Genomic DNA, 52,877 nt, shown 5'->3' with positions numbered 1-52,877 from the left:
TTATTGTCATTTGATTGTACAAGAACAACCTGACAAAGCAGTGTTCTCAGGTTCTCGGTGCAAAAGCATGCAGACACACAACCAGACATAACACACATACAGACAAATAATACATTTGCAAAACAAGTATTATATCTATATAAATATTGTTTTGCGCAAATAAGAGTTTTGGTAGGTAGTGTGAGTAGTTTATTTCATCATTCAGCACTCTCGCTGCCCATAGGAAGAAGCTATTCCTCAGCCTGATAGTGCTGTATCTCTGATACTCCTATATCTCTTCCCCGATGGGAGCAACTGGAAGATGTTGTGTACAGGATGGAAGGGGCCCTCAAAAATTTTGCTCACCCTCTTCAGACAATGATCCTGGTAGATCACATCAATTGGGGGGAGGGGAGACTCCAGTGATCCTCTCTGCCACTCTCATGGTCCTATGGATTGACCTCCAGTCCATTTCTCTGCAGCAACCGTACCACACTGTGTTGCAGCCAGCCAGGACACCCTTGATAGAGCTCCTATAGAAGGTTGACATAATGGTGGTTGGTAGCCTTGCCTGCTTCAGTCTTCTCAGGAAGTGCAGTCACTGTTGCACCTTCCTGTAAAGTGAGAAGATATTGAGTGTCCACAGTTGGTCATTGGTTAAGTGAACTCCAAGGAATTTGGTGCTCTCCACTTTCTCTACTACAGAGTTGTTGATGTGTAGTGGAGAGTAGTCATTCCTAGTCCTCCTGAAGTCCATGATCATCTCCTTCATCTTGTCCACATGGAGATTCAGGCTGTTATTCTTGCACCATTTCATGAGATTTTCCACCTCTTCTCTGTAGTGTGACTCATGTTGCAGATGAGGCCAACGACTGTTGTGTCATCTACAAACTTGATGACACTTTTAGAGTTGGATGTGGGTCAGTTACATGAACAGGAGCAGACTGAGCACACACCCCAGAGGTGCGCCAGTGCTCAGCACGATAGGGCTCGATATTCTGCTACCGACCCTGACAGATTGTGGTCTTTCTGTTAAGAAGTCCAGAATCCAGTTACAGAGAGGGGTGTTAAGTACCAGCAAGGAAGCGTCTCCACCAGCTTCTGGGGAATGATTGTATTAAATGCCAAACTGAAGTAAATGAACAACAGCCTGGTGTATATGCCATCATTCTCCAGGTGGGCCAGGATGGAGTGAGGCCACAAGGCTATAGCATCATCTGTGGAATGATTTCTTCTGTAGGAAAATTGAAATGGAGCCAGCATCTCCAGGAGGTCTTATGTCAGGGATGGGCAAATTATTGAAGACAATTCTTAGGGACAGGATTTAAGAACATTTGGAGAAGCATTGGGGAGCCAACATGGTTTTATGAGAAATGGGTCATGCCTCACAAGCCTAATTGAGTTTATCAAGGAAGTAATAAAGGAAGTTGAGGGTTTTAGTGGATGTGGTATATATGGGTTTTAGTAGGCTCAATCAGAAAGTCGTGAGGCATGGGATCCAAGGAACCTTGGCAGCTTGGATTGGGAATTGGCTTGCCTGCAGAAATTAGAGTGTAATCGTGAATCGAGTGAGTTAAGCCCAGAAGTAATGGAATTGTGGCATGCCATGGGGATCTGTCCTGGGACCCTGCTCTTTGTGATTTTCATAATGATCTTGGATGAAAAAGTGAAGAGGTGTGTGGCGGAGAAAGAATCAACTACCGACACCCGGGTAATGCTTTGGAAGAGTTTTATTAGCAAGATATCTTGAAGAGCATGCCCAGCACCCAGCCTGAGCTTCCTCTGCTCACAGCCAGTTTTAACAAGAGTTTATATAAAATAAATGGCAGTGCATTCCTGCATGTGGGCTCCCTGTTGCAGTCAACCTGATAATAGTTTATCATTGTCAACATTTAGCAATAATTTAATCATTGTTTCACAGAATTCCAAAGCTTATCATGTCCGCAGATAAGCGTGTCTGCAAATAAATCACAACCTTGAGGTTCCCTGTCTCCACTTAAGCAGTATGCAACTGACTCTTGTATTTTCTTGTAAGCAACTTATGGGTGAACCCTTAACCCTTTGTGTTCAGATTTTCCTCTTCCAGTGTAACTGCACTTTCAGCAGCATGGTCTCATAACCTCCGCCTGTTCGACGGCTTCAATGGATGTTGAGGATGGTGCAGAGGCAGCGCTGGTGGAAGTGCTCAAGGAGTTGTAGGTGGTGATGGTCGGTGACCCACGACTCAGAGCCATACAGGAGGGTGGTAAGTACAACGGCACTGTACACACTGATCTTTGTGCCTTTTTTCATATGCCTGCTGTTCCAGATGCTTTTGTCCAACTTGCTGAATGTGCTGTTTGCCTTTGGCAGTCAGGTGTCAACCTCTTTATTGATCTTGCACTGATGAGATGGTGCACCCCAGGGAGCTGAACTGGTGGACCGTCTTCAGCTTAGTCTCGCCAATGATAACGCGAAGAGGGTGGTACTCTTCCTGAGCTGTGGGGTGGTACTCTTCATGAGGTGTGGGCTGATGGAGAACTTCTGTCTTCTTCAAGCTGACTTCCAGTCCAAAGAGCTTGACAGCCTTCGCGAAGCAGAATGTTATACACTGCAAGGCTGTCTTTGTGTAGGAGCAAGGGCAGCATCATCAGTGAAGAGTAGCTCTTGAATGAGTTGCACCAATGTCTTGGTGAGGGACTGTAGTCGCCTCAGATTGAACAGGCTGCCATCGGTGTGGTATCGGATGTAGACACCATCAACATCAAGGTCTTCTATGGCCCTTTGGAGCATCATGCTGAAGAAGATGGTGAAGGGAATCGGCATGAGGACACACCCTTGCTTTACAATGTTACAAGGACTGCCTAAATAAATCTCTTGATGCCTGCCACATTGACCACCGCCAGTGGGCTGATATCGCCTCAAACCGTGCATCTTGGCGCCTCACAGTTCGGCGGGCAGCAACCTCCTTTGAAGAAGACCGCAGAGCCCACCTCACTGACAAAAAGCAAAGGAGGAAAAACCCAACACCCAACCCCAACCAACCAATTTTCCCCTGCAACCGCTGCAACCGTGTCTGCCTGTCCCGCATCGGACTTGTCAGCCACAAACGAGCCTGCAGCTGACGTGGACATTACCCCTCCATAAATCTTAGTCCGCGAAGCCAAGCCAAAGAAAGAAGATTGAGAAGGCCTCTGAGAGGACATTGTTGTGTATGATCCACAAAATTAAACTGTCTATTTGAACTGAATCTGGCAGTTAAGTTATGAGCCAGCAGAGCGAGCAGTAGCAGGCTGAGCACACAGCCCCAAAGTGCACCAATGCTCAGTGTGATGGGGCTTGACATTTTGCTTCCAATCCAGATTGACTGTGGTCTTTTGATCAAGAAGTCCAGAGTCAAGTTGCAAAGTGAGGTGTTGAGTCAAAGCAAGAGAGTTTATCCTCTGAGGTATGACAATGTTGAACTCCAAGTTTAAGTTAATGAACAACAGTCTGGTATCATTCTCTGGGTGGGTCAGGGGGAGTGGAGAGTCAAGGCTATGGCATCATGTGTGGACCATTTTGAATGGTTGACAAGCTGGAATGGGTTCAATGTCACTGGAAGGTGCAATCTGATGTGTTCCATTACAAGTTACTCAAAGCACTAGGCAGTAGTTATTTGGTCCAGTTACCATCATTCTCTTGGAGTGAAACATGAAAGTCTGCAGACACCGGGATTGTAGTAAAAACACAGAATTCCTGGAGGAACTCAGCAGGCCTCCCAGCATCAATAGGAAGTAAAGATATATAATAGATGTTTTATGCCTGAGCCCTTCAGCATTTGTGTGTTGACACTGGAATGATGATGGCTGCTTGAATCCTGCGGCGACAGTGACTGCTGCAGTGAGATGTTGAAAATGGCCATGAGGACCTTCATCGGCTGTGCCACACAGTCCTTCAGCAGTCAACCAGGTATGTTGTCTGATCTTCCTGCTTTGCATGGGTTTACCTTGGAAATGATCCTCCTCACCTTTATTGCAGCAATGCAGGATGTCTGTTCTGCAGGGCAAAACAAAGCTTTATTTGGTGAGTCATCCTTGTCTTCATAAAACTATATGTAGAAGGTGTTTTACTTTAAGGGAGGCATCTTTATCATTGACTGGCAGAATTACCAACAGGCAGTTGTGGTTTGAACACCCTCACAAACCTGTGTTGCCAATGTTACACAGATGTCTGTGGATTTTCTGTGTAGCCCCCATTTTTCCTTCCTGTTTACATGTGAATTCAGCCCTTGCTGATCTTAATGCCATGTTGTCACCTGACATGAATGCTGTGTCACAAGCTCAGAACAATTCACGAACCTCCGTGCTTAGCCTGTTTCTGATTTGCCCTGGCTGCGTGGATTTGCACAAATCCCAGTACGCTTACTGCTTCCTTGAACACCATTTCTGATTACCCCTTTACTAAATTTCTGTAGTTGCCTTCAGCTTGTGAGGCTTGCTGTCTTCGTTAAGTCATATTTGCACAGTACCTTCATTATCCAGTCCTCTAGCTTGGTGCACCTTCAGATTTTATAGTTGTGCACATTAAGCAGTAGTTTTTGGTTACAGACAAGAGGAATAGAATGAGAGATTGCATCTTTGTTTGGAGCAGGAGAAGATGCTGCAACCATGCACATTGCCACTTTTTTGCTCACACCTCTTCCTCTGAGTTACAACTCTCCACTCTGACCCTGTGACTCTTAACATCTAGCTTAAACTGTATCCAATTGACCGTCTCACGCTGGATCCCATGGGAACTAACCTTCTGGACTAGCCTGCCATACGGGACCTTGTCAAAGGCCTTGCTAAAATTCATGTGGATGTTATACATACAGCACCATAACAGGCCCTTCCAACCCAAGAGCCTGTTTTCCCCCCAAAATAAAAACTAAGTAACCTTCCAGCCAATGAGCCTCTACCTCCCCTCCAAATACACTAACAATTCCTCTATGTTTTTGAAAGGCGGGAGGAAGCCAGAGCTCCCAGACAAAACCCAAGCAGACACTGGGAGAACGTACAAATGCCTTACAGACCCCAATGGATTTGAACCTGGGTTACTGACACTATTATAAAGTTATGGTAACCGCTAAGCTAAACATGCCATCATATTATCATTAATCTTCTTGGTCACCATTTCAAAAATAAAACTAAGTCAAAATGAAGGATGTGATTTCCCACATGCAAAGCCATGCTGACTATCCTGAATGCATGTACATCCTATCTCTCAGAATCCTCTCCAGTAACTCATCCACAGTTAACATTAACCCAGGCAGCTTGTAGTTCTCCAGCTTGTCCTGGCAGCTCATTTTAAATAAGTAACCTCCAGTCTTCCTACACCTCACCTATGACTAATGGTGCTAAAATTTCCTTTCCAGGGACTTTGAAATTTCTTCTCCAGCTTGCTACACTTGCTCATGCACAGAGGATTTACCTACATTTATCCATTTGAAAACCTCCAACACCTCCTCTTCTCTAATTTGGACTCTCTTCAAGACATGGCTTGCCTGACTTACCAAGCATCCCTGTCTTTGACAATAGATGTTATAATACAGACATGAAATACTTATTTATGGCTTCACCCATCTCCCATGGCTCCACACAGAGATGGCCACGTTGATCCTTAGGGGGCCTTATTCTCTCCCTAGTTACTCTTTCACCTTAAATATACTGGTAGAATCTCTGAATTCTTCCTTGTATCTTGCCAAAGCTCTCTCATCCTCTTTTTGCCTGTATACATCACCTATATTTCTCAGGAATTCACTTGATACTAACTGCATATTTCTGAAACTTGACCACAACCTCATTCTCGTCATCCATCATTCCAAACTCCTTCCTGCCTTTCCTTTCATGCTAACAGGAAATACACTGCCCCTGATCACTTGCTATCTCACTTCTGTAAGTTCAATTGGCGTGCTCGCTTCAGCAGCACACCTTGTGCCCCTGCACAAGGATGACTCGCAAATTTGTGAAGTGTTCTGTAATTTTTTTTTAAAAAGCTCAATTGGCTGCATTAAGGGAAGACATTTTCCTTGGCTGGGGGACTGGCCTGTGACCAGAAGTCAGTATCAGGAGGCAGGGCAAGAGGTTGACAAGACAGATGCTATGTTGGTCTTCATTACAGGAAGTTTTAATTACAGAAACAAAGATGTCCTACTGGAGTTATGCACAATATTCTTGGTGAAACCATACCGAGTATTATGTCGTTTTAGTTTCCTTGCCTGACTGAGGATATTTCTGCCATAGTGGAAGTTCAAACAAAGGCTCTTCAGACTGATTTCTGGACATATAGAATTGTCAAATGTGAAAAATGTCAGGCCGACTGGGATTGTATTCACAAAAAAATGAAAAGAATCAGAGGAGCTCTCATGGTAACATATACTATTTGTCAGTGCTCAATAGACATACAGGGAAGTCATTTCCCTTGTCTGAGGGGGTTGTTTGGAATCACAGGCCTTGGTCTCATGATGCAGAGCAGATTTAGGATGAAGATGAAAAAAAATGTATTCACTTAGAGGTTGGTTGTGGAACTCTCAACCACAAGTTTATCCATCTTGCACTTACTAGGTATGAGGAGTGTGGGAATAAGGGATTGAAAGGTGATCAATCATAATTATATTGAACTGCAGAACAGAATGAAAGGCAAATTTCCCCTCTGCTCTTCTTTCCTTTTCATTCTATAGAATTAGATTACATAAAACAGGTGCTCTGATACAGTGAAAAGATGCTAACACACATTGTCCACAAAATCCACAAAATCCATTTGAAATAAGCAATCAGCAGGTGCTTTTAAGTTGCAGCAAGGCAAACAGAGTTGTCATTAGTGTTGCCCAGTGCCCCTTGCAATCCAAAACAAAAGGAAGCAAAAGGGAGTCCCTTCAGAATCACTGAGTGTCCATGGATTCACCTCCAGCTCTCCCATAGCCTCTACAGCCACAGAGATTCCTGTTCAATTGACAGATGTTCTGAGCTCCAGATCCAAACCTCTGATGTGATCAGAAAGCTTTCAGCACCTGATACCCTTCTTGCCCTCAGAAGCTTATAGAATTCTGGCTCTGATATCTTGTTCCCAGCAGCCCACAGCCCATGCTGGTCCCCTGACCACATCACCCATAGCCTGTGTGGATTCTTCAGCTGCTGAGCACCTTGTGAGTTCACTGCTGTGGTCACCGTCCTGTAGGGTCATCTCTGCTTCTCTTTCTCAACGGGGTTATTCTTCTTATTTCTGGTGCCCTGCGCTGGGCTGATGCTCTCCAGAATCTGCAACCCCTCATGGCTGCTGCCAGGCACAAGCACCACAGACCCATGGTTGAAGGATTTTAGTTCAAAAATGCTATCAGCTCTTTTAACAGGTTGTTTAATGCCTGTACAGAGCTGCTGGTATTGGGACCGGTGATCCTTTCAGAGCAACACTATCTCTCCTCTCTTTGGTCTCCAGGGTCCACATCAACAAACAGTGGCTTCAGGGAATACAATCTGCAAAATGGCTTGCTGTTAGTCATCCAGGAAACTCAAAAGCACTTTTCAAACTCATGACCTCAACCACCAAGGATAAGAATAGCAAGCATACGGTAACACACAACAGCATGCAAGTTCATCTCCAAGACTTTTTATTATCCAGAATTTGGAATCTAATACATTACCTGAAAATGTGATGGGTTCTGTTCTGTCCTTCACAGTTATAAATCATTCAGTACAAAAGCAGACTGACCAAGTCAGTGCTGACTATCACCCACCCATTTTTTACAAATCCTACATCTCATTTTTCAAATTTCCCTCATATTCTCCTCAATATTCCAGAGATTTTACCACTCATCTGTTTATTTGTGGTAATTTCTGTAGCTAGTTAGCCTCTTAACACCCACGTGTCTGTGATACATGTGGATACATGTGAATACAGCACAGAGAAAACTGACATAGTCATCCAAACTCCACACTGACAGCTCTAAGACTAGGAATGAACCTTTTAAGAGGGAAAGGGACAAAAATATTTTGGAAAGATGCTTGCAAGGGCACACAGAAATACTAGAGTTGCTATTTTATTAAACCACTTGCATGAGATGAGCCATTCAAAGATCTACAGGGGTGACAGAAGGCCTACTACCTTCAGGAGAGTGAATCCGAGGAAAGCATCTTGTCCAGATGGAGTATCCAGCCGAGTATCAAAAATCTGTTCTGATCAACTTACCAATGTATTCACGGATATCTTCAACATCTCACTCTGCCAGGGTGACATCCCCACCGGTTTGAAACAGGTCCCCAAGAAGAGTGTGGTAACCTGCCTTAATGACTATCAACCAGTGGCACTCACATCCACAGTAATAAAATGTTTTGAAAGACTGGCGTTGAAGCATATCAATTTCTGTCTGACCAGCAACATGATCTATTCCAATTCGCGAATCGTAGTAACAGTTCTACAGCAGATGCCATCTCAATGGCTCTACACAAAACCCTGAAACACTTGGACAGCAAAGATGCTCTTTACTGATTACAATTTGGCTTTTAACACCATCATCACCTCAAAATTGATCAGCAAACTCCAGGTCCTGGGACTAAACAACCCGCTGTGTAATTGGATCCATGATTTCCTCACCTCCAGACCACAAACACTGCAGATTGGTCTCCTCTCCTCCACAATCTCCATCAGTTCTGGATCTCTGCTCTACTCACTTTACACCTATGTCTGCATGGCTCAGTACAACAAGCCCATCTACAAATTCGCTGACAATACCACAGAAGTGGGTTGTATAAAAAGGGGTGATGAGTCAGCATACAGGAGGGAGATTGAAAACTTGGCCAAATGATGCACCAACAACATCCTTGCACTCGATGTCACCACATCAAGAAGCTTATTGCTAACTTGAGGAAGGGAAAACCATATGTGTATGATCCAGTGATCAATGGAGGAATCAGAGATGGAGAGGGAGAGCAAATGTAAGTTATTGGGATCACTATCTTTCCTAGATCCAACACACTAATGGCATTGTGATGGAAGCATGTCAGTGCCTCTACTTCCTCAGGAGTTTGCAGAGGTTTGTTATGACATCAGAAATCCTGGAAAATTTCTAGATATGTGATGGAAAGTGTGCTGACCGGCTGCATCAAGGTCTAGTATGGTGACACCGATACCCCCAAGCATAAAGGCCTGCGAAAGGTGGTCACATCCCGGGACATCACAGGGAAAACCCTTCCCACTATCGAGTACATCTACAGGGAACAATGCTGTCGGATAGCAGCAGCAATCGTCAAGGATCCACACCACCCAGCACACCCTCTGTTCTCACTGCTGCCATCAGGAAAGATGCCACACAACTTGCATAAATGAATACAACTTGTCAAAATTTTCATTGATGAAGGACATGGAAGGCAGTAAGTTCAGGGAAGAGAACAGTGATAGCCTGAAGCAGGAAATGTTGAAATGCAAAAAGATTGATGTCCTCAGGACTAGACCAGACATATCCAAGGACATTATGGGAAGCAATGGAGACTTCTGCGGTTCTGGCAAAGAATTTTATTTCTTCATTAGCAATAGGTAAGGTACCAGAAGACTGGAAGATGGTAATGTGTTTTAGCGGGGTCACTGTGGTTATAGCTCGAGGCTGGCTCATACACCAAGGGAGTGTAATTGACACTGGCTTTATTCGGTTGCAGCTCTGCCTTTTATAGGCAGCCGTCGTGTCAACACTGGGGCGTGGCTTGAGTGAGGCCGGATGCTGATTGGCTGTCCCGGATGCGCGGGCCCAGATTGGACCTCCTGCAATCTGCTGGCGGTGATTGGTCTATTCCGGCAACCGATGGGAGCAGGCGTCCACCTGATCATGATGTTCGACGGCTGATTGCTGTGTCGGCCCATTTTTTGACCACTCCCCCACCCAGAACCGGCGATCGCGACACTGTCTTTCGGCGGCCAGCCCCCTGCGCGGTGGAGTCAGGTGAGTGGTTGGTTAACATCCAAGTGGGCCAGATTCAGCCAGTCGAGCGTGAAGGTCTCCTCCCTGCCACCAGTGTCCAAAACACAGGAGAAGCCGTTAAGCCTGACAATGTGGTATTGCTCTTCATAAGGTCATTGAAGAGCTGGCCAGTGGGCTCCACGTTGGACGAAACATAGTGGCAGTCTTTAAGTTCTTTGGGACAAAGGTACAGGCTTGCCCATGAGCTCTGGGCTTAACTGGGGTTAGTGAGCCTTGGTGCTTGTAGGTATGAGACAATGTAGCCACCAGGAGCTCCCCCAAGTCCTCAGAAGCCACCACGAATTTGCCCAGGATGACTAGGGCCACATCATAGACCAACTCGTCAGAGGATGCCTCAAGATCCTCCTTCGGGGCATTGCAGATGCCTAGCAGGACCCAAGGGAGTTTGTTAGTCCATTGAGTTGGGCGATCGGAGCTGTCTTCAGGTGCCTGTGGAACCTCTCCACCATCCCGTTGACCTGTGGGTGGTATGCTGTGGTGTGGAGGAGTTGAGTCCCCAGGTCATTTGCTAAAGCATTCCACAGGCTGGAAATTAATTGGGCCCCCCTGTCGGATGTTAAGTGCTCAGGGACCCTGAAAGGTGCCACCCAGGTGTTCAGTAATGCCCAAGCACATGACTCTGTAGAGATTTTGGATAGCAGCACTGCCTCGGCCATCTAGTCATCCAGTCAACCATGGTCAACAGATAACGTCCACCTCTGGATATCAGTAGGGGGCCCACAATGTGCCCCTATCTGCGCATGGCTGAAACAACGGCGTGCTGGTTTAAGGGGCTGGGGAAGGAGTTTAATGTGGGTCTGGACCTTGGATGCCTGGGACTGAGTATGTTTTGGCCCACTGAGTGACCTCTTTACGGAGGCCATGCCAAACATACCTGTTGGCCACCATTCTAACTGTAGTTTCATAGCAGGGTGAGCCAAATTGTGGACCAAATTGAAAACTCACCTCCTCCATGCGACCAGAATGACAGGACGCAGTTTACCAATTGAGGTGTTGCAGAGCAGCGTGCGGTTACCTGGGGTGATCTGGATGTCCTCTAGTTGCAGGCTGGTAACTGCTATCCGATATGTCAGGGTCTGCCTGCTGCACATCCACCAGGGCCACATAGTCGTTACCCAGGGTGGGGTCATGCACTGCTAGGATAGCTGACGGGATAGGGCATTGCCTACCACATTGAACTTGCCAGCAATATATTCAATGTCTGTCGAAAATTCAGATATGTAGGACAGCTGACCATGGGTCTGACACCTTGCTGAAAGCAAAGGTAAGTGGTTTGTGGTCTATGTAAATTTTGAACTTCCTGCCCTCCAGTAAGTAATGTGAATGCCGAATTGCCAGGTATAACAGTAACAGTTCCCTATCAAAAGCCCTGTACTTGAGTTCTGGTGGCCTGAGATGTTTACTGAAAAAGGCCAGCAGTTACCACTGTCCATTAACCAGTAGCTCAAGTCCATCCCCGACCGCTGTGCTGGAGGTATCTACTGTGAGGGTGATCGGGACATTTTTCCTTGGATGCACAGGGAGGGTGGCTTTGACCAGGGTGTCTTTGGTTGCTTGGAAAGCCTCGGTTGCCTCCTGTGTCCATTGAATGTCTTTACTGGGCCCTAGCATGAGGGGAAATAGAGGGCTCATGATGCAGGCCACTGTAGGTATGAAGTGATGATAAAAATTGACCATGTCTTCAAACTCTTGCAGTATCTTCCCTTCTGGGGAAGGAATGAATGGCATCCACTTTGGTGGGTAACGGCCTGGCTCCATGTTGATCAATGTGATGACCCGGGAAATCGATTGTCTCTTGGCCAAACTTGCACATGGCCGGATTGAAGGTTAAACCAAACTCTCTTAGCCCAGAGAAAGAACAATAGTCATAAGTGAATGGTGTGCTCGGCATGGGTGTGGCTGACTATTAAAATGTCATCAAGGTAGACGAAGGGGAAATGCAGATCCTGGTCCACTGCGCCCATCAACCTTTTGAAAGTCTGAACCGCATTTTTCAGCTTGATCGGCATGCGGAGGTATTCAAACAATCCAAAGGGGGTTATGATGACAGTTTTGGGAATGTTATCGGGGTGAACTGGGATCTCATGATAACCCCTGATGAGGTCCACCTTAGAGAATATCTGTGCTCCTTGCAGATTAGCAGTGAAGACCTGGATATGGGGCATAGGATACCTTTCAGGTAAGGTGGCCTCATTTAGGCAGTGGTAGTCTCCGCGCGGCCTTTGACCTCTCGCTGCCTTAGGTATCATATGGAGGGGGGAGGCCCATGGGTTATCAGAGCGCTGCACAGTGGCGAGTTCCTCCTCCTTTCAAAACTCTTCTCTAGCCAGGTTGAGTTTGTTGGGGTGGGGTGGGGGGGGGGAAGGGAGGACATTCCATAATAATTTGGTGTCTCACCCTTGTTTGGGGCATAGTGATGGAAGGGAATTCTGCTAAGACTGAGCAAATTCATTGTCGGCAGAACTCACTGTGTGCAAATGGGGATTAGTGAGTTTGGTGCCCTTGAGCAAGAGTGTCTGAAATGTCTGAGTGTGTATCAGCTGACGTCCCTTAATGTTCACCAGAGAATCGGCACCCAGTTACAGTTGTTGTACAGCTGCCACCGTAAAGTTCCAAGTGAATTGTCTGACTCCAAAGTGGAGGGGAATTGTACGGATGACAAATGTCCGAATGTTGGAGCCATTTTCTGCGCGAAGCTTTCGGCCCACCTTGCTGCTGCGAGCCTCTAGTCTGGACACAGGGAGACCACTGTTCTGTTCCTGGTGTCCACCAAGAAACGCTGGCCCAACAGGGAGTCTTGGATGTGGAGGAGGCTGTGCAGTTGGCCAGTCGTTGCAGCCATCAATGATGGCCAGCTTTGGTGTTTCCCTGGAATGCATAGCGGGAGCAGCATCGACGGGCCTCAATACCCCACTGTTGATGATAGAAATTGTACTGCTCACCAGTGGGGTGCGTCAATAAGTTGGTCGATCGGACGGTCAGTCAGCAGGCTTCCTGGCAGGTCGTTGCTGACGAGGTGCCATCACCTGTTCGAGCAAAGTGCATCCAATTCTCTTTGCCAGCCATAGCACATCTGCTTGAGAAGCCACCCTCCTGGGGTCGTTGAAGTCTTCCTCCGTGATGAGCTGCCAGATCTCTTCAGGCAGCTGCTCCAGGAAGATCAGCTGGAACAGTGGGCAAGAGGTGTGATCATCGTTGAGAGTGAGCATGTCATTCATGAGGGTGGAAGATGTGCAGCAGTCGGACGCACGGTCGTGCTTCAAAAGCCCGAAAGTGCAGGTTAATAGCTCTTTGATGGCCACATACTTCCCTTGCTCCAGGGGCTGCTGGAGGAAGTTGATGATGCAGGCTGCAGTGTCTTGATCGAGGCGCTGACCATGTGGTAGCGCATGTCATCTGCAGAGATCTGGCGAATGGCAAACTGTACCTTGGCCTGCTGGAACCAAACCCATCTTTGCGTCATCCAGAAACCGGCAGGTTCAAAGCGTTGATTGTTGATTTGGACCCATCGTTGGGTCCAAAACACCGTTTGGACTAGTCGGTGTCACCACTGTAGCAGGGTCACTACAGTTGAAAGAAGACTCACACACCAAGGGAGTGTAATCAACATTGGCTTTATTGGGCTGCAGCTCTGCCTTTTACAGGTAGCCAGCTGTGTCACCACCAGGGCATGGCTTGAGCGAGGATGGCTGCGGATTGGCTGTCCCAGATGCGTCAGCCTGGATTGGAACCCCTGTGATCCGCTGGCGGTGATTGGTCGATTCAACCGCTATTCCTGTTGCCTATGGGAGCAGGCGTCTCATCTCGTTGTGTCCGATGGCTGTTTGCTGTGTCAGCCCACTGAGTGGGCCACAGGCGGCTACAGTGTCTTTATTTAAAAAGTACAAGGGCATGCCAGGGAATTACAAGCCAATGATTCACACATCAGTAGGGGAAAGGTTAAATATTTTAAAATTATTCATATTGTACAGTAACAGGCCCTTTTAGCCCATGAGCCTGTGTTGCCCATTTAAATTCAATTAACCTACAACCCCTGGTACGTTTTAAAGGGTGGGAGGAAACCGGACTCCACGGGGAAAACCCACACAAACATGGAGAGAACATACAAACTCCTTACAGATAGTGCGGGATTTGAACCTCATTCCAGATTGCAGGCGTTGTAAAGGCATTACGCTAACTGCGCAGCTCTTCTACACTAACTTTACTGAAACTGGAATGAGTTCTGAATAACAGGATTCATTTGGAAGTGTCATCATGGTTTTGTTTGTGGGGAAATTGGTCTCACAATTAGATTTGACATTTTTGAAGAGGCATCCAGGACAGGAGATGAAGTTTGTCTACATGGACCTCAGCAAGGCTTTTGACAAGGTTCTGCATGGTTGGCTGGGTCACTTGGGATCCAGGGTGAGCTATCAAATGTGATACAAAGAGGAGGGTGGCACGGTTAATGCAATACTATTACAGCACTAACAGTCTGTGTTCAAGTCTAGTGCTGTTTGTAAGTAGATCTCCCCATTCTGTGTGGATTTCCTCCCATCCTTTAAAAAGCATTGTAGGGTAATTGGTGTATTGGGGGGGAGGCACGGGCTTGTGGGTCAGAAGGCCCAGTTACCGTACTGTATGTCTAAATTTGTTAGCCTTAAAAGGCATCATGGTCAGCTTTAAGTTTGCCCAAGATACCTATTTCCATACTGTGAAATCTCTATGAATTACTCTGTGTCTATGAATAATGAATTCTATAGCTCCAGTAACTTGATTTCTGTCCCTCAGTCACCCATCAGTGATCAAAGAATACAAAGCTGAGGAACTCAGTGCAGCATCCATGCGTAGAAATGGTCCATCGACGATTTGGGTCAAAACCCTTCAGCGTAACTAAAGTAAGAAGGAATGATATCGAATATATCAAGTTGAAGGAGAGGAGTGTAGTGTCAGAAACTGGAGATGAATAAAGATGTATTGGACAAAAGGTGGGAGAGATGGAGATACAGGTAGAGGGAGTGACTACTGGGAGGCTGGGTAGGGTGAAAGAGAAAAGTAAGAATGGGAGTAGTTAAAAAAAGGAATGAGGTGGAGGTGAGAATTACCTAAATTAGAAACATTAATGTTCATGCCATTGGGTTCAAGGCTGTTGAGGAGTAATATAATATGTTCAAATTTATATTTAGCATCATCCAGGCAAACCAGGTCATCCAATTTGAAGTTTTTCCTCACCAATTCAAGGAAGCCACACTGACTACACAGAATACAAATGTGGTTGGGCAATGTGCATGCCTTATCTGGAAGATCTGTTGTGGCTCTGGATGGAAGTGAGGAGGGAGAGAGATATAGGAAGATCTCTGCAAAAACTTGATACTGGTGGGAAGGGGAAGATGTGTTTTGTGGTGGGATAGTGCTGAAGCTGGCAGAGGGGTCAGGATAATTGGTCAGATGCAGAGTCTGGTGGAGTGAAAAGTGAAGACTATAGGGACTCTGTGCTTGTTCTAATACACAAATGTGCTGGAGAACCTCAGCAAGTAACGCAGCATCCATAGGAAGTAAAGGGTGACCAATGTTTTGGCCTGAAGTTGGTGAGGCGGGGGGGGGGGTGGGGGGGGGGGGTGGAGGCCTGGTCCTGAGTGGTAATGAGTGGTGAAGTATGAGAAATGGAGGCAAGATGGGTATGAACTTTAATAATGGCAATATGAGGGAACTGACATTTAGAAAGGACATTCTGGATGCCCTTTTGCCTCATCCTGGGAATAGATGTGATTGAAAGGGTTAGAATCCTGAAAAGGCGAGAAGAGGTACAATCACAGTAACACCCCTTCCTATATAAGGGCTCCTAACCTGTAACATTAAATGACTGTTTCCACCCATGAATGCTCCCTGACCTGTCGAGATTATCGGGTGTCTAAATGTTTGATGAAGACTCTGGCATCTGCAGATTTTGTGTTTCACTCTTGATTCATTTGTTTTATTAGTTCAGTTTGTTTGGTTGTTTTCCCCTCTTCAGATGGAGGACAAGCCCAGTCTGACCTGTTCTGTTCTACAATTTCAAAACATTTGGTGTACCTATTTATTTTTGTCTCTATTCTCTCACAAACCAGATACCTTGTGGACAGCGGACCCCTTTGCTCATCCCAGATTTCCCCGTCAGATTTAACCCCTCCCCTACCATCCCTGTTTCCCTTTCCTGCCGTGACTTTGGTTCTCATCCCACAACTGCAGCCTGCTGAGCATTCAGCATTTTTTTTGTTTTAAATCACTCCCCGAAAAACCTGCCTGTTCCTTCGCACGTGGGTTCAGCAACACGCTGCACTTCCAGCAAACGGCAATAAACAAAAACAGAGAGGTGCTGGAACTCAGCAGGTCTCACAGCATCCATAGGATATAAACATAGATACAAGGTAAACATAAACCGCTTTCAGAAGCGGATGTTGCCCTGTGGAATTGGCTTTCAGGTGGCAGCCCGGAAATCACTGCGCTATCCACCTGAAAGGGACACCTGACAGGGAGAGGCGCCTCGGAGCGTACTCCAGCTCCGTCAGCGCAGGACGTTGGGGCAGCGGGGAGGGGAGCTGTCGGGCTCGGGGATTTGGGTCACCAGCTGATTGTCATCAGCCGGCCCCCTTGCAACCGCTTTCAGGCGGCTGCATTCAGGTGCCTCGGGGGGACTGTTCAGATGCGGAGGTTATACCTCCCGGATGAGGGTTGGCGAGTACTCCTCTGAGCCACATCAGGCTCTTTCAGGTGGCCTCCCGACAGCCCCATTCGGGTAGAATATGCAGCTTTACATCGGGGTATTCTGGCCACCTGACCCTTCTTCAAGACATGAGTAAATAGCAGGCAGGCGCCTGATTGGAAGGTTGGGGAGGGGAGAACGGGCAGGGGGAGGAACACAGACAAATGTGTGAATTGAGTATGGAGAAGGAAGGCAGGAGAGGAAAGGTGAGAATTGACTGGGGTCTTTTTTGAGTGCGGGGAGAGTGGGGGGGGGGACTGAAGTGAGTTAGAGGAAAGGTGACAAAGGGAAAGTGGAGGTCCACATTGATGCCATCGTTTGAAGTGAACCCATCTGCTGAAGGGCTTAGGCCCCCATCGTCGGTTGTACATCTCTACCTCCTCTCTGGGCGCTGCCACACCTGCTGAGTTCCTGCAGTGTCTCTGCTTTCACTGCAATCATTGCGTCTGCAGACTTTCTCGACTCCAGTGGTGTCCGCTGATCCCATTCATCCAGCGACGATCCTTAGACATTGCGCGCCCACGGCATCTGGTCGGTGAGAAGCCGGGGGGAGCAAGCCGTGCGGCTTGCAATGCGCGTGCGCTCTCGCGTTCAGGCGTCACGGTGACGTCGCCCAGCTCTTGAAGAGGTGATGGAGGCCGGGTTGGTGAAGGAAGAAAGAGTGAGTGTTTCACATCTTTGGCCAGCCGACCAGAGCCCGGAGAAGGAAAGGACAGACACGGAGTTGGGTGCATCGGACTGTGCGAGGCAGGTAAAATGGTGAAAAGGCGTCGTGGCTGCAGTAGTTGTGAGGGTGATGCAGAGAGAAGCTGAATTGGTTGGTGTGAAAAGTCACGCATAAAATTCACGGCTGTGGATGTTTCTGAAACTATTTAATTCCGCCGTAAATGTCAAGCGACAACGTGAAGTTCAGCTCCTCGATCTTGGAAGCTCTTGAAATAGAACCATGCAACATTACAGCATACAAACAGGCTCTTCGGCCCATCTAGGGTGTGCCAAACTATTGCTCTGCCTCGTCCCACTGACCTGAATCCCGACCATAGTCTTCTATACCCCTCCTTTCTATGTACCTGACCAAATTCCTCTTCAAATTTAAAATCGAGCCTGCCTTCACCACTTCAGCTGGCAGCTCCCACCACGCTCTGTGTGAAGAATGTTTCCTCTAAACCTTTCACCCTCAACCCATGTTCTCTGTGGGGGATGGGGGGGGGGGGGGAAGCCCACCTACATTTAATCGGTCGTGACCTCTCATAATTTTAAGTACCTCTATCAAATCATTTTTCTATGCTCCAAGGAATAAAGTCCTAACTTGTTTAACCTTTCCCTGCAACTCAGTTTATGAAGTCTGGGCAACAACCTAAGAAATATTCTCTGCACTCTTTCTATCTTATTGATATCTTTCCTTTAGTTAGGTGACCATAACTACATACAATATTCACCCCCTCCTCCTCCTCTCTTCCCCCCACCCCCTCCTCTCCTCTCTTTACGAAGCCCAATATGCCAAAAGCTTTCTCTGCAACCCTATCCACCTGTGACGCTACTTTCAGGGAATTATGTATCTGTATTCCCAGATTCCTCTGTTCTAATGCACTCCTCAGTGCCTTACTATTTATCATGTATGTCTTTTCTTGCTTTGTTCTTCAAAAATGCAAAATGCAGCACTTGTCTGCATTAAATTCCATCTGCCATTTTTCCAGATCCCACTACAAACTTTGAAAGTCTTCCTCGTTGTCCACTACACTTCCAATCTTTGTGTCATCTGCAAATTTTCTAATCCAATTTACCACATCATCCTAATATAGATACTGATATAGATGACAAACAATGGTCCCAACACCAATCACTGAGGCACAATATTAGTCTTAGGCCTCCAGTCTGAGAAGCAATCATCCACTACCACTCACTGGCTTCTCCCATGCAGCCAATGTCGAAATCTAATTGACTACCTCCCCATGAATACCTGGCGTCTGAACTTTTCCAACTAACCTCCCATGTGGAACCTTGTCAAAGGCCTTACTAAAGTCCATATAGACAACATCCACAACCTTTCCTTCATCAACTTTCCTGGTAACCTTGAAAAACTCTGTAAGATTGGTAATTAGTTTCTCTTTTTGATAACATTCATTGCCCTGCCCCTGTATGGCAGGAATGTCACTTGCTACGTATCATCCTTTGCTTAATGTCTAAATGTTACTCTGTGCAGGCGTCACTTTCAGAAGAGTTGCAAATAGAGTTCCATTCTGCTAACACCAGAAAATGTACCAATTTTTGACCATATAATGAGGGGATGTTATGAAATGATATTGTAAATTTAGTTTTTAAAAATTTTAGTGTTACTTTTTTTACATTTTTAAAATGTAGACATACATACAAGGTCTTCCAGCTCACAAGCCTATGCCACCCAATTTCACAAAATTAACCTACAACACCCGTACATTTTGAAGGGTGGGGAAAAACTGGAGCACCCGGAGGAAACTCATGCAGACACGGGAAGAATGTACGAACTCCTTGCAGACATCAGCGCTGAATTAGAATCCGCGTCACTGGCACTGTGACAGCGTTACTCTAACTGCTACACTAGCTGTGCAGATATTGATGTAGCCAGAGGTGAGCCTGGAACATTGTACTGAGGAACATGTGCTGAGTTGGGCTGGGCCTGGAATGAAAGGCATGGCTCCAGTCATTAGTATTTTATCTGCAATGTCTGTTGACTTTACTTTTACCTAATTGATCCACCTTCACCTAAATGTTGACTGCTCTTGACATAAAGGCGATCTTGGAATTCAGCTCTTTGGTTTATGTTTTTACCAAGTGCTGTGGTGACTCATGGGCATGATAATCCAGGTAAAACCCAAACTAGGTTTTGGTAAATAATTGTTGCTTGATGGCAATTACTTTGCTGATCATTAACAGAACTCTGGGTGGTAATTACCTGAACTGGAATTGTTCCATTGGTGAGCAGGTCATAGCTGGGCAATGGTCCACTGTGGAGTGAGCCCCAGTGTTGTAATTGTGCTGGAATAGCTTGGCGAATGTGTTCTGGAGTGCCAAGTCTTTGGCAACATGTGGCCTTGGCTTACTCTCCGAATTTAAGCTATTTTTGAATATTAGGAATCAATTTGGCTCAATTTGCTTCTCTGATGTTCTGGGTATTGGTTGAAAGCTGAAGTGGATCATTTAAGTTCTTTGTCACATATTCCCCAATAGAGTGAGAAGTTATTATTCCACAATCAGTCCAGCAAGTCATCTCTCATATGCAAGCAACAGCACAAAGTAGAAGAACAAGAACACATCACAGTTTGTAGTGTTACAATGAATAAATTAGTTAGTAATACAATTGTTCCAGTCAGCACTTCTAGCTGAACTCAGGTATAAATGCCTCCATGTGCTGAGGTGCACTGCCATTGAGAATGGGAATATTACTGGAGCTTATGCAACCTTTCAGTTATTAGTTGTCTACCACCATGCATGTCATGAGCTCTGGTATGACTGGTTATGAGATCACACTTTTTTTGCTTTTGACCATGTATGTAGTATGTGTTGCATTTTTACCGAGTTGCTGCCACATAGATATTACTGGATATGCCACTGGAATCTTCATTAAATCCTCAAACAAACAAAAAAGTGAGTTAGGAAATGCTTCTAGCATTTTTTGTATTTAATCCTCTATCTCTGGTTCTCAATCTTTTTCTTTCACTTACCTACCACTTTAAGTAATCCCTATGCCATCAGTACTTTGAGATTAGTAAAGGATTGCTTAAGGTGGTATGTGAGTGGGAAGGTTGAGAATCACTGCTCTAGACCTAATTGTTACTGAAATATTTTGTTTGAGAAAAATTCTCATTGGCCCATTTCCTTTGAAGTTATGAAACTGTGCACATAATGAGTCAATTAGGTACAATTAAAACAGTGATTTTCACACTTTTTCTTTCCACTCACATACCACTTTAAGCAATCCCTTACTAATCACAGAGCACCTATGACATAGGGAATAGTTAAAGTGGTATGTGAGTGGAAAGAAAAAGATTGAGAACCACTGCTCTATCTTGATTGTAATGGAGTCTATCAGTACAAGCCAATCTGTAGGTGCACAAGCAATTTGGAAAGCAAGTGGTCCATGAAACAAGACCACTGGAGTAAGTTTCAAACCAAGCAGCATTTGTTGATGGGAGATTGGAATGATTTATGGACTTTACTTGCATGTAGGTGTAATTTAATTATGTCTTAGCGGAGTTTGATTAGACTGAACTTGAATCATGGTGCACATTTAGTCTCTTCATCAAAAAAAAGCATATTGATACACGTCAACTGCAAATCCTGGAAGTAGGAGCAAAAAAAAACCACCCTGTTGGAGGAACTTGGCAAGTTGAGCAGTGTCACTAGGGAAAAGGATGGTCAACATTTTATGTGAGACCATTCAAGACTTGTATTATGACTTTAGAGGAAGTGCAGGAAAAGAATACTAAACTGGTTTCAGGGATGCTGGGTTTGCAATTTCAACCAGGCCAGTATTCTCTAGAGTTCAGAAAAATTAGAGGTAATGTCATTTTTTTTTTTTTTCCCCCCCCCCAGTGGTCATTGACACAAGAAAATTCTCACTTGACCCAGCAGGCTGAAGCAGGGATGACATTCCTTCTCATTGAAGAGTTGAGAGGCAGAAAACAAAACCATAATAAGCTGCAGGCAATTTTGGTTCAGATGAGGAGTAATTTCTTTAGAATTTGGAATCCTCTACCCTGTAGGTTTGTGGAGACTCAGCTATTAGGATCATTCTAAACATAGAACAATTACATCAGAGAAACAGGCCCCTTTCACCTTTCTAGTCTGTGTTGAACCATTACCTTTAGAAATTCTTCTTAAATGTTAAAATTGAACCCACATTCACCATCTCAGCTGCCAGCTCATTCCATATTCCCACCACTCTGAATTTCCCCCTAAACCTTTCACCTTTCACTCTTAACCCATGTCTTCTGGTTTGTATCTCCCCTACCCTCAGTGGGAAAAGCTTATCTATATTTACTCTGTCAATCCCACTCAATTTTAAAAACTTCTGTCAAATTTCCCCTCATTCTTTCAAGCTCCAGGGAATAAATTTTTTTGGAAAAATTTTAAATTTAGACATACAACACCGTAACAGGCCATTTTGGCCCATGAGTCCATATCCCCAATTTACACCTCATTAACCTACACCCTCAATATATTTTAAATGGTGGAGGAAGCCAGAGCCTCTAGAGATAACCCACGCAGACACAGGGATAACATACAAACTCCTTCCAGAGAGCACAGGATTCGAACCCAGTCCGGTCCAGTCCCGAAACTCTAACCTGTTTAATTTTTCCTTGTAACACAATTCCTGAAGTCTGGGCAACATCCTAGTAAATGTCTACATTCTTTCCATCTTATTGATATCTTTCCTGTAGTTAGATAACCAAAACTGCACACAATACTTCAAATTTGGCCTCACCAATATCTTATACAACTTTATCATAACATCCCAGCTCCTGTACTCAATACATTGATTTATGGCCAATATGCCAAAAGGTCTCTTTACAACCCTATCCACCTGTGATGCTACTTTCAGGGAATTATGTATCTGTATTCCCAGATCCCTCTGCTCCACTGCACTCAGTGCCCTACCATTTACCATGTTTGTCCTTTCTTGGTTTGTCCTTCAAAAATGCATCACCTTACACTTGTCTGTATTGAATTTCATCTGCGATTTTTCACCCATTTTTCCAGTTAGTCCAGATCCCTTTGCAAGCTTTGAAAATCTTCTTTGTTGTCCACAACACCTCCAACATTAGTGTCATCTGTAAACTTGCTGATCCAATTTACCACATTATCATCCAAATCAATGACATAGATGATAAACAATAATGGTCCCAGCAACGATCCCTGAGGCACACCACAAGTCACAGGCCTCCATGCTGAGAGCCATCATTCATCACTACACTCTCGCTTCTCCCATCCAGCCATTGTCGAATCCAGTTCACTGCTTTACCATGAATACCTAGCGTCTGAGCATTCCTGACTAACCTCCCATGTGGGACCTTACTGAAGTCCATGACTATAATATCTACATCCTTTCTTTCATCAATGTTCTTGGTAACCTCTTTAAAAAGCTCTCTAAGATTGATTGGTTAAACACAACCTATCATGTTCAAAGTCATGATAACTATCCCTCATCAGTCCCTGGTTATCCAAATAATTCTATATTTAGAACACCTTCCAATAATTTACCAACAACTGACATCAGCCTCACCAGCCTATAATTTCCAGTGTTATATTTGGAACCTTTTTTAAAAAACAATGCAAACTACCCTCCAATCCTCCAGAACCACACCTGTGGCAAAGGACATTTTAAATATTTATGCCAAAACCTCTACAATTTTCTAGCCTCCCTCATGGTCCAGGGTGGTGAATCTGTGGAATTCATTGCCACAGAGGGGAGTAGAGGCAGGTTCATTAAATATATTTAAGAGGGAATTAGATATATTTCTTCAGTATAAGGGTATTAAAGGTTATGGAGAGAAGGCAGGGACGGGGTACTGAACTTTAAGATCAGCCATGATCTCGTTGAATGGCGGAGCAGGCTCGAAGGGTCGAATGACCTACTCCTGCTCCTATCTTCTATGTTTCTATGTTTCTATCTTGTCAGGCCCTGGGATTTATCCACCCTTATTTGCTTTAAGACAGCAAATAATCTGTAGAGGTTCCATGACATCCCATGGCTTTATCTCCTTTGTCATCCATCTCTTTGGGTACCATATAAAGCCAACCACTCTGATCAACAAGAGGTGCATTTTATTCCTTACTATCCTTTTACTCTTAATATATGTGTATAAACCCTTAGGATTTTCCTTCGCATTGTTTGCCAAAGTAACCTCATGTTTTTTAACCTTACTGATTTCTTTTTTTTTTTTGAAAATTTTATTTAATCACTTGTCTCAATACCAAACAATTATTCAATTATATATAGATAATGCGATATTGTTCAATTGAAGCTGATACAAATGCATTTATATTTTCCCAAAAATCCCCCCCAAGGAGGAAAATAAAAAAAGACCTAGACTATATATTAATCATTAAACATTATTATTCTCCTGACATAACTATTGTATCTCCGGATTATTGATTGAGAGGAGTGGGTGATGTGCATGATGTGGATGGATTTTTATTAACAAATTCCATATATGGTTCCCAAATCTTATAAAAATTCCCCAATCTTATTCCTTAAATTATAAGTATTTTTTTTCTAATGGTATGTAATTTTGTATTTCAGTGTTCTATCTGTCCATCATTATAAAATTTTGTTTTCCACGTCACTGCTACACATGTTTTTGCTACCGTTATTGCGATATTTTAAAAAAAATTATTGATATTTATCCAACTTCAATTTCACATCTTCATATATATTACCAAGTAAAAATATTCTCAGATCCTTTTGTATTTTTATCTTCATATCATTTGTCCTAATAATATACTCCAATCTTCCCAAAATGTTTACACTCTAACACAGGACCAAACTGAGTGTACAAAGGTCCCTACTTCCTTGTTACATCAAAAACATTTATCAGAAAATTTTGAGTTTAATCATTTTAATTTATATGTTGTATAATACAATTGATGTAAAAAATTATACTGTATCATTTGATATCTAACATTAATTGTATTTGTTACACTTTCTTGGCACAATCTTGATGAAACTTCTTGAATTTGTAGATTTAGATTTTTTTCCTATCTTTGTTTTAATTTATATAATTTTTTTCTATAGTATTTTGTAATTTTATATAGATATTTGTAATAAATTTCTCAATAAATGTATCTGTAATTAAATGTTCAAATTGGCTCTGTTCTGGGAGTCTTAAACTCTCACCTAATTTCCATTTTAAATATATTTTAAGTTGATAGTATGAAAAAATTGTATTATATGATATTTCATATATCTTTAATTTGTTCAAAAGTAATAAAAAATGAGCTAAAAACAATCTTTCTTTCTCTGTTTTCCTTTACTATACCAAATATCAAAAAAAAGGATAATTCAAAGTAAAAGAAATGATGATTTTGTTTTAACAACATCTTTGGTATTTGATAATTTCTAATTCCTCTTTCCATATGAATTCCATTCCATACCTAAAGTAAATGCTTTAATATTGGTACTTCCATTTTCTTTTTCAATAACTCATTATTCCATTTATACAAAAAATACTCTGGTTTGAATTCTCCTATTTTATTCATTTCAATCTGAACACAATTTGATAACAGAAGGACAAAAATCTTAATTGGGATGCTTGGTAATAATTTTTAAAATTTGGTAATTTTAATCCTCCTTATTCAAATTTCCAAGTCAGTCTTCCCAGAGCTACTCTTGGCACTTTATCTCTTGAAATAAATACTGTATTCTTGGAAAAATATTAATCTTGACACAATTTACCCATCCTGTTAAAGTTATTGGCAAATATTTCCTTTTTTTTTTAAATCTTCCTCAATTTTTTTAATAATGATAATAATAATGATAATAAATAATTTATTTAATCTCCATCTATTTTTATTCCTAAATATTTAATTGCTTCACTTTGCCGTTTAATTTTTGTCATTTTTTTTACTTTGTGTATAATCTATACCAAGATTATAAAAATTATATAATCACTCATAAAAATTAACTTTATAACCTGACTATTATTAAAAATAGATCTGTAGATAATATAGTTAAATTTATGAGTTTATTAAGTGTGGCACAAAATGAAAAGAAACCAGCAGTAGCGGTCGCGTTAGATGCAGAAAAAGTATTTGATAGATTGGAATGGAACTTTATATTTAAGGTGTTAAGTATATTTGGCATTTCGACTCTTTTTATAGATTGGATAAAAGCATTATATAATCAACCAAAAGCTAAAATGGTCACACATAGGCAAATATCAAAGTCTTTTTTATTAGAAAGATCATCCAGGCAAGGATACCCGTTATCACCTTTTTTTTATTTAATTTGGCCAGACAACCTTTGTCTCTTCTAATTATTTCCACCAATGAGATTAAAGGTTTTGAACATAAAATTAGTTTATTTGCAGATGATGTTCCAGTTCATTTAACAAAACCAGAAATAACATTGTGCAAATTAAATATAAGATTAGTAGAATCTGATTTATTTCTTGAGCTTTTCCTTGAATTTTTTTTAACTCCAAGTACATCATTTGTTCCATATTGCTTATACCTGCTATCTACCTCTCTCTTCTTCCAAACCAGATCCCCAGTATCCCTCGAAAACCAAGGTTCTCTATGCCTGCTAACCTTGCTTTTAATCTTGTCAGGAACATACAAACTCTATCCTCTCAAAATTTCACCTTGGAGGTCTTCCACTTACCTCACACATCCTTGCCCAAAAGCAACTTATCCCAATCCACGCATTCAAGATCCTTTCACGTTTCCTCAAAATTGGACTTCCTCCAATTTAGAATCTCAATCCGAGGCCCAGACTTATCCTTCTCCATAACTAAAGGCATTATGCTCACTGGACTGAAAATGTTCCCCTACACATACTTCTGTCACCTGTCCTGTCTCGTTCCATAAAAGGAGATCCAGTATTGCATTCTCTCTAGTTGGTACCTCTATATATTGATTTTAAAAACCTTCTTGAACTCATTGACAAACTCCAGGCCATCCAGCCCTTCTACAGTATGGGAGTCCCAGCCAATATGTGGAAAATTAAAATCTCCTATGACCACAACCTTGTGTTTCCTGCAGCTGTCTGCTATCTCTCTCCAGATTTTCTCCTCCAATTCTCATTGAATATTGGGCAGTCTTTAATACAATCCCATGAGTGTGGTCATATATTTCTCATTCTCAACTTCCGCCCCCCCCCCCACTCCAAATATAGCTTCAATAGATGAACCCTCTGAGTACAGCTATGATATTTTTCCTGATAAGCCACTCCTCCCCCTTTCATCCCCCACCATACTATCACATCGAAAGCAATGGAAGCCCGGAACATTGAGCTGCCAGTCGTGCCCCTCCTGCAACCAAGTTTCACTAATGGCCACAATGTCATGATTCCATGTGCTCATCCACAGTCTAAGCTCATCGGCCTTTCCTACAGTACTTCTTGCTTTGAAATAGATGCAACTGAGAACATTTTCACATCTTCTCCCTCCTCCACTCCTCTAGCTGCTCTGACACTCTAATTCTAAACCCAGCAGAGAAGCACTCACAAACCTTCCCACAAGAATATTAGTCCCCCTCCAATTTCAGATGCAAACCATCCCATTGGAACAGGTCCCACCTTCCCTAAAAGTGAGCCCAATGATCCAGAAATCCTCCTTCTTGCACCATGACTTCAACCACATGTTGAGCTGCATTATCTTCTTATTTCTAACCTCTCTAGCACATGGCACAGGTAGCAATCCTGAGGTCACAACCCTGGAGGTCCTGTCCTTCAACATGACACCTAACACCCTGAACTCTCTTTGCAGGACCTCCTTACCCATGTCATTGGTCCCTCCATGGACCACAACATCTGGCTGCTCACCCTCTCTCCTGAGAATGCCGTGAATTCAATCTGAGATATCTCAGACTCTGGCACCAGGGAGGCAATATATCATCCAGGATACTCAATCTCTTCCACAAAACCTCATCTGTCCCCTAACTATGGAATCCTCTATCACTGCAGTTTGCCTCTTTTCCTCCCTTCCCTTAGCCACAGGAGCAGACTCCATGCCAGAGACCTGAATGCCATGTCTTGTCCCTGGTAGGTTCACCACCCCAATACCCCCCCCCCGGCCAAAAGTACCCAACATGATATACTTGTTATTGTGGGGAGCAGCCACAGGGGTGCCCAACATTGCCTGCCTGTTCCCTTTCCCTCTCCTGACTGTCACCCATCTGTCCTTCTCCTGTCTCCTAGGTTTGATCATGCCCCTGTAACTTGTCTATCAGCTCCTCTTCCTCCTAAATGATCCAGAGTTCATCCAACTCCAGTTCTTTAACTCAGCTTGTCAGGCGTTGCAACTGGACTTCATCTTGCAGATGAAGTTGTCAGAGATACTGTTGGTTTCCTTGACAACCCACATTCCCCTGACTTGGCTGTAATTCCCACTGTTTATGACTAGAGGAACAAAATGTGATTCCTAAAACCTGCCCTTACCTGGCCCTCCCTGCTGAATCCTTTATGTTCCTTGAATAGGGTGGCCCTTTCTTAAATGACCACTCCACTACAAAGTCCCTCACCTTTATAGTGATACTCAGCTTCTTCCTCCAATCAGCTTCTGTTGCGTCACTCCTTTTTAAATTCTAATTGCTCCCGCTCCTTTGGTCACCTGACCTCTCGCTCCAATCAGCTTCTTCCTCCAATCTTGGATAAGTACTTTTTCTTAGATAATTTAGCAGTACATCATGCAAAGTGCTGATAGTTCTATGAGGTGCAGAAGGGAAATGTGCATTTAGTTTTACGTGTAGAATGGAGGAGGATTGATAAAAAGCATATGGAACATAAAAAGATTGAACGAAACAATTTAATTTTACTTTTCTCTTTTTATAAATTAAATCAAATGTCATTATTTTTGCCGATTCAAATTAATAGTCTTGTTTTTTTTTAATCCCTAATCCTCATTTGGCAGCAGAATGCCATCAAGTGCTGAATGATTGCCCAGGGATACAACAGGAAAAGAGCTGAAACCAGGAGTCTAAAGGAACAGTGCATTTTGCAGCCAGTCCTGGTGCTGGAACCCAAGCCAGCTGGTCAGGTTAGTCAGAATGAATCTCAGATGAGCAATTTCTCCATTGTATTAATTCACAAGATGTGGGAATTAACAGCAATGTCACCAGTTACTGCCAACAATGTGAAGTTTCTCACCGGAGCCACAACCACCAGGCTCCCAAAGGATAGTGCTATCATACTGCCCCTAATTGATTTTTCTTTCTAAATGGTGCTCTTTACATGGCTCAAGGCAAGCTAGAGATGATTTGTTGGAATTCTCGCTGTAGTAGGAATGTGACAAAGAAACTTGCATCTTAAAGATAAGGAGTTGCTGAACCACATTCTTGAAATTCAGTTCACCTTCACATTATTGGGAGATATGTCTTCAAAAGGCATGCAATGGTGCTATTCCCAAATGTGTTGTGAGAAGGAAATTATTTCCTCTTGAACTACAAAAGTTCACTTGGGGAAGGCATCTTTTTTTTTTATTTTTCACACTATAAACCATATTGATCAAGATACATACAGACATTTTTCTTCTTAAATATATACAGTGTCGGTTTTTTCCCCCTCCTTTCCTTCCCTCCCTCACCCCCTTCCCCATTTATTTGAAGTTCAATCTATAAGATACATTAAACCCGTTAAACAATGTTGTCACTTAATAAAAATAAACAAGAAATTTTACTGAGTCAGTTCTTTTCGTTATCTTCTCCTTCTGTCATTTTAGGTGGTGGAAGTCCATGGTAGGATTTCTTTATTGTGTTTCATGTATGGCTCCCATATTTGTTCGAATATTGTTTGTTTCCTCGTTCTCCTTTTCTTGCAGTTTGATGTACATGTTTGTTACAAATTTTTTAATTATTTATGTGTCTGTAATCACATATTCAAAATTGCTTCCTTCTGGTAACCTCAGACTGTTTCCCAATTTGTCCTTCAAGTAGGTTTTCAGTTGGTAGTATGCAAACATTGTATCGTGAGTTATATTTATCCTTCATTTGTTCAAAGGATAATAATTTATTTCCCGAAAAACAATTTTCTTTTCTTTTGATCCCTTTTCTCTCCCATTCTCTAAAGGAAAGGTTATCTATTGTGAAAGGGATTAGCTGATTTTGCGTCAATATTAGTTTTGGTAGTTGGTAATTTGTTTTATTCCTTTCTACATGAATCTACTTCCAAATGTTGAGCAGATGATGCAATACTGGTGAGTTCCTACATTGCACCAATTTTTCATTCCATTTATGTAGTATATGTTCAGGTATCTTCTCTCCTATTTTATCTAGTTCTAATCTGGTCCAATCTGGTTTTTCCCTTGTTTGATAAAAATCTGATACGTATCTTAATTGTGCGGCTCTATAATAATTCTTAAAATTTGGTAGTTGTAAGCCTCCTTGTTTATACCAATCTGTTAATTTATCTAGTGCTATCCTCGGTTTCCCCCCTTCTCATAATAATTTCCTTATTATTTTCTTTAACTCCTTGAAGAATTTCTCTGTTAGGTGTATTGGTAATGACTGAAATAGGTATTGTATCCTTGGGAAAATATTCATTTTAATACAGTTTATCCTTCCTATCAGTGTTAGTGGTAAGTCTTTCCAATGCTCTAAGTCGTCTTGTAATTTTTTCATTAATGGATGGTAATTGAGTTTATATAGATGGCCGAGTTTTTTATTTAGTTGTATACCTAGGTATCGCATTGCTTCTGTTTGCCATCTAAATGGCGATTCTTTCTTAAACTTTGTGAAATCCGCATTATTCTTTGGCATTGCTTCACTTTTATTTGCGTTGATCTTGTACCCCGATACTTCTCCATATTCCTTCAATTTCCTATGTAATTCTTTTATTGATATTTCTGGTTCTGTTAAGTATATTATAACGTCATCTGCAAATAGACTGATTTTATATTCCTTCTCTTTTATTTTTATCCCTTTATTTTATTTTCTGTTCTTATCAGTTCTGCTAGTGGTTCTATGGCTAACGCGAACAATAAGGGAGATAGTGGGCATCCCAATCTTGTTGATCTGCTTAAGTTAAATTGTTTTGATATATATCCATTTACTGTCACTTTCGCCAATGGCCCCTTATATAATGCTTTAATCCAATTAATATATTTCTCTGGTAGGTTGAATGTTGGTAGTACTTTGAATAAATAATTCCATTCTACTCTGTCAAAGGCCTTCTCTGCGTCTAAAGCAACCGCTACTGTTGGAGTTTTATTTCCTTCTACTGCATGAATTAAGTTAATAAATTTACAGATATTGTCTGTTGTTTATCTTTTTTTAATAAATCCAGTTTGGTCTAGATTTACTATTTTTGGTACATAGTCGGCCAATCTTTTTGCTAATAGTTTAGCTATTATCTTATAATCTGTGTTAAGTAGAGATATTGGTCTATATGATGCTGGTGCAAGTGGATCTTTCACTGTCTTTGGTATTACTGTAATTATTGCTGTTTTGCATGAGTCTGGTATGCTTTGTGTTTTATTAATCTGCTTGATTACTTCCACGAGGGGAGGAATTAATAAGTCTTTAAATGTTTTATAGAATTCTATTGGGAATCCATCCTCTCCTGTGTTTTATTGTTTGGTAGTTTTTTTAATACCTCCTGTAATTCTATTTCAAATGGTTTTATTAATTTTGCTCCTCTGTTTGTAATTTCGGTAGTTCAATTTTAGTTAGAAATTCCTCTATTTTGTCTTCTTTCCCTTCGTTTTCAGTTTGATATAAGTTGCTCATAGAATTCCCTGAAGTTTTCATTGATCTCCGTTGGATTATATGTAATTTGTTTGTCCTTTTTCCTTAATGCCAATACCATTCTTTTAGTTTGTTCTGTCTTAAGCTGCCACACTAGGATTTTGTGCGTTTTTTCTCTTAGCTCATAATATTTCTGTTTTGTCTTCATTATGTTCTTCTCCACCTTATATGTGTGTAGTGTTTCATATTTTATTTTTTTATCTGCCAATTCTCATCTTTTAGTTGTATCTTCTTTTATTCCTAATTCTTTTTCTATATTTGTTATTTCCCTTTCCAACTGTTCTGTTTCCCGACTGTAGTCCTTCTTCATCTTAGTTACATAACTTACTATTTGCCCTCTGATGAACGCTTTCATTGCGTCCCATAGTATAAACTTATCTTTCACTGATTCTGTATTTATTTCAAAGTACATTTTAATTAGTCGTTCAATGAATTCTCTAAAATCCTGTCTTTTAAGTAGCATGGAGTTTAATCTCCATCTATACATTCTTGGTGGGATGTCCTCTAGCTCTATTGCCAATAACAGGGGTGAGTGGTCCGATGATAGTCTAGCTTTATATTCCGTTTTCCTAACTCTCCCTTGAATGTGGGCTGATAACAGGAATAGGCCTATCCTTGAGTATGTTTTATGTCTACCCGAGTAATATGAATATTCATTTTCCTTTGGGTGTTGTTTCCTCCATATATCCAAAAGTTGCATTTCTTGCATCGATTTAATTATAAATTTGGTTACTTTGTTCTTTCTGTTAATTTTTTTCCCAGTTTTATCCATGTTTGAGTCCAAATTAAGGTTAAAATCCCCTCCTATTAGAATGTTCCCTTGCGTATCTGCTATCTTCAAAAATATATCTTGCATAAATTTTTGATCTTCTTCATTAGGTGAATATACATTGAGTAAATTCCAAAATTCTGAATATATCTGACATTTTATCATTACATATCTCCCTGCTGGATCTATTATTTCCTCTTCTATTTTGATTGGTACATTTTTATTGATTAATATAGCTACTCCTCTGGCTTTTGAATTATATGATGCTGCTGTTACATGTCCTATCCAATCTCTCTTTAATTTTTTGTGCTCCACTTCAGTTAAGTGTGTTTCTTGCACGAATGCTATATCAATTTTTTTCTTTTTTCAGTAAATTTAACAGTTTCTTCATTTTGATTTGGTTATGTATTCCATTAATATTTAAAGTCATATAGTTCAACATAGTCATTTCATACTTTGTTTATCTTTCCTTTCCGTTTCCTCATCACCACCTTCCCTTTTTATCCATTTCTGCTTTCTTTTTTTGAACACATTATAAGACAACATTTCTAAAACATAAAATATTTCCATATTCTCATATCTAAAATTCCTTTAACCCCAATAGTCCCTCCCCTTTCTGAGTTGCCCTTTGTCCCTTGTCGGGCAACCACATCTCCCCTCTCCATTTGGATTTGCGAATCCGCTCGCAAGCGTCAACTGATTTCGCAGTGACTGTTATTCTTTGGGGAAGGCATCTTGAAGGTGTGATTGGCTGAGGAGCTACAGCACTTTACTCCAGCATCAAGTCAGTCGTGCATCTGTTTGGAGGCTGTGACTATCATTGCATTTCTTGTTCTGGATAGTGGAGGTTGCAGGCTTGGTGAGTTTTTTTTCCCAAAAACATTGTTAAGTTGGAAAGTACAAAGTCCCTGAACACACTAAACTGTATACTGATGCACTTTAATAAAATCTGGAATGTGTACTTGAATTGTGTGTGAAATGTTTGATTATACATTTAAAACTGGAGTACAGAGCCAAATACAGGAAAAAAAAAGTGTCTTTGTCTCAGACATTATTGAGAACACTGTATCATCCAGGTCATTTGTAAAAATAACAAAGAGCAGGGGTCCTAGAACAGATTCATGCGAAACCCCAGGTCGCTGACCTCCAGGCGGAATACTTCCTGCCAACCACTCCTCTGCCAATTCTGAATCCACACAGCCAAGTTTCCATGGATCCCATGCCTCATGACTTTCTGAAAGAGTCTCTCAGATGGACCCTTGTCAAATGCCTTACTAAAATCCATGTACACTACATCTACAGCCCTACCTTCATCAATTTCTTTTGTTACCTCCTCGAAAAACTCAGACTTGCTCCTCAGAAAGCCATGCTGACTATCCCTGGGAAGACTGTACTTCTCTAAATGCTCGTAATTCCTGTCCCAAAGAATCCTCTCCAATAGAATGAACACCACTGATCTAAGACTCATCTGTCTATAATCCCCAGGATTCTCCCTTTTATCTTTTATAAAAAATGGTACCACATTTGCCATTCTCTAATCCTCTGGCACCTCCCCTGTGGCCAAGGAGGATGCAAAGATCTTTGCCAATGCCCTAGCAATCTCTTCCCTCCCTTCCCATAGCAACCAGGGGGTTATATCTTGTCCAGTCCCAGAGTCTAATCAATCCTTAAATTTTTAACAAGATTCACACTGCTTTTTCATCTCAACCTGGTCCAGCACAAAAGCTTATCCCAGTCTGATCTCACCTTGACCCAGGGTCCTTTTATCTGCTGAATACTGAAGCAAAGAACCATAGATTTTTGAGTGATACCCTTTGTATAAGGTGACCCCAAAATCTGGCACTTACAGCTGACCAGTGGATGTAGTTAAAAGAAAATCACAATATTTTAATAACAAAGGTTTTAATTGCACATTTTTAAATAAACTACCATTGGGTCCTTTAACAAGCTGTTTAAAGCCTGTAGAGATCCGATAGCAGGCGGATGGACCCCACAGGAAAGCACTGAGACTTAACTGATAACTAACAGGCATGCGTGAGGTTGCTTCAGAGTCGGCAAGAAGATGGCAGTGGTGTTTAGACTTCACCATCAAGGTTCGGATTTTAAAACCAAGTGTATAGGATGACCCTGGTATCAAGGTGAAATGTTTAAGTTCGAGGACATATATAGTATTCATTTAGGATCTCCTCTGCCTCTAGGCACATGTTGCTTCCATGATCCTTAAGTGGCCCTACATTCACTCTTTGTCATCCTTCTGTTCTTCATGTGTGCCCCATCAATCCCTCTTGCGGTAAAGAGGTGGCAGTCAATATTTTGGAAGTTGAAGTCCCCATTAACAACATATTATTTCTGAACCATTCCAAAATCTGTTCCTCAGTGTCCCGGGGGCTATTTGGAGGCCTATAGATGACTCCCAATGCAGTGATTGCTCCCTTCCTATTTCTGCCTTCCACTCACACCAACTCAGTAGATACTCCCTGCACAGTGTTTTCCCTTTCTGCAGCTGTGATACTATCCTGACCAGTAAAGCTATTCCCCTAACCCCCTTCCTTTTACCTCCCATCCTATCCCTTTTAAAACATCTAATCCCTGGTACCTGCACCAGCAAGTCCTGTCCTTGCAAGAGCCAAGTCTCTGTAATGGCAACAACATCGTAATTCCATCTCCTTCATTCCTAATACTCCTTGCATTGAAGTAGCCAGATTTTAAACCCTCTGACTCTATTTATGCTTCCTCCCCTACCTGACCTTCCTCACAAACCCACAACACATTTACAATCTTTTGCATTTTCCAGTAAAACAACTGAAGAATTCACCAAATGATTTCAAAAGTTGCCTTGTGTCCTATCTCATTCTCTTTTTAATTTATTTCACAGGTTATTAGGAGTGGATTTGCTGATGGGAAGTTTAACCCAAACATCAGGTCAAGACCTGAATGAGTTGCTCAGCTCATCATCCACTGGTGAAAATTGGAAGTTGAACACAGAAACAGAAAATACTGTTCAAACTGGGAAGAAACAATACAAGTGTTCTTTGTGTGAGAAGGGGTTCACCCGTTCATACACCCTGCTGAGACACCAACGAATTCACACAGGGGAAAGGCCATACACCTGTTCCGTATGTGGGAAAGGCTTCACTTCTTCATCCAACCTACAGACACACCAACTCGTTCATACTGAAGTGAGACCTTTTAAATGCCCTGAATGCAAGAAGAGCTTCAAAAGCAAATCTCATCTACTGAAACACCAACAAACTCACACGGGGGAGAGGCCTTTCACCTGTTCTGTGTGTGGGAAGGGACTCAGTTCTTCATCCAACCTACAGACGCACCAACTCATTCACACCAATACAAGACCTTTTAAATGTTCGCAATGTAAGAAAGGCTTTAAAAACAGCAGTGATCTGCTAAAACACCAGCATACTCACAGTGGAGAGAGACCCTTCACATGTTCTGTGTGTGGTAAGGGATTCACTTCTTCATCCAACCTCACTGGACACCAACTTGTTCACACTGATAAGAGACCCTTTAAATGCTGTGAGTGCGTGAAGTGCTTTAAAAGCAAACAGGAATTGCTGAAACACCAACGTACTCACACTCTGGAAAAGCCATTTACCTGCTCCCAATGTGGGAAAGGGTTTGCTCGGTCATCAAGCCAACGCGCTCATCAATGTACTAAGAAGCCTTTCTCCTGCTCTTTCTGTGGTAAGGTGTTTAAGCGTTCCCTTAATCTTGCTGCACACCAATGTATTCACACCAATCAGGGATCATTTCAGTTTTCTGACTGTGACAGAAGTTTTAACAATGGAAATGATTTGCTGATATGGCGTCACAGTCATGCAGGTGAGAGGCCATTTACCTGTCCTGTTTGTGGAAAAGGATTCACTCTGTCATCTACTCTGCTGAGACACCAACTCATTCACACTGGAGAGAGACCATTTGTTTGCTCTGTGTGTGGAAAGGGGTTCACTTTGTCAGCTGACCTGCTGAAGCACCAGCGAATTCACACTGGAGAGAAACCATTTAACTGCATGCTGTGCGGAAAAAAGTTCAGATGTTCGACCAACCTCAATGTCCATCAACGTGTGCATACTGGAGAAAGACCCTTCACCTGCTCTGTATGTGGGAAGGGATACATTCTGTCTTCCCACTTGCTGAGACATCAACTTGTTCACACGGATCAGAGACCTTTTAAATGTTTTAACTGTGAGAAGAGCTTTAAACACAAAAGTGATTTGCTGAGACACCAACGTACTCACACTTTGGAAAGGCCATTTTCATGTTCTGTATGTGGGAAGAAATTTGCCCTGTCATCATATTTACTGAGGCATGAACTCACTCACAATGGAGAGCGCCCATTTACTTGCTCAGTGTGCAGGAAGGGATTCACACAGTCATCAACCTTACTGAGGCACCAGCTCACTCATACTGGAGAGTGGCCGTTCACTTGCACAGTGTGTGGAAAGGGATTTACTTGCACTTCCCATCTCACTGAACACAAACGTGTTCATACTGATGAGAGATGGTTTCCTCTTTGTGTGGCAAATGAATCAAAAAATTCTAACATTGGAGACACCAATTTCTTCTCACTCGGGCGAGACAATCCATCTCATATATGTGTCAAAAGGGATTCGCTTCCCTGAACAAGAGTTAATTCAATTTGATCAAATACCTTTAAGACCAGGCTAAGATATGCTGTAAGGAAAAGTGACTTTCAAAACACTGATGTAATTGCCCTTAGGAGAGGCCATTCAGAGTTTCACAAATGGTACAGAATTAGTGTTTGATTTTCTAACGAGCTCACAAGTGGCCACAGTAAAATGTTGATTTTCCAGTGTCTATTCAGAAATCATAATGGTTTGGCACCTGGCGTACTCATCAGAATGCATAGTGCTTGTCCACAGATGAGCACCCCTATAAAGAAGGCTGAGTAATTATTACTTGGCATGTGAGCCAGATGTGCCATTGGTATCAGGAAAACTGGGAGACTGGTTGCAACCAGAGCCTTAATCCAGAGTGTACATGAGATGTGCATCTGAAACTGAGGGTAATCGGGCTATGCATCTGCAGCTGGGGTCCAGAACGTGGACTATGCAGTAGAGCTGGGTCTAGTGCATGGACCTAACCAGGCACATCACAAAACATATCAACACTTCAGACCCTAGCCCTGGTTGTACATCTCGCCCATTTTCCTTGTAACACAAGCTGAAATGGACCAGGTTCATTTATCATGGATGTGTCAGGCAGGAAGGAAACCACAACAGTCACCACACGGTTGGTTTATTTCAGCCAGGAGATTATTGTGACCAACTTTGAGGTTCTATTGGGTCAAGACTTGAAATTGGTGCCGGTGACTGATTTTTATCTGGTATAATTTAATTCTATTATATTCCATCAATTCCATACATGGAAATTACACCACCAAATTATTTCTAATGTGGGTTGACTTACCTCAGTTATGTGACAATAGGTAACTATTACTGTACTTTCTAATCTTTAAATTGAGAGTAAAAAGTCACAGATCTATGGAAAAAAATTAAGTTAATGGAGTGATAGAATTTAACATTGAGTTGTGTTACACAATAACCTGAGGGGAATAAAATGAAGTAAAGATGTTCCAAATCAGTGTACACGATCAAAATGAGACCAGAGGAAATTTTATTTTCACATATAGTGGAATAATTGATTTTATTTTAACTTCAATGAAGTTTTTGGAAAAGAAAATATATCTAACATTCATGGAAGAGTAAAAACTCTAAAATGCTGGAGGCACTCAGCTGGTTTATTCAGCATCAATAAGATCTTTTGACAAAGGTATATTGCCTACGTTTCGGGCCTGAGCCCTTCTTCAAGGGAATATCACAAAAGGCAGAAGCCGGATATATCAGAAAGTCTCAGAATTCAAACAAAGGAAGAGGAATCCAGGCCAAGAAAAGGTGTTAATTAGATGTTATAAGGGTCTAGGTGGAATTTATCTGTGCAAAATGAGACAGGCAGACGACAGGGGAATCAAGGGGGTGGGGAGATGGGAAATTTTAACAAAAGCCGGAGAAGTCGATACTAATGCCATCCGGATGGAGGATGCCCAGTCAGAAGATGAGATGTTGTTCCTCTAATTTACAGGTGGTCTCAGTCTGACAGTATATGAAACATGTCGACAAGGTAGTGGGATGGAGAATTGAAATGGGTAGCCACTGGGAGATCTATGCCATTGCGACGGACTGAGCTGAGGTGCTCAACTAAGCAATCTCCCAGTCTGCGTCTAGTCTCTCCAAAGTAGAGACCACAGAGGGAGCACCAGATGGAGTAGATGACCCCTGCAGATTTACAAGTGAACTGATGCTTCACTTAGAAGGACTGTTTGGGGCCCTGAATGGTGGTGAGGGAAGAGATGTGGGCACAAGTGGAGCACCTCCTGCAGTCACAGTGCATGGAAGAATCTTGCTTATGTAAACAGAGGTTTAATAATGTGGAAAGTAGTGACTTGGACTTGATTAGATAAGCACAGACAGAAAACACTTGTAAATGCCGAAATGTTAAGACAGAAGATTGTGTATTAGTTTGTGGGTGTGACGATACTACAAATGAATTTACATATACCATGTCTCAATAAGTTCTGTAGGATTTAGACATGAATAATATCCAAAAAGTTGATCTTCATCTATCCTTAAGTTCAGATAATTTCACATCTATCATGCTATATTTTAACTGCCAAATTCACCAATTAAATGTAAGGTTTACCTAACTTGTATTCTGCATCCCCTCAAACAAAATTAAAAATCCAACATTAATTTTAAACGCCAGATTGTGGCTAACATTCAGTTAAATAATTACAAAACTTTGAGATAAAAAAAATTCACATTACTGTAAAGAAAATGAGAAGATTTATAAAGAAAACTTCCTTGTAAATTACAGATTAGAAGAATTCCAACTCTCCTCAGCCAAAACTCAACAAAAAAAAAAGCAGTTTGGGCCACACATGGATCATTGTGGGTTGGAAAAGTGAGGGGACACTGGGACTGCCATCGAGCTCAGATGGAGCAGAATATAAAGTTTTCTCAAAGTGTAGATCGCCCAATAAAAATTGTACAACATTGAACTCCTATTGAGAAGTGAAGCAGGTAGTGACTGAAGTGTCAATGGGGAAGTACAGTGAACACAATTCTACAAATTTTGAAATATTCCAGCAAGAAAATGTGATTCATCCACAAGTTTAAGTCCAAAGTTGGGCTAAGGCTAATTTTGAATTTGCAAAAGTTGTTTGAAAGAGGATCTTATGTGAGAAGGGTCAACATGTTCCTGTTACAGTGAGAGACAAGGCTGGTTATATTATTGACGGGGAATATTAAGATTCTGGTTAGGCAAATGAAAGTTTGGGTCTAGGCAACTGGGATCGTGCAAATATATTGAGTGCAAGGAGGGAAATCAGGAGGGAAAAAGGGGGATGTGAGGTAGCTGTGGCAGATTAAAAAAATAATACCAAGTGATTCTACAAATATGAGCAAAAAGGTAACTAGGGAGAGAATAGTTTCCTATAAGGGTCAATGTGTCATCTGTGGAGCCACAGGTGAATGGTATGGTCAAATGAATTTATTCTATCTATATTTACATAGGAACATAGGAAGTAGGAACAGGAGTAGGCCAAAAATGGCCCATCGAGCCTGCTCCGCCATTCAATACGATCATGGCTGATCTAATTTATGACCTAACTCCACCTACCTGCCTTCTCCCCCATATCCCCTAATTCCTCTATCATGTAAAAATTTATCTAACCAAATTTTAAATATGTTTAATGAGGCAGCCTCAACCACTTCCCTGGTTAGGGAATTCCAAACATTCACTACTCTCTGGGAAAAACTATTTTTCCTCATCTCTGTCCTAAATCTACTCCCCCGAATCCTGAGTCTGTGTCCTCTCGTTTTAGTTTCCCCGGCCAGCTCAAAAAACCTTCCTACATTTATCCTATCCATACCCTTCATAATCCTATATGTTTCTATAAGATCTCTTATTCTTCTAAACTCAAGCGAATACAATCCTAGATGATTTAATCTTTCATAATAAGTCAACCCCTTCATCCCAGGGATCAACCTAGTAAACCTCCTCTGGACCGTCTCCAAAGCCAGTATATCCTTCCTCAAATATGGAGACCAGAACTGGACACAGTACTCCAGGTGCGTTCTCACCAGTACCTTATACAATTGCAACATTACCTCCCTACTCCTGAATTCAATTCCTCTAGCGATGAAGGCCAACATTCCATTTGCCTTCTTAATAACCTGCTGCACCTGCAACCTAACTATTTGCTGTGAAGGACATAGAAAGCTAAGGAATTAAGGGAAATAAATAGTCATGTCTCAGAACACATCCACATTATGGCAGCATGGTTGGCGTACCAGTAAACACAACACCTTTATAGCAGTAGCGATCAGGATCAGGGTTGAAATCCTGCACTGCCTGGAAGACGTTTGTTCATTCTCTCTGTATCTATGTGGGTTTTCCTCAGGGGCTCTGGTTTCCTTCAAAACATAAGGAATGTAGATTAATTGGGCGTAAATTGGATGGCACTGACTTGTGATCCAAAATGGCCTGTTACCGTGCTGTATATCTAAATTTAAGGGGTTGGCAGTCTTGAAGCACATTAAGACAGACAGATCAGCAGAGCCTGACCAAGTGTATCTTAAGATAAAGCTAGGGAATAAATTTAGGAACTCTTGACAAATATATTTGTATCATCTTTTGCCAAGGGCTTGCTTTCGGAAAACCAGCACAAATAGATAAAGGCTAATGTGCTTTTATTTAACTTGGACTGTAGGACAAGCCAGGAAAGTGCTTGGACAGTGAGCTGAACACAAATGATGGGAAAATTACTGGAGGATTCTGAGGGGCATGTTTGCCTTCATTGGTCAAGGCACTTGAGCATAGGAGTTGGGTCATGTCAGAGCTGCAGAAAGTTGTTGGTGAGATCACACAGAGTATTATGCACAATTCAGGTCCCCTTTAACTTTTTCCCTTCTCACTTCAAACCTATGCCCTCAATGTTGAGATTCCCCATCTTGGGAAATATTACTCGAAAAGGTCAATCCTCATCATCCCATACTCCAGAGAAAAAGCCCAGACTCAAACCTTACAGTCGCAGTACACCCCTGTGAATCCCAGACTAAGAACACCCTTTTTGTAGCTGGATGACCTGAATTGTGCACAATACTCTGTGTGATCTCACCAACAACTTTCTGCAGCTCTGACATTACCCAACTCCTATGCTCAAGTGCCCTGACCAATGAAGGCAAACATGCCAAGTGCCTTCTTGACCATGTCAACCTTTTATTGCCAATTTCAGAGAAGTGTATACCTGTAAACCTTGGTCTTTCTGTTCTATAACCCTCTTGAGGACCCTGCGATTTACTATGCGTGACATGCCATGGTTTCTTTGGTTTGGCTTCGCGGACGAAGATTTATGGAGGGGGTAAAAAGTCCACGTCAGCTGCAGGCTTATTTGTGGCTGACAAGTCCGATGCGGGACAGGCAGACACGATTGCAGCGGTTGCAAGGGAAAATTGGTTGGTTGGGGTTGGGTGTTGGGTTTTTCCTCCTTTGCCTTTTGTCAGTGAGGTGGGCTCTGCGGTCTTCTTCAAAGGAGGTTGCTGCCCGCCAAACTGTGAGGCGCCAAGATGCACGGTTTGAGGCGTAATCAGCCCACTGGCGGTGGTCAATGTGGCAGGCACCAAGAGATTTCTTTAGGCAGTCCTTGTACCTTTTCTTTGGTGCACCTCTGTCACGGTGGCCAGTGGAGTGCTCGCCATATAACACGATCTTGGGAAGGCGATGGTCCTCCATTCTGGAGATGTGACCCATCCAGCGCACTAAAAATGCATCACTTTGCATTTGTCTTGAGTTAAATTCCAACTACCATTTCTTTGCACACTTTCTGAGTTGATCTAGACCCAGTTGTAATGTTAGATAGTCCCCTTCAGTGTACAATATAAATTTCGGTACATTCTGCAAACCTACTAACCATGCCCAATACATTCTCATCTAAGTCATTAATATAGATGACAAACAACTGTAAACCAAGAACCTATCCCTGTGGCACATCACTGTTCACAGGCCTCTAATCTGAAAACCCTCTACTACCACCCATCAATGCAATTTTGAATCTAATTGGTGAGTTAACCCTGGATCACATATGATCTGACCTTTTTGATAAACCTACCATTTGACACCTGTCAGTAACCTTGATAATGTCCATGTAGACAGCATTGTTGATCCTCCTGGTCACTTCTTCAAAAAAATCATAAATCCGTGACACAACTTTCCATGTACAAATGTTCATAGAGCTTGCCCCTCAAAATCCCCTCAAGTAATTTTCCCATCACTTGTGTTTGGCTCACTGTCCAAGCATTTCCCTGGATTGTCCTACAGTCCAAGTTAAATAAAAACACATTATTTATGCTGGTTTTCCAAAAGCAAACCCTTGGCAAAAGATGATGCAAATATATTTGTCAAGAGTTCCTAAATTTATTCCCTGGCTTTATCCTAAGATACACTTGGCCAATGTGGTGGGTAAATGTAATGAGCTGGCAGGGAATCTTCAGAGGTGGGTACAGTAACATCAGTTTAAAATTGTGGTAAGGTATAGGGTAGGAAGTGTTTAGAGGGATATGGGCCAAACAGGACATTGACAACTTGGTTGATGTGGACGAGTTAGGTTAAGGGCTTTTTTTCTGATCTCTTACTCTTGTGATGTAAGTCGTCATGAGGGACAAGAGATATCAGAGATGAAATTTCACTTCGAATGGCCTTGTGTCTTTGGCTTGGCTTCGCGGATGAAGATTTATGGAAGGGTATGTCCACGTCTGCTGCAGGCTCGTTGGTGACTGACAAATCCGATGCGGGACAGGCAGGCACGGTTGCAGCGGTTGCAAGGGAAAATTGGTGGGTTGGGGTTGGGTGTTTCCTCCTGTGTAAGTTACATTTGACAGACGGGATTCCATGTTTACTCAGCTTGGCTGATCAAAATGTAATTTGGTAAAGGACAATAAGCATACTTACAGTTGCTGATGGTTGTTAAATTTGTAAATGCTTGTAATTTCCCAATTGAATAGACAGCTTCATCAGTAATTTTTTCACTTATCTTTATCCCGTCTTTTAAAGATTCTGGTGTTCATTGAATGTCTTATCAAATATTAAGCCATTCTTGTTCCTCACAACCACATCAGATGGCAGCTTGTTCCAAACTACCACCATTCTGAGTGAAGAAGTTCCACCTAAACCTTTCCCCCTAAACCCATGTCCTATCATATTTATCTCTCCCAGTCTAAGTGGAAACAGCCTACTTGGATTTACTCTATCTATTCCCCTCATAATTTTGTAAACCTCTATCAAATCTCCCCTCATTCTTCTATACTTTAAGGAATAAAGTTCCAACCTATCTAATCTTTCCCTGTAACTCAACTCCTGAAGACGTGGCAACATCCTAGTAAATATCTGCACTCTTTCGATTTTACTGATGTCCTTCCTGTAGTTTGGCGACCAGAACTGCACACAATACGCCAAATTTGGCCTCACCAATGTCTTATACAACCTTACCATAACATCCCAACTCCTGTATGCAATACTTGATTTATGAAGGCCAAGATGCCAAAAGTTTTCTTTACAACCCTGTCTACCGTGATGCCACTTTCAGGGAATAATGTATCTGTATTCCCAGATCCCTTTATTCCTCTGCACTCCTCAGTGCCCTTCCATTTACTGTGTATGTCCTACCTTAGTTTCCCCTTCTAAAATGCAACAACTCACGCTTGTCTGCATTAACAATGGTCCCAGCACCAATCCCTGAGGCACACCACTAGTCAGAGGCCTCCATTCTGATAAGCAATCATCCACTACCACTCTGTCTTCTTCCATTTAGCCAATTTTGAATCTCTTTTACAACCTCTCCATGGATACCTAGTGTCTGAACCTTCTGAACTAACATCCTATGTGGGATCTTGTCAAAGGCCCTAATCTTTCTTCTTTCTTTGGCTTGGCTTCGCGGACGAAGATTTATGGAGGGGTATGTCCACGTCTGCTGCAGGCTCATTGGTGACTGACAAGTCCGATGCAGGACAGGCAGGTACGGTTGCAAGGGAAAATTGGTTGGTTGGGGTTGGGTGTTGAGTTTTTCCTCCTTTGTCTTTTGTCAGTGAGGAAGGCTCTGTGGTCTTCAAAGGAGGTTGCTGCCCGTCGAACTGTGAGACACCAAGATGCACAGCTGGAGGCGATATCAGCCCACTGGTGGTGGTCAATGTGGCAGGCACCAAGAGATTTCTTTAAGCAGTCCTTGTACCTCTTTGGTGCACCTCTGTCTCGGTGGCCAGTGGAGAGCTCGCCATATAACATGATCTTGGGAAGGCGATGGTCCTCCATTCTGGAGACGTGACCCACCCAGCGCAGTTGGGTCTTCAGCAGCATGGATTCGATGCTTGCAGACTCTGCCAGCTCGAGTACTTCGATGTTGGTGATGAAGTAATTCCAATGAATGTTGAGGATGGAGCGGAGACAGCGCTGATGGAAGCGTTCTAGGAGCCATAGGTAATGCCGGTAGAGGACCCATGATTCAGAGCAGAACAGGAGCGTGGCCCTAATAAAGTCCATGTAAACATCCACATCCTTTCCCTTTCTTGGTAACCACCTTGGAAAAACTCCAAGATTTGTTAAACATGACCTACCACGCATAAAGCCATATTGACTATGCTTAATCAGCCCTTGGCTGTCCAAATTCTTGTATATCTGATCTCTCAGAACACCCTCCAATAATTTATTCACTACTGATGTCAGGCTTACAAGCATGTAACTTCCTGGTTTACTTTTGGAGCCTTTTTTTTAAACAAGGGAACAACATGCCTTGGAACCATGGCAGCAACATACAAGCTGTGCTGACACTTTTACAATGATTAAAACCTATTAATCACGACTCTCTGTCTGGTTGTGGTTGATTTGAAATGGGGTGCTGCAGTGTGAGCAAGCAGCTCTGCCAGCTATTCTGTCCTCATAGAGAATTGAAATGACTTTACCCAGAATTATTTTGGATAAAGAATTATAAACCTTCTGAGAAGACCTTTTTCTTCCATCTTTATCTTTAATGAGTATCTTACTCACTGTATCTGTGATCTCACTCACTGTCGACCCGCCAAAGGCCACCATGCTGAACCCTTACCATTGACACACCGAAGGCTGCCCCGCTGTACACTGACCATCGACCCGCTGAAGCCTCACTCACTCACTGTTGATCTGCCAAAGGCTGTAAACCCTCACTTGCCATTAACCCGCCAAAGGCTGCCCTGCTGAAGCCTCATTCACTCACCGTCGACCCGCCAAAGGGCACCATGCTGAACCCTCACCATCAACCTGCCAAAGACTACCCCGCTGAACCCTGACCATCGAACTGCTGAACTCTCTCACCACCAACCTGCCAAAGGCCACCACACAAAAACTTCACTATCGACCTGCCGAAGGCTGCCCTGCTGAAACCCTCACCATCGACCTGCCATAGGCTGCCCCACCGAATTCTCACTCACTCACCATTGACCCGCCGAAGGCCTCCACACCAAAACTTCACCATCGACCCGCCAAAGGCCTCCACACCAAAACTTCACTATCGACCTGCTGAAGGCTGCCCCACCGAGGCCTCACATCGCCAATGGCTAGATGGAATACTCCTACTATTTCATGTTCTAAACATTGAAGATGTTCCTGTCCTTACCACCTCCTGCTTTAAATCTTTTCTCTCTCCCCTTAATGCAAGCTCAATAGGTTGTTTTATGAAAAAAGTAGATTCAACCTGCATTTTGGAGTTTAAAAGAATGAGGGGGGAGCTTAGAATATCAGGATATGATAAACAGAAATGGATATTAAGAGCATTGAGTTTTTTACTTCATCTATGGTGTCGGCAGACTTTTGTGTTTTACTCATGGATATGGAGAGGCTGTGTTCCCTTCTGGGGAAACAAGAAGATAGTGACAATTTAAGATACTCATTAAAGATAAAGATGGAAGAAAAAGGTCTTCTCAGAAGGTTTATAATTCTTTATCCAAAATAATTCTGGGTAAAGTCATTTCAATTCTCTATGAGGACAGAATAGCTGGCAGAGCTGCTTGCTCACACTGCAGCACCCCATTTCAAATCAACCACAAACAGACAGAGAGTCGTGATTAATAGGTTTTAATCATTGTAAAAGTGTCAGCACAGCTTGTATGTTGCTGCCATGGTTCCAAGGCAGGTACTGAAGGAGGGGTCTGGATGTGACAGCCTTTATGGGGATATCTGGAAGGGAGGAGTCAAAGGTTCAGGGGATGGGCCAGCACATACATACATATATCTATGCACATAGTGGTAGCACCATATTCACCCCTCCTTCTAAAATAAAGTCCCGCTGGGTAGGGTGGTTTTAGTGTTTGTTGCAGTTGCAAAGTCCCTTACAGGTTCAGCCTGTCTAGTGGCTTCGTCTGTCGCTGCGACCATCGTAGGGTCTGTTGTGGCACAGCTATCAGTTCCTGGGCAGTGTCTTGTGCAATAGGCAGTGCCTCCAGTGGCTGAGGGGGTGTTGGTACCTTGATGCTGTTCAGGTCAGTTGGAGTTTGGGGCGCAAAATCTGGTGGGGCCAGTTGGTCAGGGAGACCAGAGGAGTGAATTGGCTGGTTGGTTGGGGGTGTGGGGTGGTCTCCTGCATCTGCCAGATCTCGGATGGAAATGGTGTCCTATTGACCATACTGATACTCCACATGGAGGAGGTGGGTCTTCTCGATCAGGGGGTTAGTTTTGTGGTATCTGATGTGCCTTGAAAGCAGCACTGGCCCAGGGTTCATCAGCAAGGACAGTAGTGCAGTTCTGGAAGCCAACTTCCTGGGGAAGGAAAAGAGCCTTTTGTAATGGGCCAAGCAACTGCATGGTTAGACAGCCAAATCTCTGCCCAAGTTATCTGACACAAGATGGCACACAGGCCCCCTTCTCTTTTGAGGAGAAACCCGCAGTTGGCAACGTGTGTTGCCCGAGGGACAGCACCGCTTCTGTATTGTGTGCTACTGGGTGGTATTACAAGATCAAACCAGCAACCACAAAGAAGGCCATCACATAGAGGTAAAGATGAACAATTACTTTATTAACAAAAATTCACCAACTTTAATTCAAAATCACCCCCTTTTATAACAATTCCCACTGGTTAATATACAAATTTCTATTACAGGGTAAAACTAATAAATTCCCCAGCCAAAATATAACATATGTAATCAAAGTCTAACTTATATTTGCAACCAGCCCACAGAAAAAAAGCTTAGACACAAAACACATGAGACTCACAAAACTTCAATTTCAATCGAAGTAAAGATCGTAAACAAAATTCAGTTTGTTTGGTAAACTGAAGACAAAAGATCTTTGAGAGAGAGAGCACAAAATTCAAAGTGGTCCTTGCAGCACAATGGCTTGGTCCGGATCCTTCTGGCTGCCTTCGGAATGTTCCTCCCTTTTAAAATGCCCAACATTCTAAACTGCCTCCCAGACAATGGCTCATGTTTTGGGCCTCCTTCCACTCCACAGCACACCCAGTGGTGGTTTGTCTTCCAAGTCCAGAAATTTCTAGATCATTTGCTGCACATGCCCAGTCCATCTCCCAGCAGTCCACCTTCACCTTGGCTCGAAAAGGCAAACTGTCTCTTTCCAACACAAAACCACACAACAAATAGGCCAATACACAACACAGAACTCTATATCACCTCCCCTGCTTAAAAATAATTTGGTCCACAAGAACAAATTTTTAACAATTAATAAGTATTACATAAATAAAATAAAAACTCAATTTTTACATTAAGTATGTGATTAGATTCATATCTACCCAGATTATCATCTTGACAAACAATCTGCTACTACATCATCTGTCCCCTTTATGTGTAATAATTAAATCATACTCTTGTAACATTAAGCTCCAGTTCAATAACCGTCTATTCTTATTTTTCATTTTAGACAGAAAAACTAATGGATTATGATCAGTATATGTTATTAATGGTTTTTTGAGCAGTACAAATATACACATCAAAATGTGGCAATGCTAAAATAAGCACTAATAACTCCTCAATGGTGAAATAATTTTGTTGATGGTCATTAAACTTTTTCGAGAAGTACAAAATAGGATGTTCTACTCCATCACCATCCTTCTTCTGTAACAGTATGGCACCAACCGCTTCATCACTGGTGTCCACGGCTAAAGAGAATGGCTTTTCAAAGTTTGGGGACACAAGTACAAGCTGATGGCATAAAATGTTATTTAACTTCAGAAATGCTTTGTGGCATGCATCTGACCAGATAAATGTTTCTTTCTTTCCAAGTAGTTTTGTTAATGGGAGTGGAATTTCTGCAAAGTTTTTACAAAATCTACAATAGTAGCCAATCATACCTAGAAATCTCCAAAGAGCATTCTTATTACCGGGAATAGGGAACACAATGATAGCCAATACTTTCGCTCCAACCAGTCCCACCTGTCCCTGTCCTACCACATAGCCCAGATAAATTACAGTGGCATGTCCAAACTCATTCTTGTGCAAATTCACTGTGAGGTATGCTTCCACCAGTCTGAAATAACTGCTCTAAATTAAGCATGTGTTCTTTCCATGTATTCGTACTAATTACTAAATCATCGATATAGGCTCCTGTGTGCTCCAAACCCTGAATTACTGCATTAATTATGCTCTAAAAATATGCCAGGTGCATTTTTCAATCCCAAAACGCATAACATTATACTCATACAATCCCAAGGTGTAACAAATGCAGAAATCTCCCTGCCTTTCTCTGTCAAAGGAACACACCAGTATCCTCTTAAGAGATCAATCTTTGTAAGAAATTTAGCCTTCCCCACCTTATCTATACATTCATCTATTCTGGGATTAGGAAACACATCAGTCTTTGTCACCATGTTTACCTTTCAATAATCTGTACAAAACCTAATTGAGCCATCTGGCTTAGGCACCAGAACACAGGGTGAACTCCAATTTGAATTTGATTTTCAGATGATGTCATTTTTGAGCATATAATCCACCTCTTGATCCAACAATCTGCTCTTTTCATGATTAACTCAGTAAGGATGCTGCTTAATAGGCTTAGCATCACCGACCTCCACATCATGACAAGCTATAGTAGTTCTTCTTGTTGAAGGAACAGTGGATACATAATGATATACAATCAAATCTGTTGTATTATGTTTTCAAATTTAAAAACAGATTACATCAGACTTGCGAGATGGCAAGGAAAAATTTAAAAACTGCTCAGGGAAAAATGAAAAATCGGTATGATGAAAAAGCAAAATTTAGGGACATTAAACCTGGCAACAAGTCAATCGCCCCAAAAGTTTCCAAATTGGTTTGTGCGCGCGAGAGAGAGAGAGAGAGAGAGAGAGAGAGAGAGAGAGAGAGAGAGAGAGAGAGAGAAAGAGAGAGAGAGCGAGAACAAAATTCGAAGTGCTCTTGTGTTGTTTCCAGAGAGAGAAACAATGGCTTGGTCTGGATCCTTCTCGCTGCCTTCAGAATGTTCATCCCTTTTAAAATGCCCGACATTTTAAACTGCCTCCCAGACAATTACTCATGTATTAGGCCTCCTTCCACTCCACAGTATACCCAATGGTGGTTTGTCTTTCTAGATCATTTGCTGCACATGCCAAGTCCGTCTCCCACTCTTTCAACAGTCCACCTTCACCTTGGCTCTTAAGGCAAACTGTCATTCTCCAACACAAAACCACACAATACATAGGCCAATATACAACATTCAACTCTGTAACAACGAGGAGTGATGCCGCAACCCGCTGACATCACTTCCTAAGGCCAGCGCACCCCTCACAGGAAGTGGGCGGTCTCCTTCAGCAGCGGGAGTAATTTAAAAAAAGTTCAGTTACTGGTTCACCTCATGCTGTGTGGATGTCTCTCATTTCAGTAGCACTGCCGTTAACAAACCCTACAGTGGTAACCCTGACGGTTCCAACATTTTTGGAACCCACCTCAAATTTGGCAAAATGCAGGATGCTCCTTTCCTTTGGCTTGGCTTCGCGGACGAAGATTTATGGAGGGGTAATGTCCACATCAGCTGCAGGCTCGTTTGTGGCTGACAAGTCCGATGCAGGACAGGCAGACACGGTTGCAGCGGTTGCAAGGGAAAATTGGTTGGTTGGGGTTGGGTGTGGGGTTTTCCTCCTTTGTCTTTTGTCATTGAGGTGGGCTCTGCGGTCTTCTTCAAATGGGGTTGCTGCCCGCCGAACTGTGATGCTACTACTGCTACAATCCCAATGGCTGCAACCAATGCTGTGGGCATGCACTTGCTGCCTTCTAGGCAAATCAGCCTAGAAATTGGATACAACTAGCCAAATTGCAGTTGCAGGTCAAAGGCATTGCCTCAGAGGACACTAAGTCTGGCATGTTGTCAGCCCCCGGATGCCGCTGCAGCAACAAAAGTAAGCTCCTTCATGGAAAATCTTCCAATGGAGGGTAAGTACAAACAATTCTGGCATTTCTTCCTCAATTCCCTGGAACTCAGCCGGCACAACCGTGCTGTCCGCAACCTGAATATGAAAGGCCTGGCCGATAGAAACCCCTTAAACCTCATGCACGAAATGGTGGCCTTTGGTAGCCAAAGAAGCAGACAAACCTTTCTGCATCCCATAATGGAGCTCCATACATGTGCAACTAATCTACACCATCAGCGCCGCCGGTTCAGCCACCCCTGCCAGGACCCCCAGGAGTAGCCATGCCCCAGCCGCAACATACCACGCGCTCAGACAAACAGAGCTTACTGTTTCTACCACTGCAGATGGGGCCATAATGCCTGGCGGTGTGTCCCTCCATGCTCATATCCCAACTCCAAGTCAAGCACAGAGGTGATACCTTTAGTGGCCTCAGCAGTTGACACACATAAAGGCCTACTCTATCGCAGGGACCAGCGAACAGAGGGATTTCCTAGTCAACATGGGCTCGGAGATGAGCCTCATCCCACCAATGTATTATGAACTCACAAACAATCCCAAGAGCCTTCCCCTACAGGCAACCAATGGTTCCTCCATTCCAAGTTTTGGCACCCACCTAGTCACAATCCACGCCGCAGACATGGTTTACCACTGGAAGTGTACGATTGCAACCATGGGACAAGCCTTAGTTGGAACAGATTTCCTCCGGGCACATGAGCTCCTGGTGGTCATGAACAGATGCCTTTTGGTCATTGCTACTGTGACAGAGTATATAGATATATTTTGGGAGGTAAATTGGGAAAGGTTTGTTAGAGTAGGTCACTTTGAAACAGATTTTATTTTAAATATTGGAGTTCTGCTAATGCTAGACATAGCGGCTCCACAGCTTTTGCAAGAGCTTTGGAGAGTGCTCAAGAGACTTCACTAATAGATTGTTGTTTACAAAAGGCAACAGATGAAAGATCTTGTTGGAGCTGCAAATTGTCTGGAGCTGTTCTAAGAGAGTCATGTGGTTTTGCAAGCAGAGAAAGTTAAACAGGCTTTCTCTCAGAGAGACAGAGACGGAGATCAGTTCTACAGTATTACAGGCAGCAATAGCAGCTGAGACTGGAACAGGACAAGCTGGAAAGCTTGTCTTCCAAAATGGGGCTTTCCACAAGTTGTGAGTTCTCAGTTCAGCCTGGTCAAAGACCTTGTGGGTCATGCAAGAGGAGAGGACTGGCTGTCTAATGTTTAACTTGGAATAAGTGAAACAAAAAGGAACTCTGTGGTGATCTGAAAGAAAGGTTCTGGAGAACCCTAAGGGGAAATTTTGTCAGCAAGATACTGAGGTGGCTGGGGGTCCATCGGACAACAAATCTCTCTGAAAACTGACAAAAACCTTTGAGTTGGTAACCATTTACCTTTCAAGCACCAAAGCCTGGTGAACTTTATAAATGTTACATTTTGTGCACAGTTTAAGAATTGCCTGCAACCAGTGAATTTGGAGGAATGAGAAGTGAGATTGGACTGTGAACCAAAGAACTTTTCTGAACTTACACGCACATTACACACGTGTGCTTAGAATTAGAAGGGGGTTAAGTTAGGTTAGTTAAGATAAAGTGTGATTCTATTTTTATGTTTAAAGATCAATAAAAGCAACTTTTATTTAAGTAACCATTTTTCTTGGTGAATATCTATTGCGGCTGGGTTTTGGGGTCCTCTGGGCTCGTAGCACTCACATTCCAGTCATTCCCCCTCATTCTACAGCAATGTTCTTTTCTACCATTAAGAATCCATGCCTGGACCTTAAGAAATATGCCCACCTACTGACCAAGCACCTGTCACTGTTGACACCCAGCTTCCACGATGCTAAATCAGCACATGATGAGGAGCACCTCATTGAGACCACAGGACCCCCAGTGTACACATGGACACTGTGCCTCCCACAGGACAAATTCCTTCAAGCCAAGACTGAGTTTGGTGCCATGGAGGAGATGGGTATCGTCCACCGTTCAAACAGCCATCCAACATTTTCCCAGACCAAGCACAATCAAGGGTCTACAAGAATTTCTAGGGATGGTGAAATTTTATCATCATTTCCTCCTGGGAGTGGCTATCCTCATGCAACCCCTATTCGACCTCATCAAACTCAGCGACAAGATGCACCAGTGGACACACAAAACTGTGGAAACATTCCAGGCAAACAAAGTGGCATTGGCGGAAGCCACATCTTTGGCCCATCCAGTATCTCCTTCCCACCCCCCCCCCACCTTTACAACAGAAACATTGGACAGAGCGGTCAGCACGGTGCTGGAGCAGTGGGTCAATGAACAGTGGCACCCCCTGGCTTTCTTCAGCCAACATCTCCGAACACCAGAACTCAAATACAGCGCGTTCGACTGTGAGCTGTTGGCCCTGTACCTGGGAATACAACATTACTGGTACATTTTAGAAGGAAAGATTTTTGTTGCTTACACAAACCACAAACAACTCACTCATGCACTCATCAAGGTTTTGGACCAGTGGTCAGAGAGGCAACAATGACACCTCT

General features: G+C 42.6%; 1 protein-coding gene across 5 annotated transcripts; it reads left to right on the top strand.

The window, feature by feature from the left end:
- The first annotated feature begins 9,595 nt into the window (after positions 1 to 9,595).
- Positions 9,596 to 38,642, top strand: LOC138744546 (oocyte zinc finger protein XlCOF7.1-like). Of its 5 annotated transcripts, none has more exons than XM_069900894.1 (3): positions 9,596 to 9,907; positions 28,280 to 28,402; positions 34,751 to 38,642. In XM_069900894.1, exon 3 carries the CDS (start codon positions 34,773 to 34,775, stop codon positions 36,513 to 36,515), a length of 1,743 nt encoding a protein of 580 aa, XP_069756995.1. In that variant the 5' UTR covers positions 9,596 to 9,907; positions 28,280 to 28,402; positions 34,751 to 34,772; the 3' UTR covers positions 36,516 to 38,642. The 5 variants fall into 5 exon arrangements, with proteins under 5 accessions (XP_069756995.1, XP_069756998.1, XP_069756999.1 ...); XM_069900897.1 differs by lacking the exon at positions 9,596 to 9,907 and adding an exon at positions 14,719 to 14,823 and having other exon boundaries at positions 28,277 to 28,402; XM_069900896.1 differs by lacking the exon at positions 9,596 to 9,907 and adding an exon at positions 17,136 to 17,418.
- Positions 38,643 to 52,877: the final 14,235 nt, after the last annotated feature.

The sequence above is a fragment of the Narcine bancroftii genome, chromosome 10, assembly GCF_036971445.1.
Source record: "Narcine bancroftii isolate sNarBan1 chromosome 10, sNarBan1.hap1, whole genome shotgun sequence".
NCBI classification, from domain to species: domain Eukaryota; kingdom Metazoa; phylum Chordata; class Chondrichthyes; order Torpediniformes; family Narcinidae; genus Narcine; species Narcine bancroftii.
The sequence above is the reverse complement of the archived record's forward strand: the minus strand, read 5'-3'. Positions and strand labels throughout refer to the sequence as shown.

Excerpts from the sequence above, each read along its gene's own strand:
- LOC138744546 (XM_069900894.1), top strand. The coding sequence starts at position 34,773 with ATGGGAAGTTTAACCCAAACATCAGGTCAAGACCTGAATGAGTTGCTC.